Source organism: Lycium ferocissimum, chromosome 9 (genome assembly GCF_029784015.1).
Source record: "Lycium ferocissimum isolate CSIRO_LF1 chromosome 9, AGI_CSIRO_Lferr_CH_V1, whole genome shotgun sequence".
In the NCBI taxonomy this organism is placed as follows: Eukaryota; Viridiplantae; Streptophyta; class Magnoliopsida; order Solanales; family Solanaceae; genus Lycium; species Lycium ferocissimum.
Genome location: NC_081350.1, coordinates 29,501,238 through 29,573,326, shown reverse-complemented (window position 1 = coordinate 29,573,326; position 72,089 = coordinate 29,501,238). Strand labels below are relative to the sequence as shown.

The following is a 72,089-nucleotide window of genomic DNA, read 5'->3' as shown; positions in this document are numbered from 1 at the left end:
TTTAAATATCAGAATGTTTAACTTATCGATTGAAAGTCATAATTAATCAAATGAATTCTACAAGCAAGCATTTGATGAGCTCCAAAATAACGACTATCTCCTTTTTCAAGGTCTTCCTTGAAAGGAAATGCCAAAGAAAATCAGTTGACCTGCATGAAAATTCCTTTACTTTTCCCTCTAGGTCTTCCAGTGACTGAGATAAAATCGAAAAACATAAGTCCTTCCATTTTTCACCTGAAAATACTTTTAACTACTTCTTGTAAGTTCAACATCCCATTTTCAGCATGAGAAGATTTTTGACGCGGCAAGTGGCACACGGTCAATATCATTCTGACACTTTCGATGGGCCCACTAAGCAATTGGGCCTAACCAAAACGTGAACGTAAAAGCAGGTGGACCAAATTAACTCGTGTGCAGACATGATCAAAAAAGACAAAATCCACGTTATCAATATCCATATTTTTTGCGCGTGCAATGTGCTAGATTAATTTATTTATTTTTTAGTATTAATTAATTAATTAGTAGTAGTAACAAACTAAAATATAAATAAATCCGTTTAGTACATTTTTGACGCAGGGGCAGCTGCACGTGAAACACGCTACGAAATGCCATACTCGGTCTCTTGGACTTCCGGTCTAAAGCTATGATGTTTGACCAACATGATATTATCTTCGATTTTTTATTTTTATTTTTTATCTTCATACACGTAATTTCAGAAAAAACTAATAAGAATTCAACTAACATCAAATCAGTGTAAAATTCAAACTCGTAACACGTACTCCATCTATTTCATTACGTGACACTATTTTCCTTCTAGTCCAATAAATTCTATATTTTTCATGACAAGTTTTTAAAATTACATTTTTTTTTTTTAAAAAAAAAGAGTCAAACTCCATAAATAAATTGAAAAGTTATGTAATTTACAACTTTTATTATTTATTTGGGTTGTTTAGTACTGTTGATCTCTTGTATTTTCGTCAGTACTGTTTGATCATGCAATATGGATTTTCATTTGTCCAGAGCTTTAGTCTTAGGTTTGAACTAAAATCTTCAAAGGCTTTCTAAAGGATAATAATAATATACGAATACTTTCTAACAAGTTCCATTTTTCTTATCAATTGACGCTAATGAAATTTGACTTAAAACGGATATTAATAACCCAAGTAATTTGTTTGACAGCTACCTCATTAATTCTTCTCCATGGAAGTCCCACAACGAAGAGTTCTGATTCAGCTTTCGTATAATTAAAGCAGCCGACAAAAGTAACTTAGATATTTCCAACAGCTACAAGGGAAACCAAATACTTCTCCCCCACACAACATGAAATTCAATACTACAAATAGACCAACTTGTTGTCTGTCTCCTGGCCACCGGGGGCGGATTTATAGGGTGGTCACCCGAACATCCTCGGAAAAAATTATAGTATATATATATATATAGGGTAAATTTTCTGTGTTTATATACATATATTAACTTTTGAACACCCTAAAAAAATGCAAAAGGTTAGCTCAATTTGGTAGGGGTGTTCAAAATTGTCTCTAGTAGCCTAGGTTCGACTCCTATCGACAACATTATTTTTTAATATTTAGCTTTTGTTGTTTTTTCGAACAACCTGAGTGAAAAATCCTGAATCCGTCACGGCTGGCCACCCTCCCCAATAATGAAGGAAGGATTAAAAATGTTACTTTCATCCAATTTATGTGATACTAGTATTATCTTTTTATGGGAAAGGGGGCCGAAAATGTCCCTAAATTATGAAAAATGGAATAAATTTGTCAGCCGTTTGAAGTTAGTCCTAAATATATCCTTATAGTTTGTATATTATAAGCTTATATTTACTCCTCAATTACGAGAAATAGAACATTTTTCTCCATTTCCTAAATTTGATCCAAAATATATCCTTATTATTGAAGAGCTTGTTCAGATTGTTCTTCAAAATTAACAGACTCCCAACATCTTATTTTTACCCATTTGAAATATATTTTATTATTGAGATGGAGTGTTCCCATCAAATATAATAATCTTAAACCCCTGTGGGAAAATTACTAAAGAAATTACACAGACCCAAAACGGTTAAAAAAGCTTAACATCATCATATTCTTATCTTTTCCCCATTAAAAAGATTCTTACTCTCTTGAAGTTTGACAACAGTTGAATAGAGCTCAAATTCCAGAGAATCAAACATTTCTCATGGAAATATAAATAAAGAACCCAATACCAAATTGAACTTCTTAAATCAGTGAAAAATAATTGTAAGTACGTAAATGAAAAAATTGAAAGAAGTTATTTTGTTGGGTATGTGTGAATAAAGTCTAATACTCCCTCCGTTTCAATTTATATGAACCCATTTGACTGGGCACGACATTTAAGAAAGAGGAAGACTTTTGAAAATTGTGGTTCAAAATAAGCCTTGAAAATTTGTGTGGCTGTAAATCATTCATAAAGTGAATTTGTTTCCAAATTAGGAAAGAGTTCATTCATTTTGGCACGGACTAAAAAGGAAATAGGTTCAAATAAATTGAAACAAAGGGAGTATTAGTTACTTATAACTGATACATAAGGTGTCAGATACCCTTAATGATGTGAGGTCTTTTAGAAAAAACCACGCGAGTTTGGCCCAAAACAGACAATATCACATCATGTTAAGGATGTTTGGGTTGTTTTAGCCCAACAACTGGTATCAGAGTCATGGTTTGGTGAGACGAGTCTGTAGATGGTGAAATGACGGTGTAAGGCCTGACTTAGTGCCTTTGCCCATCTACGTGCGTTGTTTTACCTTTATCCTTAGCTTCAAAGACGCATACAAAAAAAAAAAAAAAAAAAAAAAAAAAAAAAAAGGTAGCTAATGGGCTTTGGTGTCTTAAATATACTCGATTGATGTGGGTGACACAGTTTATCTCCAAATTAGTCTGTGAATGATGATGGGTCGTGTCAAACTTAATTCGAGAGAGACATTGTTGGTTGTGCGTGAACAAAATCTCACATTAATAGTTGAAAAGAAAAGTAAGCTACTTATAAGGTGTTTGATAATCTTAATGGTGTTAAGCTTTTGGGAATATCGTGCAGGCTAGGCGCAAAGCGTACAATATTACACCATGTTAATAGTACCTTCGGGATATTTTAGCCCAACACTTAACACAAAAGTCATAACTATTGAAAACCCCAACCTTCTGACAAGTGATAAGTTTTTACTTTATATTATAATCCTTTTCTTATATTTAATCTAATAGATACAGATCCAATATAAGATGACCGATCTGAGCCAATTTTCTAACTTTTCGATGAGTGATAATGCATTAATCATTCACTACCTTCAAATGTATCTAAATGGCGTGTTCTACACATTCTTTGAAAATTTTCAAGTTCTTCCCCAATTTTACATCCCCATTTTCAAAAATTTCATCTAAATTGATAGTGATAATTGTCTTCAGAACTTTCTGATCCTGTACATTTTCTTTTCCTCTTTTTCTCAAAATCTCATGTAAAATACTTCTAGGAAACAACTCTCTAATTAATCAAACAACTGAAAGCGTCAATGAATTGAAAACAATGTATCACCAGTTATAAAAAAGGACCAACCCAAAGCAACTACTAAGACTAGTGCATCCTTAGTGCGATTGCAAGCAATTCTGAGAGTCGCGCACTTGACCAAATCTTTTAAAATATTTTGTGTTATTTCTTTTATTCTATATGCAAGGATTTTAAATATATTTCATTTTATTTGAAATTTGAAGTTGGAGTTGAAGATAGAATTGTGTCTGGTTATATTTTTTGCATAAGAAAGATGAGGGCACTTTATTCAAAGTTTATGAAGATGGAGTTTAAAAACATCTTAGGAGCACTTTTTTAAATTTGAAATCCAACTCCCAGTTTGATTTGAAAATATTATAATCAATAATTAATTTTGAAAGAAAGTGAAAAATTATTTCGGATAAAAGGTGAATAATTCTCATTGGCGAACAGCTCCTTAATATGTTGGGACATTTATCAAAAAGACACTACAACATAATGCATATATAGCTACGAAATCTTAGCTATGAATTCAAAAATCATGGCTAATACCTAGTAATAGCCACAAAATTTTGAATTCCATGGCTATCTACAAATTAGTAAACTTTCTTAGCTACGAAAATTAAATTGACAAAGCTAATTCCTCATTTTTGCTATGATTGCTAATAATCGTGGCAATAATTACCTAAATAACTACAATTTTATTGCTACAATAAAATTTTGTAGCTGATCATAAGTTTTTGCCACGTGATAGAAGTTTGTGTAGCAATAGTAACCTTTTAGCCATAGTAAGTTTTTTGAGACTAAATTTTGTAGCTAAATAAATACTTTAGCTTCAAATTATAGACAATTGTGGCAATAGCTAAATGATATAGCTACAACCCGTTTGCTATGACTAAATTTCGTAGCTAATCATTTGTTTTTGCCACAAGTGAAATTTATCATAGCAATAGTAACCTTTTAGCCACAAAAAGTTATTTTATACGAAATATTGTTGATATATATATATATATATATATGCTTCGAGTACTAACATCCATGGCAATAGTCTACTAACAGCTACAATAATTTGTCATGACGAAATATATAGCCACAGGTTCATCGTTGTGCTAAATTTCCGTAGCTAATCATTATTTTTATTATAGCAATATCTTTTAGCCATATTAAAATATTTTAAAAATTAAAATCCTGTGGCTAAATGATTTTTTTTTTCCTTCAAGTTATATTTAAGATAAAAGTGAAAAATAGTTCGTTTAATAGTTACAATTATTTGTCATGAAAAAATGAATAATTATAATGTAGAGCGACGACAATAAGATTCCATAAGTAACCATAATTTTTTTTATATATACATGAGGTTACCGTTGAGATAGCAGTATTTTAACCTCAATGTCGTAACTACCAAAAAAAAAAAAAAAAAAAAAAAAAAAAAAAAAAAAAAAATCTTGCATCGATTACAAAAATCATGATGAGATTTGGTCGACCAATTTAAGTTTGAAAAGAAATTAAGTATAGTTTAGAATTTTCCTAAAAGGTAGAAAATTATTGTATATAAATTAGAGAATCAATTAACATTCACATAAAAAAAATGAAAAAATAATCTTCAATAATAGATCATTTGTATATATACTTGTAACCTCAAAATTTACTTCAACCTCATAGTTTATTTTATTGCAACTTGTTATTTTGAATATAATTTTATATGTAAATTAAATTTTTATTGAAGATTATTGAAACATTTATGTCTTCTATTTTATTATTTTCAAATAGGAGCTTAGAGTAATTCCTTATGTTAATCACTTATTGTAGAAAAATGGTTTTCATATTGAAGACTTTGATAGTTACAGAGAATTATGTATATGGTCCGTAATTATTTTTAATAAGTATTTATAGTAATTTCTTATATCTAAGAATACAATTTTAAATTAGTATTAGTTGTAAGTTTCAATTATAATTTTGAAAAACAATAAATTATATCCAATTTATAACATAATCTTTTACCAATTACGTTGCAATGGGCATGAACTATTTTATTAATTATCATAAGATAAATTATACACTGACGTCTAACAAATGAAAATTTAATATGATTTGTATGATGAGCACTCTTGTACTTCTTGTGACTATTATGTGATACTTTATAACACTTTTTCAATATTATAAATATTTATTTCTAAAAATTAAAGTAAATAATTTAATATTGTTAATATATGAGTGTATAAGAAAACTAACCAATTTTTTATTAACTCTTAATAAATAGACTATTGTCTGTAAGTTTCAAATAAGATTTAGATAAACTTGCAATTATATTTAATTAAATTTTAATAGCTGACTATAAAACAGACTTAAGCAACTATGTGCATGTATTTATCTACATTGACCGGCAATTATATTCATTTTAAATTAGTATAAAAGTAATTCAAGCTATGATCTAATGCTATTTTAATAATTATCATAAATTCAACTAAACACTATAAATTAATAATTTAATAAAATTATAATAGGGGAGTATTTAACAAAATCAACATATCATAGAGGACGAAAAAAGTTATAATGGAATTCATATTATAGATTTCTATGGTTGATATCTAACTCATAGTAAAGGTAATTATATTATAAGTCTCATATATTAATAAGTAAGTATTAGTTGTACGGTCCAATTATTACCAATTACATTGTAATGGGCATGCATTATCTTATTAATTATAAATTAAATTATACACTGAATTTAACAGATGAAAATTTAATATGATTGTATAATGAATACTCTTGTATTTCTTGTGACTATTATTTGATAGTTTATACCACTTTTTCAATATTATTACAATTTTATTTCCAAAAATTAAAGTAAATAATTTAATATGGTTAATAGATGAGTGTATAAGAAAACTAACCAGTATATCATAATTCATATTGAATAAAGTATTGTAAGTAAGTTTTGCAAATATAATTTAGATAAAATTGTAATTATATGTCTTGTACAACTACGTGCATGTATTTAATTATCTACAATGATCGGTAATTATATTCGTTTTAAATCAGTATAAAAGTTATTCATGCTATGATCTAATGCTACTTGAAGATTAATTATCATAAATTTCACTAAACACTATAAATCAAGAATTTAATAAAATTAAAATAAGGCAATATATAACAAAATCAACAATATCATAGAGGACGAAAAAGGCTATAAAGGAATTCTTATTTTAGAATAATATTTATGTCATAGGAAGACTAATTATACTAATTATCTTATTATCCATAGGAAGACTAATTATACTATAGTCTTTTACCAATTACATCGTAATGGTCATTTACTATCTTATTAATTTTCATAAATTAAATCTAACAAAAGAAAATTTGAGTTTTATAACATTTTATTGATATTATTAAAATATTTAAAAAATAATAATTTAATATGGTTAATATATATTAGTGTATAAGAAAACTAACTAGTATATCATAATTCATATTAAATAAAGTATTGTTTGTAAGTTTCAAATACAATTTAGATAAACTTGTTATAATATTTAATTAAATTTGAGTACCCGATTATAAAATAGTCTTAAAGGAATACATAATTTAGAATAATATTTATTCCATAAATAGTTGACTTTTTTCCATTTACTTAAAGTGAATTGCATATTTATTATCTATTTTTTGCAGTAGGTAATTTTCTAATTTTCTTTTTGTTATATATTACGTCCGTTAAATGTTTTATATATAAGGAAGTAAAAGAAAGCAAAAAAATATACAAATAATAATAGGCAAAGAAAACACAAATTAAAGGCCCATTGGATGAAGAGATAATCTCTTAAACTTAAATCCTCCTCCAGCCGCACCCTTCACCAGTTCCCCACTTTCCCATACCCATCTTCAACAATTAGTTTCTTGTTTTCCACTAACTCAAAAGCAAACAAATCGAAGCCTAGATCACTAAGTCGTGAGAATTTATAGAACAACAAAAAAGATACAAAGGAAGCTAGAGAAAACCCATCGCTTTTATATTCAAGGTATGTTCATATATATATATATATATATATATATATACACACACACCTATTTGACTTAGTTTTTTGAGTTCAATCCTTATTCCAACAATTTTATTAATTTCATGTCTTATTTTTTTAATTAGTATTGAGTGGAATTTTGAAGATTTTAAAGTTGTAATAATGTTGGAAGGAGCCATAGTTCGTCGGTTGCAACAACAATGCAACATTACAATATTGGGGAGAAGATCCTTTTAAGAACTTTAAAAAGTCTACAGGTTTGTTTACTTATTTTGTTGCTTTGCATTTGCTCTATTTAATCTGTTAAAAATTTAAGCAACGGAATTATCTAAGACTTTTTTTTTTTTTTTGGTTTGAAATTCTATGTACACTCACAGAAAATTAGTTGTTTCTACTTCTCAGTGTTAAAGTACTTTACCATTATTAACAGGTACCTTTGTGGAATTGAAGCATATAAGTGACAAACTAAGACAAATGTTGATCAAGATAAGGTGCATTTGAAGACCGTAGAAGGAGAGAAAGGTACCTTTGTGGAATTGAAGCATATAAGTGACAAACTAAGACAGATGTTGATCAAGATAAGGTGCATTTGAAGACCGTAGAAGGAGAGAAAGAGGAAGACTATGCAGCTTTGGACTCAAGCAAGATGGTGTCATAGAATAATTGTGTATTAGGACTATTTTGAAATTGAAAAAAAATTCAATTATCTGTAACTTGGAACTTGTTTTGGAATCTAAAAACTGAATTCCTAGCTATATTATAAAATTCGTGTTACTAACAATGCTTCTGGAAAATTCTATAATTTGTAGTAATTGAATTGTTGAATGTGCAACTAATTATATATAAATTCCCTATAAATTTTCACTTTCTGTCGCAAATGAAGAAACAATTTAGCTATAATTCTATATATTTCATGGCTAAAGGTATAGAGTTTTAGCTACAATATAAAAATGTTTTTGGCAAATACTTCAAATCATAGTTATGAATTGTTTTATTCGTAGCTAAATATGAGTACTATTGCCATGAGACTAGACTATAAAAATAGCCACAAAATTTGAGTTTGCGTGGCAAACAAATTAAATATTTTGCTACAATACAATACCCCGTGGCTACAATATGAGGATAGATACAAATTTTACTTGTCGTGGCAAAAGAATAAAATCACTTGCTATGAGTATATTTTTCGTGGCAAAAGTTTTTTATTACTACAGCTACAACACAAAATATTTGTAGCAATAAGTACTAGTTCTTAGCCACTTTAATTACGTAAAGTTTGTAGGCTAACATTTAGGCCACGCTACATTTTGCTACGGATCTTACTTTTTGGAACAAAAATTGTGGCTAAAGTGTTTAGCCACGGAAATTTTCATAATTAGCTACAATGTATTTTGTAGCTATAGATACACCATGTTGTAGTGAGATCAGCCCCACTTACTCCAAGCCTGACAATTATAAATGTGCATGTGTTCTTTTTTTCCTGTCAATAATTCATTGTCCTTATTGTAGTTGCTGCATCTATAATTTGCATATGTGTTTGGGGCCTTCTTTGGACGGTTTACTTTGTTATGTTGTCGCGTCTCATTGCACCACAATTCCACAACTTCACATTCTCATCAAATAAATTCCAACCATATATAGTTGTTTCAGATATATACTTCGAGAAAAACAATATTATGGATATGCAGAATTTACACTAAATGATTAATGCGAGAATATTTTGATAACACATTTTAGTATATAAACGGTTATCACTTAATAATGGTCAAGTGATATGATTATTAAGTGATATATATGTATATTTCTTAATAACTTATGACTCTCAAAGTTAAATTGTTCGTTTAAATGTAATATCGGGTGTTTGTGAATTTCTTTATATGGTATCTGTAAATACTTTTCTATATAATGATGAGTAATTAGAATGTTTTCGTCAATAATTTTTGTTATTTTATTAACAATATGAAGAATATCGTTAGTTGATTTTTTTTTTTACAGTATTAGTACCAAAAGGTGTATGTCTTAACTAGTTAGTGAGAAACGAATAATTATAGGAAAAACGAAGAAAGTATTTACATGTTAACATAATTCTTATACTATACTCCCTTCGTCCCATAATAAGTGGCCAAACAAATTTATCACATAATAAGTGTCACTTTAGGAAACCAAAACATAAATTAACTAGTTTTTTCCAACTCTACCCTTAGACAAAAACTTACAAGTTAAAGTAACATTCAAATGATGATTGGAAAAGTCATATCGTAATTTGGTATTGTTGCATTCCCAATATCAAAAAGATTACTACTTGTGCATGTTCTAATTAAGAGAAAAAAATAATTTATTTTTATTATATAGGAATAATTTAATAAACTTTGTATTGTATTATTGATTTTTTTAATATAACTGATTTTGACTAAAGTGATATTTATTATGGGAGGAGAAAGTATTGCTTTGTTACGCCAAAAGGCCTACATGTCTACTGTCTCGGAAGAAATAGTGACAATTGCCTCAACAATCAATAGTACGTTGATAAGTGACCGCACAATTCTAAGATGCTTATGCATAGGCTAATTAAAGAAACAACTAATTTTTAACGGGGGAAGATGTAATCCCTTAATTTGTTATCTCATGGACCCCCTATGCTCCTCCTAGCTTTCACCACCTAAGTAAGAAAATACACACTCTTACCTCCCAAGTGTCATATATTTTTATAATAAAAAATATGTGGGCAGATGTGTGTCTACGTGTGTGCATGTAAATGGTAAGGAATGAATGGTGAGAAAAGATACATGGCCCGCCTGGAATTTAAGGACATCCTACCATTGCATATTTGCAATCATTTCATATTTCTCACTTCGTTGAGAAGTTTTAGGGATATATATATATATATATACTAGTTATGTGAGATCCGTGCTAAGCCCGGGCCCAAACTCAAGATATAAAAACATATATTTTAACTAAAGAAATACAATTTGTGTTAATACAAGTGTACAACAACAACAACAACCATATACCCACGTTGTAGTCGCAGTGGGTAGTTATATAAAAGCAAAATTTTCATTCCACTCCTTTAATATTTTAACTTCCATTTTGATGAAATTATTTAATTCAAATCAAATTTGGAACCAGAATTTGACATTATAACTTATGTATCCTAATTTTCGAAGTTATTTAGTTTAAATAAATAATCTATACATAGTTAATGAACTTTTAAGACAAATACATAATTTAACTTGTGCGACGGATGGGACAAGCCCTCTCTTAATTAGGGATTAGGGGTTCGAACATGGATATGGAAAAAAATCTTTGGAGGAAGCGCTCCCCCGAATAGGCGTGATGCGGTGCGAATTATACGGGATTAATTGGGCTCAAATGCGGATATCGAGCACCAATCGAGAAAATCAAAGAACGTGAAAAATGAGGTAGGAGGTTCGATAGGCTTTTGAAAAGTAGACTTTAAAAAACAAAAACAAAAAAATTGACATAAATAAATAAGATTAGGACCTAAAAGTAATTAATTAAAAAGTTTTAAAAAATTTGAAAATTATTGTAAGGACTACAAAAGTCCCGTGCTCGATAAACTTTTGAAAAGTAGGACTTTAAAAACAAAAAACAAAAAAATTGACTTAAATAAATAAAATTAGGACATAAAAGTAATTAATGAAAAAGTTTTTAAAAATTTGGGAAATTATTGTGAGGACTACAAAAGTCCTCACATTCCCTCTTATATATAATAGTAACCAATCAGAAAATCAAAGAACGTGAAAAATGAGGTAGGAGGTTCGATAGCTTTTGAAAAGTAGGCTTTAAAAACAAAAACAAAAAAATTGACATAAATAAATAAGATTAGGACCTAAAAGTAATTAATTAAAAAGTTTTAAAAAAATTTGAAAATTATTGTAAGGACTACAAAAGTCCCCAGGCTCGATAACTTTTGAAAAGTAGACTTTAAAAACAAAAAACAAAAAAATTGACTTAAATAAATAAAATTAGGACATAAAAGTAATTAATGAAAAAGTTTTTAAAAATTTGGGAAATTATTGTGAGGACTACAAAAGTCCTCACATTCCCTCTTATATATAATAGTAATAGTAATAGTAATATATACTCAGACCTTCCTCCAATTTTCACTTCATACACCGATTATACCTATAATTTGTGATATTACACTAATTTATCTTATTTTGAATTATTCTTTTAATCATTTATTATTGAAGGACAAAAATAGAGCTCAACTATTTTTTACATGCTAATAAAATCTTTCATTTAATTAATTTTATTAACATTTTTTATTTAGCAGAAAAAACGTAATTAGAGCATCAAACGCTTCTTTTGCCTTATGGATATAGACACTTCAGTTTTCCCAATTTTCTTTGTCTTCTTTATTTGTAATATTTTTTAATCTTCTCCTTGGTTTTGGATAGATGCCTATAGTTAAGTTTTGTTTCGATATTATTGTCCAGACATCGAGTATCTTCATATTTATCGATTCTAGACACAATTTTGTGCCTGTCATTTCTCTCAACCTCAGTTCTAAACTGTTGATACCTAGGTTAATATGTATAAATAAAAGAAAAATGTGTTCGAAATAAATGGCGTATGTAGTAACGCAACAACGTTATTGAGAGGATTTATATATTGAAGTTGGCATAATGTTGTATGACTTTATTCGCGAATGTGCAAATTTGATTAATCGACATCTTCCCTACTAGTAGTACGCATAGAAAATGATAAACAGTACTATAGCATACATGTAAAATAATGTTAGAGATTGAAGAATATATGTACTAAGGAAAAAAAAAAAAAGAAGAAGATAAGATTGAACAAAAAACATGGGAACTACTATGATTTTGTACAATAATGAAGATAAAATAAAAAGGCATAAAACCAGTACATGACTAATTACTAGCACCAAATTGAGGTGTTTAGTAATTGAATATTCTATTCCTGCCTTAAAGAGTGCACGTAATGGAGGATAGAGAGAGTGATATTCTTTTGATTTAAATAGAAAAAGAGATAATGATGATATGAAAAAGTAATTTGTAATTGTTTCGCATGGATGATTGAGTGTCTTGATTGAATATCGATCATGTGAGGTGACTCGTGTAATAAAGACAACTCATTTAACAATTGTTACACCTAATTGCATATAAAAGCCATGGGGCATGTGCGTTTTGCTTAGTGTTTACGATCTTCACAATCTTTTTATATGGACCCTGCTTAATTTAAAAAAGTCGCTTTCAATTTACTAGATTTTTTGTTTTTATGCTATGTGTTTGTTTTTCGAAAAATTTATAAATTATTCAGCTAAATCGAGTAATTTTATTCTTAATTTTGTATTTCTAAGTAAAAGTCTCTATTTGTATTATATCTAATTTCTGAACAATAAAGTGATTAATAACAAGTAAAATCTATAATTGATTAGTAATTTTAACTGCGCGTGTGAAAATTATTTTATGCTGTGAATGTGAAATAAATTCAGAAAATCAATATTGAAAAATCTAACTTCGTGATTAGAAAGTCATGTTTGACCATAAGCCTTAATTAGTTATTATCATTTGAGCTCAAATTGATATGAAAATCACTAACCTGACTAATCCTAAACTGGAAAAAGCATGGCATGATTTTCCATGTTTTTCTCTTCTTTTCAAGGTTGTCCTTGCCATGCATGAACAATCTTTCCCCCTAGTTTCTTCAATGTCTTCCATTTGAGTGAGTATTGAGGTGATAAATAATTATTAGTACTGTTTTTCTCCGTTCCAAATATTACTCGTTTTGATAAATTAAATTTATTCTTAAAAATATTAGATATTTTAAGAAAAATATTACTTTACTGTCAAATTTATCCTTATTGTTCCAGTTAACTAAATGTTAATGATGAATTACAGTATATGGATCATTAATAATAATGAGAGTGTGTGCTTAAGTAGGTAGTTAGGAAGGTTGTTAGAAAAGTTAATACTCAGTTAGTTAAGTCATGTGCAGGTCATGTGACTAGTGGGGTCGGTGGAAGTGAGTATAAATATTACATTGTAAGCCAGATGTGGTATTCAACAAAAGTCAATGAAATTAGTAAGTTTACTATTTCTCTCTCTACTCACAAAATATCTTCTGATCTTAATTCCTTGATTACATTCAATGTTTCACTAAATTTCCGCTGCAAATCACTGCAAATTCATCATGGTATCAGAGCAGTGCAACGAGATCGGGAATTCTATTTGATTTGAAAGAAGAATTGATAAAAATCAAAAATAACATAAAATCGCCATTGTTGAGCTTGCACAGATCGCAACAATGGTGGAAACAAGTAATTCAGCAACAGTAGCAGAAAGTATAGATAACAATGATCCTTTACTTTTGCAAAACACGGACATTCCAGGTATTGCGCTAGTACCGATGATGCTTACTGGTCCTGACAACTATAATTTGTGGAGTAGATCCATGCGTTTAGCTTTGTTAATAAAAAATAAGCTAGGTTTTGTGGATGGAACGTGCCTTAGGAGTACATACAAAGGAACTAGAGAAATTCAATGGGATCGATGTGATGCTGTAGTACTATCTTGGATTAGTGCAATTGTAGCACCAGAATTAAGGAAAAGTATTGTGTATTCCTCTATTTCTAAGAGAATCTGGAAGGATGTCAAAGAGAGATTTGACAAGTCAAACTTGAATAGAATTTTTCGTTTATGGAAGGAAATAGGAGCACTTACTCAAGGGATTGACACTGTGACAACATATTACTCGAAAACGAGAGATCTATAGGATGAATTAGATGTAATGATACCTCCTAGTTGTGATTGTGAGGAGGTATTGTGAGGAGGCCAAACCTTTCTTAGAGTATATGAGGAATTTGAGAATGCTGCAATTTTAGTAGGTTTGAATGAGACTTTTGGACAAGTGAGAAGTGCTATCTTGCTCAAAACACCCGCACCTGATGTGAATGAAGCCTTTGCTATGGTTGCTCAGGAAGAGAGTCAAAGGAAATTAGGTGCTAGTAATAATGATCCTAGTAAGGAAGTGTTAACCATATTAGCAGGAAGGAGTCAAAATTTTCAAAGGAATCAACCATACTAGTATCAAGGAATATGTGAGCATTGTGGTTGTCAAGGGCATCCATCTAATAGATGTCACAGGGTGATAGGGTATCCTCTAGACTTCAAGAGCAAGAGAGGAGGAGAGGTTCAGAATAAGAAGAAGCCACAGTATGTGGGAAACCAAAAAGGAAAAATGCAAGGTCAATATGGAGCAAACAGACCACAGGCACATCAATCATCCTGGGAAGATGGAGGCACTTCTAAACAACAATATCATGAAGGAAAGCATTTCTCAGAGGATCAGTACAATCAATTGGTGGACATGATGAACAAAAATACAACAGAGGAGTGTAAGTCTAACATGGCAGGTATGGTTACTTCATATCAAAGTAATTGTAAAGATTTGGAGTGGATAATTGACTCGGGGGCAACACATCACATTACACATATTAAGGAAGCACTGACTAGTGTGAATTTAGTCAGTAATGAGAAGCATAGTAAAGTACAGGTTCCTACTGGGAATAGAATACAAATATGGCATACTGGAACTGCTGAGATATTAGGGAAGTTCTTGTTGAAAAATGTGTTGTATGTACCAGATTTTTAATTCAACCTGCTTTCAGTGTCAAAGCTAACTAAAGCGATTAAGATGTTCGGTGCTCTTTATCGTGACTGTGTGTCTTTGCAGAACTCTTTACTGGGAAAGTGATTGGGATTGGTAGAGAGTTTGAGGGGCTGTACATCCTCAAAGGGCATGCTAGTCCTGTAGTAGGAGCAGTTCAGAAGGCTGATATAACTTTACGTAGATGGCATATGAGACTTGGACACACTTCTATTAGCACCTTAAAGAAAATTCCAGAGTTGCAGAATAAAGTGGAGCATGAAAAACAATATCAAGACTGTTTGATATGCCCCATGGCAAAACAATGCAGGCAGCCTTTTCCTATCAGTGTCACTAAAACTTCCAAGGTATTAGATCTTATTCACTTAGATGTATGGGGTCCTCATAAACATCCTACACATGATAGAAAGCACTATTTTGTCACAATTGTAGATGACTTTAGCAAATACACCTGGATTAGTTTGTTACATTCTAAAGCAGATGTGATAGTTGTGTTGAAAATCTTTATTCCCATGGTATGTAATCAGCTTGGTCATTCAATAAAGGTGTTAAGATCAGACAATGGGACTGAATTCTTTAATAATCAAGTGTATAAGTTGTTAAATAATCTTGGCATCATACATCAAAGTAGTTGTTCATACACCTCACAACAAAATGGGGTGGTGGAAAGAAAACATAGACATATATTAGAGATGGGAAGAGCACTCAAATTACAATCTCATGTTCCTGCTGGTTTTTGGGGAGAATGCATTAAAACAGCAGTGTATTTGATAAATAGAGTTCCTAGTTTTGGTTTACATGACAAGACACCTTATGAACTCTTACATGGGAAGCCTCCTAGTCTGAATCATATAAGGGTATTTGGGTGTTTGATTTTTGCATCTGTGTTACCTAAAGGAGATAAATTTGCTGCCAGAGCAAAACCTGGGGCTTCTCAGAAACACAGAAAGGGTACATGTTGTTCAACTTGGAATCTAGGACCTTCTTTGTGAGTAGGGATGTGGTCTTTAAGGAGCATTTATTTCCTTTCAAGGATAAGCAGTTGTCAATGATGAAAGAAACACCAGCTTCCATTATTCTACCCTCCTCCTTGAGTTTAGATGTAGGATGTTCCTTACCAGAAAACAATGTCCCATGTGAAGCTAATGCACCGGCTCCATCTGAAGATCATGTTCAAGAGATACCAGATGAAAGTCCACAAATTCCTTTGTCTGAGGAAGAACAGGTAGAAACTGCAGTGGTGAATACACCCACCGAAGAACATAATATTGAAGGGTCTACACCCCTTCAAGTATCATCCAGAAGGAGTGGCGGATTTGTGAAGCCTCCCATGTGGATAAAAGATTACATTGCGCCCACTAAGCCTAGTATGTATCCTATTGCAGACACAGTTTTCTATGAACACTTGTCTGATAATTACAAAACATATCTAAGCTGTTTTTCAGCCTTGACTGAGCCTCAATCCTATAAAAAGGCATCACAAGATTCTCAGTAGAGAGATGCAATGTAGAAGGAAATTCAGGCCTTAGAAGAGAATAGAACATGGGTGGTGACTGAATTGCCTATTGGGAAAAAGGCCATAGGTTCAAAATGGGTCTATAAAATCAAGTACAAAGCATCAGGTGAGGTGGAGAGATATAAGGCAAGGTTGGTAGCAAAGGGATACAATCAGAAGGAGGGGTTGGACTACCATGAAACTTTCTCACCAGTGGCCAAAATGGTGACTGTGAGAACAATTATCAGTGTAGCAGCCTCTCAAGGTTGGAATTTAGTACAGATGGATGTAAATAATGCTTTCTTACAGGGTGATTTTTTTTGAGGATGTGTTCATGGAACTGCCTCTGGGATTTCATAGGCAAGGGACGAACAAAGTGTGCAAATTATTAGTCACTGTATGGGCTTAAACAAGCCTCAAGGCAGTGGAATATTAAACTCACTGATGCCTTAATTGTTGCTGGATACAAACGAAGTGTATATGACACTTCTTTGTTCACTAAAAGACAGAATGGAAGTCTGGTGGTCATTTTGGTATATGTTGATGATTTACTAATAATAGGAGACAACTTGCAAATGATTGAAGCGTACCAAAGGGACATTGAATCAACACTTCAAAATGAAGGACCTGGGAAACCTTAAATACTTCCTTGGAATTGAGGTGCTGAAGTCTAGACATGGCATATTGCTTAACCAGAGGAAATATGCCTTGCAATTAATCTCAGATGTAGGACTGAGTGGTGCCAAAACTGTCAGCACACCAATGGAACCTAATCTCAGACTTACAAGCCTTGAATATGATCAACATTTAGCTGCAGAAACTGCCAGGAATGATGGAAAAGAAGGAAATACAAGTCACACAAAAGAGAATATAGAAGATCGTAAATTGACATACATCACTTGTTATCAAAAGTTAGTTGGTAAGTTGCTTTATTTAACCATCACTAGACCTGATATTTGTTTTAGTATTGAAGTCCTGAGCCAATTCATGCAACACCCTAAGTTGTCACACTGGGAAGCAACACTGAGAATTGTTAGATACATTAAGAGGGCACCAGGAATGGGACTCTCATTTCCAAGAGGGCACACTAATCAGTTAACAACCTTCTGTGATTCAGACTGGGCTGCTTGCCCCAACACAAGAAGGTCTGTTACTGGCAATATGATCAAGCTGGGGGATGCTCTCATCTCTTGGAAATCAAAGAAACAGGCCACTGTTAGCAGAAGTTCAGCTGAGGTTGAATATAGAAGCATGACCTCAGCTGTGTCAGAGGTCATTTGGCTTACAGGATTGTTGGGAGAACTTGGAATTGAACTACAGAAGCCTATTGCTTTGTTTTGTGACAGCAAGTCAGCAATTCGGATTGCAGGGAATCCCATGTTCCATGAAAGAGCTAAACATATTGAAATAGACTGTTACTTCATAAGGGAGAAAGTCAAATATGGGCTGATCAAACCTCAGTATTTGAACACCACATTGCAGCTGGCAGACATATTGACAAAGGGACTTGGAGTTGGGCAACATCAGCAGTTATTGAGCAAGCTTGGAGTGTTAGATATTTTTATCCCTCCAGCTTGAGGGGGAGTGATGAATTACAGTATATGGATCATTAATAATAATGAGAGTGAGTATAAATATCACATTGTAAGCCATCTGTGGCATTCAACAAAAGTCAATGAAATTAGTAAGTCTACTATTTCTCTCTCTACTCACAAATTAGTAAGTCTACTATTTCTCTCTCTACTCACAAAATATCTTCTGATCTTAATTCCTTGATTACATTCAATGTTTCACTAAATTTCCGCTGCAAATTCATCAGTTAATAAAATAAAATTTTAAGGAGTGATAAATAATAGCTTGAAAAAATTAAATTCTTTATATTTTTAAGATTATTAGGTATTCCCAAGCACTTTCTACCAAAATTTCTTCACTTCAAGACTCAAACCTCAGACCTCAAATCTCTAAGTAATATTATTATTTTCACTCAAAAGAACTATGTTTAATATTTTTCAGAAATCCCCCACACTGTCCCAAGCCATTCCCAATTGAACACGAGAAGATTTTTGTCACAAGGCAGGTGGGACGCACATCAATATCATTCTGGCATCTCTCACTCAGGCTGGGCATGATATGGTAGATATCGATTATCATATCGAAATTGAAAATTTTTATATCGTGGTTTCAATACTATGATATTTGGTATGCATTTTTAAAAAATCCGTATTCGATCGGTATGGTATTTGGTATTCATAAAGAAAATACCGACGTATGCAATTCATATATCTTAGGATTATAATCTAACAAATATATAAACTAGTATAATTACAGAAACTACTATTGTTTAAACGTTGGAACTGTGACTGCTTTACCTTGATTTAAATGTCTTTTTTGTATAATTTATTTACAAAGGGGATTGAATTTACTTTCTTTTGAATAATTTTACACATGTAAGGTGTTAGTACAATATAATTGAGACATTTCTTGAATAGCTGAAGCCACAATTCTCTATGATATGAGTATATGTAGGTCGAAGTAGAACAAACTATGGTATCGATTTATCCTACCGCAAAATACCTAACCATACCGAATTAGTTGGGTATGGTAATGGTATAGTATTTTTAGAAACTGAAAATCCAAATTAATGTACCGCAGTTTCAAATACCGTACCATGCTCACCCCTACCTCTCATAAGTAATTGCGCTTAACCAAACGTGAAGAAAAAAATCTTAACGGCCCGCAGTAGTCAATGAACTCCTTAAATATTAGTAAACTTTATTTAAACACTTTACCACTAACATATGATAAAATATTCCTTCTAGACACTTTTAGCTCAAGATTTTGAAAAACACTTTTACGCATGTTCTGAAGGGCTCGTTTCATAGATAAGTTAGCCATTTAAAATATGTCACCTTCTTTAATTATAGACATTAACATCGAATCAAATGATGAAGGTGGAAATGAAATGTCGGATTGAATCGCCGAAGCAGGGCTAAGACGAATAGATATGAATGACTAAGCCGTTAAACCTATTGCATGTTCCAATTGATGTTGATGTGTATAGTCAAAGGAGGAGAATGGGTGCTTTGTGAACACGTGTAGAAACTTTTTTCAAAATATGAGTCGCAAGTGTTTAATAGAAACACTTATCTCAATTAGAACAGGCCAAAATTTAAGTGTCTAAATGCAATTTAGTAACAAGTTTAAGGGATTGATGTTGTATTCGACTTTTAAATTTCGTATCCCATCAAGCTAATAAAACGGAGGGAGTACTACTACAATTTATCTTGTTGCCTCCTCTTGTCACCTTTCAATGTAGTGTATTGACTAGCACATAACATTAATTATCAATTAGTGGGAAAAATCTATTTCCTAACACAATAGAGTAGAAAGAAAGGTGGACGGGGTTCTTCTAGTGACTAAAACCACTCGTCCAAAGATGAAAAGTAAAGGATGAACAAAAGAAGAAGATAAGATGAGTACTCTTTGTGACGTTTTTTTTTTCTCCTTTCACTTTCACTACTAATAAAAATGAGGCTGACTTTAGCACGTGAATGTAGGGACATTTATCGAAATTGCATTCACTCCAAGTCTTACATATAAAAACGTGCAATTTTTTTTTTTTTTTTTAATTTTGTCATGCACATGTCCTTATTGTAAGTGATCTTTGCATGTATTTTGAGGAGCCTTTTTGGACGGTGCTTTTCACTACAACCTTACATCCCCTACCCAAACCAACATATTTCCTTTCAAATTAATTTCTTTTGATTGTTAGATTTTAATTTTCGAGCTTTTTTGATACATGTAAGTGCGCACACAAAAATTTTGAAGGTGAAAACTCTTACAACATTAACTTAATTTGATCATGAAAAATCGAAAATTAACTATCAAAAAACTTTATTTTAAATGTAAAGACGTTAAAAGTCACTAAGTCCCGTTACGCTTAGTGCAGGAAAGGGGACCACAAGATAAATGTAAACAGATTTATATGATATATGCACAAGATATTTTTATATTGACCCTAAAAACCCAGCATGTCTAGCTGATATCATAGGGTATTTTTTGTGGCTTAAATTGTCATGTGAGCTCTATTGCTGGAATATTCTTCTTCTTCTTTTTTTTTTTTTTTTTTTTTGGTGTTAATTTTGCAAAATTGTGAAACAGAACAATTAAACTACAGCTGCTAGAGAACATCTTTCAAAAATTCCAAGAATAGTGAAAACTGTCTCAACAATTGGGAGTATACGTAAAATGATAAGTGACAAAAAACTCTAAGATGCAATGTGTGGCCAAAAAAGCAACCACCTGCATGATTCTTTTTTTTTTTTTTTTTTGAATAAAAGGTGTGTACTAGGGTATTGGTTGTCTCACTGGCCCCTCCTTCCCAATCCCCCATAGCCACTGACCCAACAAGGTTAGACCTCTCAACTAATTTTTATACTTATACTAGATGGCGTATGCCCGTACGCCCAATACTTTAGATTATAGTGTATTTATGTGTATATAGTTGTGTACAATTGTAAAGATTTATGCATCGGGTAGTGATAGTATATATATTTTATATTAATAAACATACGTAAGTTTTACGTTTTTATATATATATATATATATATATATATATATATATATATATATATATATATATATATGCATATCATTTAATTTAGTAAAGTAAGCAAAGAGAGAGTCCAAAAAGATTTGCATTCACGATCAGACAATGTGCAACCTCAAAAGAGAACCAAAAGACGCTAATAACAGTCAATGTAATATAAATTGTAGTAATTAAATGAGTTATTAAAATTATACAACCATTTAAAGTGGCATTAATTGGTTATAATAATAAATAGTTGAGTATTATTCTACATAAATTATATGTATAATAAAGCTTTTTTCAATAAAAATGCATAATCTTATTTGCCAAATATAGTGTATAGGTAAAAGTAAATAAAATAATGTATTTTAAGGAGATAAGATAATTATTTTTATTTATATAGATGTATCATATGTTAATTTTCATAATAAAATTATAAAAATGACAAAGAAAATTTTTAAGACATTTTATTAATAGGTGAAAATTATTCATGGAAGAATGGAACAAACAATATATACATTGTTAGTGTAAAGAAGTTTTCCACTATCAAATTTCTTTTATTTATTATGCATAATCTGCCTTATTTTAATATATAAATATTATTTTATATTTTTTCAATACCTTTTAAATATTTATTAGTATCTTTTTTATTATTTTATTACAATAACTCTTTTGTATGGTAATTACATGTGCAAATAACAGTTAATTCTAACTTTTCTGTGTACATTTCGTTTCAGTAAGACAAAATTGAAAATATCACCTCATTAAAAAATGGAACAGAAATGAGGATAATCAACAATGACACAAAACATTTAAGAGGAGCACTTGTAGTGGGTAACGTGGGGCCACGTGAGATGTCACATCAATTGAGACACACTTGGCATTTAGAAAAAGAGGCTTGGATTTTTTGTCATAAGGAATTTAATTATTAACTTATATGCCAAGAAATACTCTTCTTCCACTTTAGTTTGCTATGAAAAAACCTTCAATTCACTTGATATTGTGAGGATTTGCTATTGTAGTTAAAACTATATGAGAAGATAGAGATGCATCCTATACGTACATATAGACATACATACATATGCAGCAACGTTGGTTTAAAAGGGAAAAAAAAGAAGGCCAAAAAAGAAATATGAGAAGTACACTTTGTTGTTCCCAGACGGACCAAACCTCTATCACTTAACTTATAATATCAACTCCTTAATTATGAAGGAACATTAAGAATTTATGTAGACTTTTCCATAGCAACATATTAACAGCATGTAATACATATCCAAGTATTGCCACCTAATCAATTTTCAAGAAAAGATATCAAAACCAAATTGGAAAACAAAGAAAGTAAAATAGGCACCCTTCCATTAGCTTACACGTAACTAATTGTACATGTGGACTTGGCCCACTTCATTTATCACCTTTATATATAGCTAAGTCTATTCACTTGAAAACAAATCACAAAGAGGCTTGGGTTTTTTATCGTAAGGAATTTATGTCCAAGCTTTGAGGCTTATAAGCACAAGTGTACAATGCATGAATTTTTGTGAAATGACTGTGATGCCCCTCAAAATTGCCAACACGGGCCCAAGTCCAACTGTAGGTTTATGTGATTTTTATTTACTTGCCGATTTTATATAGCTTGGAGTTGTGTTTGAGCAATTTATATGGGGAAGAATTTGTTAAGTTTGTGATTAAGAAGAGAATTGTAAATCATGTGAAACCTAGATAGGTGACACATTTACCTTACTTTAAGTTCATTGAGAATCAAGGATTGAGCTTAGTTTCCGGTTAGTTATTTTAGAGGAATAATTTTTTTGTTTGGTCAGAACCTTAATGTTGACATCTTTGATACGTCTTATTCTACCTTAAAGTTATTTCTTCTCCGGTCCACAATATATTACTTCATGTGAAAAGGCTTTGGGCAATTCTTTCAAGCAGTAAACTTAACAAATGACCATATTTATTTATTTTAGTGGTTCTACTTTTACATATCTTTTTATCTTAATGAGTGTGTATAGAAGAGTTTTTATCCGATGAATGTCATTTTGTTGTTGAAGCAAGAATATTGCTTGTAAATGCGATTATATTAAATATGAGGAATATTCATTTACAATTGTGAAAATCTCCCTTTTCCAAGTTCAAACTAAATCTAATTTCAACAAATTTCATGAAGGCAATCCGTTTTTTTCATTTCAATTATGGTATGAATTGTATATAAGTAACCAAAAAAAAGAAATGACAACTCCTTAACCAAAATGGTGCTGTATCTACCAGATTTCTCAAAAGTTTGTTAAAGGCTTCAAATAGTTTTATTTTTCTTAAAATGAATCTATATAATTTCATGAAATAACAATATGCAACTAAGTTAAAACATTACTTCAGTTAAATAATAATTCCAAATAATTCTCTACAATGAGAAAGCAATTACTCGTAGTTCATCACTCAAATTACATTTTATTGTCATATTGTTTTGCTTATTTTAAGCAATTGTACATGAAAGTTTTTTCAATAGTACATGCCTTTCTAAAGTTGGAAATTCCAATATTTAATTTTGAATATCATGAACAATTCATATTAAAATACATAAACAGTTCATCCATGTCAATAAACAAACCTAAGAATTAAATGGGACCCATGTTTCAGAAAGTCTGTGGGAGAAAGTCAAGTGGCCTCCACAAACTCAAGTGGCCTCCACAAACTCAGGCAAACTATATGTTCGGCAAAATACATCAAAACACCCCTAAACTATACCCAAAATGTCGATATCACATCTAAACTATACGAGCGACCTATTACACACCTTAACATCTTAAAAGTGAATTAAATTACCCCTCCACCCCCAATTAGTGAATGGCGTGGGCGACACTCGCCCTTGGGTGAAGCCACATATTAAATGAATTGATTTATTTTATAGTCACGTCATTATAATATATTTAATATAATAAACCCATTTTAATACCCAAACCCATTTTAATACCCAAACCCATTTTTAACACCCCATACGCATTTTAACACCCCAAACCCGTTTCAAATCACCCAAACCCACCCAAACCCACATCAGCCGCCCAAATCCTAATTCAAGAAAACCAAACGACACCACAAACAACAAATCGTTTAATATTGGTCCTAAATCATATATTTTTTTAGTTTACCTGCTCAATATTGTCGGATTTCATAGAGTTTTTTTATCTTAAACCTATAATCGAAGTATTGGTGATTTTTTGAACTTGGACGACTCGAAGTTGGCTTTTTTGTTGACGTTTGGAGGACAAACATCGGCTGTGTTACTAAAAGGTTAGTCCCTTGTCTCATTTTGTTTCTGTGTTGTGCGATTAGAACTAGGATTTTTTTGCGTCTTTAATTTTTCTGCAAATTTACAGTGTAAATGACTGGGTAAATGCTTGAATATATAAATGTCGATTTGGTTGTTGTGTATTTCATTGACTATGAAATTGAAGTATTTGTCCGTTTTCGAGGTCGAAATATGTCTTATGAACGATTACTTTGCGATTTTACCATTGGTGAAAATTTAACGATTAGCAAAAATCCCTACGTTGGTGACAATGCTGAATTTACACGTATGGATTTAGATAGGTTTTGTTACTTTGAATTGCTTAATTGTGTGAAAGAATTAGGGTATGACCCTGGTAAATGCACCATTTATGTTAAATTTGTCGATAGTGCGGTATTGGTAGAAATCAAATGTGATAAGGATGCAACCCAAGTTGCTGCATGTTTAGGGGATAGGGATATTTTGGAGGCTTTTGTGTGTCACATGGTTGAAGAGCCCCTAGTGGTCCTAGCCTTATTAGAATATGTAACCGTGTGGAGGGGAAAGTGATGTTTCTTTTGATAAAGTGGCCCCGAGTCGAACATTGGGGGTAGTGGTGTTCCTTTTAACTGTGCCTTTGATCTTTGATTTAAAGCCGTTCAATGAACCTCCCCGACGACTCGAAATGCGCCCTCTCCCCATTGACTCTCCAGTTACGTCACCTCTGCTCCTCCAAAGTAGTGACAATACGGAATCAATCTTCTTCCCCAAATGTCTCTTTCTTTGCGTAAATCCACCGCATTTTACCCATTTGAACCAAATCACATACTTTAGCAACTACTGCTTCTTTGTATCAAATCCTGCTTACTAACTAATGAATCTATTCACCCTTGCATTACATTTCTTTGAATCAAATTATGCCCTTATCTTCTTTGAATGTTACATGAGCAACTAAGAAACACCATTTTCTGGCCCAGGTAGTGATTTAGATTAAATACCTAGATGAATTGTTTGATGAAGGAGAAGTGCATAGTGAAGTGATGCAAATGAGGAGCTAAGGGGTTTTAGGGAGGAAAAGAGAGGTGGAAAAAAGAAAAAGAAGGACGAGGGGTGAAAGAGCTACGTCACGAACATGTTAAGTTAGGTTCGGGACGAAGGGCCGGATGTGGGGTATGGTAGAATACGAAGGTGCTAATAGAGACGCCATGGAAGGTAAGTTGGCTGGTGATGAGCTTTATTACCCCTCAGATAAAAATGCCAGTTTTGAAACTGATCCAGATGACATATATGATGATGATGAAGGAGTAGTTGAACATAGAGTAAAAGCAAAAAAGAAGGAAGGTGACAAACGAGTTGTGTTTGATAAAACCTCGAAAATAGTGTGGAAACTTGAGGCTCCAATTTGAAAGTTTTAATGAATTTAGAACTGCAGTTTACCAAGTATGGAGTCCATGATCATTTGCCATTGAAAAATGTATTAATGAACCTACAAGTGAGGTTAGGTGTGTAGAGGGTTGTCCTTGGCTTTTATTTGCTAGTCTTGACTCAGGACTAACAACTTTGTGGTGAAGAACTATAATCCAATTCACAAGGTGTGACCACCAATAGGAACAAGCTTTGCAATACCAAATTCTTATCTAGTCACTATAATGAGAGAATAAAGGAACAACCAAACATTAGGATTTTTGAGTTTCATGACTCGTTAAGAAGGAGTTGGATCTTTATGTTGGTAGAGCTGTGTGTAGAAGAGCAAGAAACAAGGTTTTAGCGAGTTGATGGGTGACCGTGTTTTGGAGTTTGGAAGGATTTTAGATTATAGGGATGAGTTGTTAAGATCAAATCCGGAGTAGTACATGTGTAGTTAGGCTTAGTGATGAGACATTTGAAGGTGGAAAAAAAATGTTTAGAGGGTCTACATATGTTTTGATGCAATAGAAGAAGTCATACTTATTTGGTTGTAGGAAGCGCATTGGTTTGGATGGTTGCTTTTTAAAGGGAATCTCAAAAGGTCAATTACTTGTTCTTGTTTGTAAAGATGAAACAATCGGATGATGCCAGCACAGGCGGTAGTTAAGGTTGAGAACAAGCACGATTGGACTTGGTTTATTAGAATTTTAAAGGAAGATCTTCGATTGGGAGATGGAATAGGACATTGCTATTATAACGGATATGCAAAGGTAAGATTTAAGTGTTGAATTCACTCCGTTTCATAACTCTTTACCCTAATGTTCTTTTACTTTTACTAATTACTGTTTTTATTCCTCGGGGTCTTAAAAGTGCCATAAAAAGCATTTTGCCCAATGTTGAACATAGAATGTGTGCTAGGCATGTTTTAGCCAATTGGTCCCAAAAATACGAGAGGCCTTGAGAGGAAGAATTGTTTACGGAGGTGTGCAAAAAGTCAACTTTTGAGTCTCAAATTTGAATGAGAACTTAGACTACATGAAACTTTTAGGAGAAGAATGTCTTGATAAGTTGATGTACTACAACCCTGAAAGGTGGAGGAAGGTTTACATGAAATATACCACAATGTGTGACATTATAGACAACAACATGGCTGAATATTTCAACTCGGATCTTTTGGTCCAAGGCCTGTTTGTAATAACTATGCTTGAAGAAATAAGAGTCAAAATGATGAAGAGAGTAGGACGGATGAGGAGTTTTGTGATAGTTGGATTCATGACTTTTCGCCAATGGCATTGAAAGTTACGACGAAGCATACGCAGGTCTACGAAATGCGATATTGAATGGAATTCGATACGGGGTATGAGGTTTTTGAAGGTCATTTTAGACATGTTGTGGATGCACTAGACAAAGCATTTGTTCTTATAAGCATGGATGTTGAAAGGCATCCGTGTCCTCGTACAATTCTTTGCTTCCTTCACAGAGGTTGAACCCAATGGATTACATTTCTCGGTGGTATTCTAGAGATACCTATATGAAGACATACAACTACTTTATTCAACCAATTCGAACTTGAAGATGTGGCCACCATCCACGAATCCTCTTGTTATACCACGAAGTGAGGAAGATGCCGGAAATGCGAGGCCTAGAATTTTGTTAGGAGGAAAGAGGCAAGTGAACCCAAAAAAAGGAAAACTCTCTCGAGAGGGTTGAAATGACATGAAGCAAGTGTCATACCCGGTCATAATAAAAGGAGATGTCTTAGAGAGCTTACATTTCCGCGGCCCAAGTGCAAGTGCTTGTGAGCCCAAGTTCGATTCTTTGGCCCAAGTTCGTGTTCGGCCACGTAAAGGCCCTCCGTATTTGGTAGAGGAAGGGTAGGCTAAAGGGATCAACTGAAAAGGTAAATAATTTCACATACTTCATGTATAGTTCAGTGCTGAATTAGTTGCTAATATTTTGGTATAATTTGTAGAGTGTTGCTACTAAAAGGCCAAAGATGGTTGGAATGGGAGTGTTGCACACACAAAGTGGAGCAACTATCATCAATGTAAGACTGTTCTATGTTTAACAATTAAATATCATTTTCTGAAATTAAGTACCACTAACAAGTAGTTCTATTCATTTGAGCAGCCTGGATTGCCTAGTGAAAGGGTTAGAAACATCAAATCAAGTGCGGTTGTCAGTGACTGAGCAAAGACAAAGCAAGTGGTGGTGTGAAATGGCAAGGAAGACAAGCTATGACCTCGGGCAACTTGACAAGGAAGGGACAAAAAGCAGAGTCAAACCAGGACTAAAGCTGTACAAATGAGCCAAGGCAGCACCACTGCCTTGTGAAATTGTCAAAGTAGTGGCTGCATTGTGAATTTGACCATTCTAGCTTTACTTTATGTTTTTGGCAGCTGTGACTGCTTTGTGAATTTGTCTATGTAGTTGTTTTTTAAATACTTTGTTTAGGCAGCTGTGACTGCATTTGGTTGGGGTTAACTACAGGCAAAATACATCAAATCTATATTTTGGGTACAGTTTAAGGGTGATTTGATGTATTTTGCCTTAACTATATGTAGTGGTTTGGTAGATATGACTGCATTTAAGTTTGTTTTGGGCATTTGTATTGCACTTGAATTGGCATTTGTATTGCATTTTAACGTTAGTTCTTGTCTATGTAAAGTCACTCTCTTTTGATCAATGGTTATGCAGCTGTGACTGCATTTAACGTTAGTTCTAATCTGTTTTGCAATGTCTAATAAGTTTTGAATTTATGTCCAGCCTTGTATCTTTATGGCAATTTTGTTAGATTTTATTGTTGGCAGTTTTGTTAGCCTTTATTGTTGGGTTGAATGGCACTGATTTTGTCCAGTTTTGGTCAAGTCTTGGTACACTTTTTGAAGTCATTGTAATCTATTTTCCGAATTCATTTCTGGTCAAGTTTTTGACCACTTCCTTTAGCTTCTTTAAGTGAGGTGGTTGGTGATTAATGCTTCACCCAATTGTTATTAAATCATAGTTCTTTCACTACTTCTCATTGCAACCCCTCAAACCAAAAATGACTACCATCCTAACAACATTTGAGAAGAAGTTAACAAAATCATACGTTGACAAAGATGACTTCATATTTCCTTCCCATACTTTCCAATTCCTTCCAAACCATGACCGTGAAGCGGTTGTTCTTCACAATGCTCACGCCTACTATATGCAATATAAAGTGGGTGCATATAAGCGTCTTTGCCAAGGATGGAAGGCGTTTGTTGATGACAACAGACTGCAAAGAGGAAATGTTTTAGAATTTCAAGCTTGCGAGGTTAGCGGGCGCATATGCTTCTTCGTTAATAAGAAGGCACCGGAGATTGTAATTATAGAATAGGTCTCTTTGTTTCTTTTCATGTTTTATGCCTTCGATTAATGAAAGTTCTTTCAATGTTAAATGAAATTTTATTCTTTGTTTTATGCCTTATACTTACTAATTTTGCAAAGCAATTGCACAAGACTAAGAATTGCACAACAACAACATTACAACCAACATTGCCAATTCATTCCACAAAATGCCAACACTAACAAGTTGTTTACAAAACTAACAAGTGCAACCCCGCTAACAATATGCCAAAAGCACCAAAAATTAATACTACAAAATAACCCCTAACGACACGCCAAACTACAACAAGAGCTTAGGGCAACTTCATTGAAACACCTCTAAAAAAAAAGTTTTGAAATAGAAAACTTACTACTACAATACAAATACACAATAACGAAATCAAAAGAACTTTCTCCTTTTCTTGGACTTAGCCAACTTGCTCTTCCACTTCTTCTTTTTCCTTCATCTTCTTAATGTCTTCTCCAAAATTTTCTAGTTGTATTTCTATGTTGTTCATATCAATTTTGCTTTCCACGGAGTTTGTTGACGGAGAAGGCTTGTAATCATCTTTTCCAAAAGCCTCCAATGATGCTTCAAGTTCACCAATTCTTCCCACCAATTTAGGAATAGCAAATTTGGATCTTGGATCAATGTCAGCATCCTTCCAAAGATAAAAATCACATGATCTAGCACCCTAAAATGTAATAAAATCAATAAAAAAAATCAGTCTTTCAACTCTTTAAAAGTTCAATATTTGAAAGGCAAATTCATTTCTTCAAAGTTCAATTTTGAAATAAATTTCACTTACACCATAATATGGACAACTCCAATATCTTCTACAAGGGGTTCATGGGGTCCAAGAAGTCAACAATGGCAAAAGAAATCCATGTTTGCATTGCACATCCTTCAACTCATGATCATCTCTTGCTTACAAAACTTACTTAAGCCTATTTTAGCCATTGTATAACAATCTTTACCAGAAAAGAGAAAAAAAAAGAAGCAAATTAAGCAGTGCTCCATATGAAATGAAAGATTACAGACAAATGCCAAAAAAAAAAAAAAAAAAGGGTGAATCCGAGCGATTTTTACAGCTGCGAAATACAACAATACTGGAGCTTATACAGTAGAATAAGCTAAATAAAGTTGAATTTAGTTACCTTTGATTAAAAAACAACTGGGGTTGAGCTCCGATTTGGGCGTGTTCTTCAGCAGTTTAGGGGAGTTAGGATTCTAAATGTTTAGGACGGGTATGGGTAAATGTGGGTGGGTGAAAATTTGAACTTAACCGTTGGGATTATTAATTAGGATTGTTTAATTGATTTTCCATTTTTTTAAAATTATAATGGCCCTTTTTACACTCCAACGCGCTAAAAAATGTGGACAAATACGCGCCTGAGTTTGGGTCTGTGGAGGGGTAATTTAATTCACTTTTAAGATGTTAAGGTGTGTAATAGGTCGCTCGTATAGTTTAGGTGTGATATCGATATTTTGGGTATAGTTTAGGGGTGTTTTGATGTATTTTGCCCTATATGTTTCTTTAAGGGGACGCATGGGGAATTAAGGAAATGTTAGTTGTGTGTTTTGTCTAACAAATGAAATGTACGTGAACAACACCATTTGGTACAACAGCCTTAAAGCTGATAATTAACTGAAATTTCGAAAGAGCCCCTGAAGCAGGCATGACGACGATCCACCTCCAAAACCCATGCTTCTATATAGTTATAATATGTGGATAGATACGGAGTAAATACTTAATTACTCGTATCGGACATTTACATTCAACTAATCAATTTATTTAATTAAAGTGTATTCTATCTATATGGAATAGGAGAGGCAAAACACTCTCATGATGCCAATTGTAAGCACCTGAAATTTTCAATTTAAAAATACAAAATATGAAGAAAAAAAAATGCAAAACCAGGAGTAGTTGAATTTAAATTTAAAACCATGTGAAAACAAACAATGTAACCAACAAAATCAGAATTATTTAATTTTAAATAAATAAATATTGAGAGCAGGGTATATTTTCTTAGAAACCAACAAATTTAAGTTTTTACGAAAACTTGAAAATTATTTCAAAAAGAAATTCAAAAAAAAATGCCACTAATAACAACACTGCCAAGTTTGGTTCACGGATAACAATTTTATCTTCAAATTAATGTTTTTGAATTTAGATTGTTACATGTACTCATCTTTTTAATTATGTTAGTTATTTTTTATTTTATATATTACTTTTTTAACACTACAAATCGTTAATTTGATATTAGTTTTCAAAATTTCTGTTCAATAATATATATAAATTATAAAGTATATACATAACGAATACTCCTATATATGGAACAGGGATAACGTGGAAAACTCAATTGATAATAATTTATATTAATTCTGATTAAAAAATAAGGATTTTCATAAAATAAGGAATCAGTTTCTCACTTCAACAGAATCTTAGCTTATGCAAATGTATAGGAGCAGTTTCGATTATATAAAGCAGTTTCTAATGCAATTTTTACGTTGAGGGAAAAGAATCTTTCATGGGTGGACATCTTTGAAGAGATACCAATATGCTTCCTTACCTGTGCAACTATTGTCTTTGTATGAGTAAATTTTTTAACAGCGCCACATTATTTGATCCTTAATTGCCAATTTGCAGATTAGTTCGAAGGTCAATTGCTTGAGATGTATTTCTTATTATTTGCCCAGCGAGGGCATTCTTTACCTTTTTTAGTGGAGTACTTATTTAAGGTTAAACTTAACATCTGACGTGTACTTCTCCTCACACTCTCTGACAAGATAAGTTCAAGATTATTTGATTAATACCATGAACTGGTATGAAAATTATGAAGGGAAACGTCATGAACTGACATGTCACCACTGGTTAGTTTCAGTAAGATTCTGATTGCATTCATGATTCGGCTATATTTATGCAAGGAGAAGGGAGAAAAACAAAGATGATGAGGCTGGCAATATAGGTACATGGGCAACCATTTTCAAGTCTACTATTAATGCATACGGTGTAAGCCCCTTACCATTTTTTCCTCCATTTTACACTCTTATTCCACTCTTAATTTGATCCTTGTGATATTTGACTAAGCATATTTAACCTTCAAAGCAAAATTTGTGTTTTAATTTGGTCTCTTCATATAGAAAATATGTTATGCATGTGTAGATGAGTTTGTTATTGTGCAAGTAAAACTCAAGCACTGTATGTTGGAAACTATGAAAGTGAAACTCAAGGACCGTGAACTAAAAATTCGAAACTACGCAAGTGAAGCTCAGAACAGCGTCACATCAAAAAGAAGCGTAATAAGAACGCAAGTTGCGAAGCATTTAAAACATGTCGTTGACCGAACCACATCTTAACTTTATGGGTTCAAGATTCCTACCACAACTTATTTAATTTATTGAGGTTGAAATCAATTACTTTTACTTATTTGATAATTTTAAAATAATTATACAGAATTCCAAAATTTTAGTAACTTCTTCAATTTTAATTTTTTCATTTTCTATAAGCAGATGGGTGATGGCCGTATTACAAAAAGGAAGTTACAAAATTATTTCATTTATCTATTATATCCAGGTCGTCTGAACTCAAGCAAGTAGTATTCTTCGATGTAATTATTTTGATTTTGTTCATTTGTTTGTTTATTCGATTAAGTAAGTAAGACAAATATTCACTTTCTTTTTAAAAAATTTATTAGTCGAGTTAGCGATTTTTAACTACTAACTTTTGTTATGATGTTTTGATATTATTAATTAAACTAATGCTCATGTTATTTTGATCTTTTGGTTTATCAACTTTGATGTCGTGTTGGCAATTGCAATCAAATTGATGAAAGGTTCCATTATATGCTTCTTTGTTTATCATATTTTTAGTTTCCTTTCACAAACACAAATTCTGCATTTGGGGAACACAAGAGACTAATTATTTTTATTTTCAAGCATGTTACATTTTAGGAACATTAGTTTCATAAAAGAATGGAAGACGATATTTTATTTCATCCAAAAACTATACAGTAACAACAACAATAATAACAAGATTAACAGGCTAATCATAAAAGTGGAATCTAAGGAAGGTTGTGTGTACGCAAATCTTACCCCCTGCTTGTGAAAACATAGAGGTTGTTTCCAAGTGATCACATGATTAGTTTTTTTTATTCATATCATGAACTTTTTATTGGGTTTTATTTAATCAGCTCAAGAAAATAATATTACAATTTGCTAAAATTAATTTTTGTTTAATATTGACCGCGCATCGCGCGAGTACGAATGATAGTAGGTAAGAATACCGTAGACAGGGGCGGATCGCGCTCTTCAGATATGGGTTCTGGGGAATCAATAGCTTTTGCTCATACACTGTATATGTATTAAAAATTCCATTGCCCCCTCCCCCTTCCGGACAATAATTCCCTTTAGATTTAAAACCCCTTAATTGTGATTAACTTGTTGAGAGACGCGTGAGAGATGAAATAGTTCACGTGTATGCCACTTGGAACTCTTTGTTTTTTTGAGCCTGATGTTTATGTAGTATGTTATGTTGTTTCAGGGGATATTTTAACATGATTAGTTCATGGTAATTAAGGGGGTTCCGTGAACAACACTTAATATTTAGTTTAGATATAAATTCGCAAAACGATGATAGTTTAGAGGGTTTTAACCTTGTTTACCCCGAAATCGGATAATCAATTGAATTTGTAAGTGGGTATAGGATATGTGCTTTGTTCTTGATGTATGTTAGATAAAGGAAATAGAAATTGGAAAGCTCATTAATGAAGCGGCCGAAGATGTAAACGTTTATGAACAATGTATTATATGATTAGCAATAATTCTACAAAGAAATGGCCTAGGCCGAATGCATGAGAGGGGAATGAAAATATGAGATTCTTCAATTGCAAATGTTCTTGAAAGATAAAGGGAGCCAACCCCTCCAAAGGAGGGGGGTGTCCCATATTTATAGTGCTGCCTCCATGGACTTCGTACAATGTGAACTGAAAACAAAATAAAATAACAATAACAAGGACATACCGAACGGATTTGGTGGGATTGGACCGTGTGTGCGCCGTCCGACACACGCATGGTTGATGGCTGACCATGACAGGACGCTACTGACGCGTGGCTCACGTTCAATGGCTGTACCGGACCAACGACCACACGGACCAACGGCCGTACGAACCAACTGCTGTACGAACCAACGGCTACAACGGAGCAACGGCCATACGGACCACGGGCCGTAACGGAGCGACGGCCATGCGGGACAGCCGAGTAACGGAGCGGAGCGGCGCATACCGGACCAACTACATGTGAACGGAGCAACGGTAAAGGTGGTGGACCGAATGGTCTCCATGCCCATCTCCGGTCTAGGCGCCCCTCCGGTTCAGTTCGAATGTCATCGGGCACGCTATATCCGGTATTGACCGTATACAAACCTAAACACACTATTATAATAGGTTAAAATACATTAATAGCATAGGAAAAATCAGTCAAATCCAAAGATAATATAGATGTGTATATTCTTTTTCTTTGGTATTTAAATAGGAAAGAATGGTGGGTAAAATCTTTATACGGAGACTTAGGAGTCGTTTGGTTCAAAGATAAGTTCCTTAGGGGTCGTTTGGTTCAAAGATAGGTTATGCATGAATTAGTAATGCAAAGATTGGTAATGTAAAGATTAGTAATGTAGGGATTATTTTTTATTGGGTGTTTGGTTTATTGCACTGAAATTGAACACAGAAGATATCATTTGATATTTATTTATTTATTTTTAAAGTTAAAAACATTTTGTTACAACTATATCCTTGAATGCTTGACCATTATAGGTTTCTTGGAACAAAACAAGGCTAGTTTTGTCATTTTAACTTTTTATCCATGTATTATCCATGGATTAGTTATCCCATGGTGTTGGTGGTATAAGACAATACACCCTTTGGTGTATTAAATAATTCATGTATTAGTTATACATGCCCCAAAATGTCAACCAACTATGGTACAAAATAAGACCACATATAATATCATGACTATTCTATTTAAGACCTGCTACCAAACGAGCTCGAGATTAAATGACCCCATCCATGCATGGGTTATTTAACCATTGCAATTATTAGATGGATGCACTTTGTTTTAAAAAAAAATTGTTAGATGATTATTAGTTGAATGATTATAATGGTTGGTTAAGATCCAATTGTTTGCAAAACTAACAAAAACTACTACTACAAGGCAGGGATGAAGAATCTTTGTTCAAGTCTTCGAGATGGGCCACTTTACAAAGCAATAATGGAAAATGGTGATGAAGTCAAATGAGAACCAGGGTGTTGTAGTAAGAAGGAACAAAAAATATAATAAAATTTAAATAATCAAGCTTTTTGCCCCTGGAAATATTCCAGCTTTAGTAGTTCAAAATACTGGGTCTTGCGGTAGCTTCCGAATCATTTTTTTGTGCGGATTGCCGTCAAAGGGACTGGTCTTTAATTTTTGTCCCTCAGATTGGGGGTCTTTAATTTTTGCCCTTCGCTAAAAATTTCTTGATTTCGGGTTTAAATCCCTGCTTAATTAAAAATTAAAAAAAAAAAATTGCAAGGTAGAGTTTGGATTTTCAAGGCAGAGTTTTGCCTCACTCTACCTGATCAAGCAGAGTTTTGCAACCTTCAGGCAGAGTTTGAGGCAAACTCTGCCTTAAGACATGGTAAAACTCTACCTTGAGGTTGAGGTTTGCATTAAGACAATTTTTTTTTTTTTTAATTCAGTTGAAATTTTGATAAACTCTGCCTTAAGGCCTAACTTTTGCCCGATTTTTTTTTTTTTTTTTTGATTGACTCAGGGTTTGAACCCAAGACCTCGGGGTATTAGGCGAAGGATAAAAATTAAAGACCACTAAGTTGAGGGACAAAAATTAAAGACCAGTGCAAGGATAATCGTGCAAATGACCCCTTTAGAGTTTAGACAAACAATCTGGGCCATCCCTTTAGAAATGCACCTGAAATAGCTAAATGGCCTACTAACTTTAGATTATGTTTGAAGCCCGCAAACCTTCAACCGTGAGGGGTGTTTATGGTTTGGTTGAAAACCGATCCAAATTGAACCAAATCAAACTGCTTTTATTTGCTAAACCAAATTCTTGGCTACAAATATGTCAATAGTTTATGGGGAATGTATATAACTGTCAATTGGCCTTAAATAAATTGATATTTATTTGGGTTGAGTTTGGTTTGGTTTGGTTTTAAATTTTTGAAAATTGATAGTATTTGGTTTGATTATGGTTTTACTAAAATCACACCAAAGAAAAAACTCAACCGAACCGACAAAATTTATAAATACTTTTTATAATGATACATATGCAAGATATTAATTTTTATAAATACTTTTAAATAATTTATATATGTTTTAGCAAATTTTTGTTTATCTCTAATAGGCTAATGAACTTTATACCTTAAGCCCATTTTAAAAAGAAATCCATGAAGTCAAACTCATTTATTCAAAGAAACAACTATGAGATTTACCCAGATTTATTTTTTGTATTTCTTATAAACTTTTTTTCACTTAATTAAATCATAAATCCTAAGACATTTTTTTCATAATGCAAGAAAACTATAGCTACCACAATAAAAGGGTAATAACGAATTATAAGTTGGAAAAGGATAGAAAATTCTCTCCTCATTGTAGAAAAAAAACATGACAGAGAGAAATACCATTAGTTTTCTTAAAAACCGAAAAACCAACCCAAACCGAACCAAACCGATGAATATATATTATATTTGGTTTGGTTTGGTTTTAATAATTTTAAAAACCGACAATATTGATTTGATTTTGATTTTAACCCAAAACTGATCCAAACCGACCCATGAACACCCCTAACCGTGACAATTCTTGGGATTACTACATAGCATAACTAATATTACTACATATTTATATTTAGTAGCTATAGTTTAAAATAATTACATCCCATAGTAAATAATAATATGTTAAATACAACTTTATAGCAATACATATATATACAAAATAAAATACCCTATCAATCACATTATTCACTTCCAATCAAATCCTCTCATCTCTCTCTTCCATCTTCTCCCATACTCGTCGTCACCCACCACCAAACCGCCGGAGCTTCGGCGAAACCGATCGAACCTCTCCGCGTCTTCTTCTCCGACACGACGGAGCAACCTTCTTCTCTTTTTTTCCCTTTTCCGGCGTCTTCACCTTTGATCGGAAAATGCATTATTTTCTTCGAATTTTCGGATACGATCGGGATTTTCGGATACGAAGGTGACGGTGATGATGACGGAGAAAAGAAGGTGAAGGAGAAGAAGGTGTACACGGATACGATCGGAATTTTTGACCGGAATTTTTTTTTTCCGGATCCGTGTGTACATATTTTTCAAAAGTTTTTTTTCCCGGATACGTGTATACGCACACTGTATACAATATTTTTCACGTTTTTTGAAGAAATATGTTGTATACAAATGAATAGAGTGAATTTACACCTATATACAAATGAATACAATCAATTTTATTTTTGTATTCAATATTTGAGTGTATTCGTTATTTTTTTTGGTTAATTTTTTAGCTTGTATTCATTTATTGTTTTGTATTCGTTTTTTTTTTTTTGAGTGTTTTTTGTTAATTTTTAGTGTATCTAGAAATTTTTTTTATATGTTGTATTCATGAATACGGCTAGGCCGTTTTATGAATACGAGTCATTTTTTGAATACAGCGGGAAAACTGTAGCTACGCAATGTAAATATTGAAACTGTAGCTATGGCAATTTTTAAACCCCCAAAGTGTAGTCATTTATGTAAAATTCCCACAATTCTTTTGAGTTTGTAACTCTTTTTGGAGATTTTTAAATACAGGTTTTCAAAAAAATAAAACTAATTTGAAAAAGGGGTCAAGAAAGCGATAATCTGGAATAGTACAAAACAGGATATCTTATTTCTACGGAATTACAACTTAAATTTATTTTCTTTGTAACCTAAGTCCTTGGTTCTATATTTATTTTGAATTATTGTTTCCAAAGTTGAAAATACTCTTTAAAATTTTAAGACTCCTACCAGATAGCTAACATAAGTTCTAAACTAGAAAATTCAGTTGGCTAAAAGTAAAGTGTAAGGAACAATACCAAAGAAAAAAAAAAATGAAATTTAACAATTATTACATGCCTGTTGTAAAATTAAGTTAACAATAACAATATTAAAGGATGAAAATAATAAAAAAAGATAGACACATGATGAGAGATTTCTTATTCATCTAAGTGTGTTCAAGTATATCTATATCACATTCCATACATCTATTTATATTATTACATAGAGATAGTTAAAGATGACATTAACCAATTGGCATCACGGGAAAGTCATAGGGGAGATCATGGTAAGTAGTAGTGGGGAATTATTTACATTTACATTATGAAGAAAAATAGTGGGTATTAATTTGTGTAATGGACATTCATGCATTGTGTTTCATAACAATGCCCAAATAAAATAAAAAAGCAACAATCTAATCTAAAGGGACGGCCTTACATTGTTTATCCCACAAAATGGGCCTTCATCTAAAGCACATCCGCTCTTTCCATGAACACACACATAATTCAAAACAGCAAAGGGCCTTATATTTGCCAATCCAAACCTAATCAGTTAAACAGGAAATAGGGTATCTTTATATGGATGGCCAGCCAAATTCAGTATTACTTTTCCTAGTTAGTATAAATAGATTATCTACTTATTATACACAGTTACACTTGTATTATATATGAATTATACTCAATTATACATATATGATATCTCCGCCGGCTATTTTTAGTCCAAGCGATTGAATGAACAGGCTATTTAGGTTAATTCCTCAATTTTGCCTAGCGAACCTAATGAACTTGACTCTATAAATCCCAAAATAGACCCACTTGTTGTTCATTTTATTAAGCCCAATAAGAACCCAAGACTTAAGCTCATGAGCATAGATAGGCAATTAGGCAAAAAACCTCACGCATCAATCACGATATTCAACTCATATACCGTGATAGACTCCTATTTTATTGAAATTAGGTATCATTGTTAATGAATCTTTTTCATGTTCGATTCTACTCTAATTTTTTTCAGGTTCGATTCTACTCTATGCTTATTTCTAGTTTCGTTTGCTTTAATATGTTGTAAGGAAATAATTAAGATTTCTTGAGTTTGTTGTTCGATCCTTTTTCTTTTAAGGGGAAATTCAATATTATTTATAGAAATCAAACGTGACATAAAAACAAATGAAAACCTGCAAAACAAATAAAGTTGTACCCTTTGCTTCATGAGGGAATCGCTAACCTCTGACTTTGAGATAAAGATTACAAAGTCTTTACTTGAAAGGTGACTTGTCAACGGCTAATTATACTCGATTATTAAGCTTGTTTTTGTTTCTCATGTTAAACTACTGTTTTTGAGCCTGTTTGGATGGGCTTAAAATAAGCAGCTTATAAGCTGGAAATAGCTTATAAGATAAAAAAAATAAGTTGGAGTAGGCTAACTTATTTTTTTTGGCTTATAAGCTGTTTTTCAGCTTATAGCTGCTCTAGATAAGCTAAGCGAAACGGGCTCAATTATTGTTTTGAGCTTATTTTATGCAACAAAATGACTTTAAGTTGGCCAGCCAAACACTCAAAAAAGCTGAAAATAACTTATAAGCCAATCCAAACGGGCTGTTTATCACTTAGTTTGGTTAAATCTAATCCATTCCATCCGTGCCATTTATTATCAAATTTAGAGTAAAAAGTTCCCTTAGCCTTTGTGCTTAGTAAAATTTTCGCTAATTGTCCTATTTTGTATAAGTTTTTTTAGTAAATGATCCTCTTTTTATTCTTCACGGTCTAAAAATTATTTTTTGGGCAGACTGAGAATCTTATGAGAAAATAATGGAAGTCTAAATTTTTTAAAGTTATTGCAAATGTTAAACAACAATCTAATATTTTGAGAGCAAACAGAAAATTATATGAGTATCCCTTACACGAGCTTACCTTATTCGAACAAAGTAATTGTCAAGAATTATATTTGCACTAACCTTTTAAAATAAGGATAAGTTCTAAACAATAACTTAAAGAAGAGATATTTGCACAAATCAGCTTTTGATTTATGCCAATATTTCTTTTGCCCCCCTGAATGAGATAGAGAATCCCCTTAATTTCAAAATCAGTCCAAATATAAAACCAAAAGAGAGAAAAGAAAACAAATCATAAGGAGTTCGATTTTCACCAAATATATTAAAAGTTCCTCCTATGATTAGTGTAAAGTTTGATTCTAGTAAGCTGTCTACGTCCAAGAACTACCAGGTTGTTAGAAAAAGAAACCACCTGGTTCCCACAAGTCAAGCATGCCAGATTTTTATGTCATTTTCCCTAACAAAGAAAATAACATCGCACCTTAATCAAGTTCTTAATATTCCACAGATCTACAGAGCATTCCCGTCACTTCAAATCTTACATCCTATATGGAGTGGAAATTAACAATACAGAGTACTACCACAAGTACAAAATATGATAAAAAGAGAAAATGTTCAATGAATATAGTTGTGTGCTTTTAATCCTTCCCATTACAGGTTTAATGCATTTCTTAGTAGGCGTTTGGCCACGATAATCAAATATTTTTCATTTTTTTTTTTGAATTTTTTTGAAGTTAGAGTTGAAGATGGAGTTGTGTTTGGTCATAATTTTTGTAAATAATATTTAATTTTAAGAATGTACAGAAAGTTAAAAAAAAAAAGTGAAAAACGGGTTTTAGGTGTTTTTCAAATTCCAAATACAACTTAAAGTTGTATTTTAAATTTTTCATGACTAAACAATGATTTTCAAATAAAGTGAGAATTTTCCGGGAAAAAAAATGAAAAATTCTCATGGCCAAAACGGGTAAATAAGAAGAGCTAGTACTAACATTACTTTCTTTTTTATTTAAACATAAAAGAAAGAATTTATTTAATTTTATATTAGATGAAAATTTACATAGATTTGTTAGTGGAAGGATGAGAAGTCCAACACAATGAGCATTTATCCGGTGATTAATAATTAGAGATATACATTTATACAAAATTTATTACTTTAAGAACATCTTTATTTTTTAAAATAGTCTAACTCAGCATGACTAGTACACATATTCTTATTCCACTCTATTTAGCATAAATAATAATACAATCTCGTATAGTGTAATGCAAATATTATTTAAAAATAGCAAACCAAACATTATGTTAAGTAATGTGACAATTAGTTTTCCTTGCACAACCAACCAAATTCAATATTTTATACGAGCTATACAGGATTAGTTATCATCATATAATTAAAACACGAGGAACCAACCTACCCCCAAGGTTAAGAGCCCGTTTGGATTAGCTGAAAAAAAGTGGCTTTTAAGTCTTTGAAAGTTATTTTTATAAATAAGCAGTTACGTGTTTAGATAAAAGTGCTTAAAAGATTTTTAGAATTAAGGGTAGTATTGGAATTAAAATAAAATATAAGGGATAAAAGGGTAAAGTTATTGGTCAAACCAAAATGACTTTTAAGCCAAAAAAGAAGAAGTTGGGGTTGAACAACTTCTTGGTTTTGGCTTATTTTAAGCACTTTTTAACTTAATTTAAGTTGTTGTCTATTTTTACCAAACACTCAAATAAATTAAAAATGACTTATAACCTGGTTTGACTAACTTATAAGCCAATCCAAACGGGCTCTAAATTAGTTTAGCCAGGATTAAGGGACAAAACCAAATTTTGCTACTAGTAATTACAAATCACAAAGATTGGTACCGAAAAAGAAAAATACCCATTTAATTAGAACAGTATTTTATATTTAGAGATTAGCGGTTTCACATATATTCCTCTTCACTCTATATTTTGTGTATCATCATCATCATCTCTGTACGTTTTTCTATCTATCTATCATATCAACAATCTCTCCGATTTAAGAAGGAAGTTCTAGAATCTTCTATTTCTACAGCCATGGCTTCCGAGAATTTCAGCGACAAAAACGCTGTTTTTCGGAAGCTCAAATCCAAGCCTGATAACAAGGTTCCTCTTTTATATTTTTTTTGATTGATAATATTGAGATCTGTTTTAGATCTGTTATGAGTAACTTTGATTTAATTTGAATTTTTATTTTGTTGTTATTTAGATGTGTTTTGATTGCAATGCTAAGAATCCAACTTGGGCATCTGTGACGTATGGCATCTTTTTGTGTATTGATTGTTCCGCTGTTCATCGTAGCCTTGGCGTTCACATCAGTTTCGTTAGGTAATCTTTTTTTTTTTAAAATAAAATTTCTAGTACTATTATTTTGGCTTAATGAGCTGATTTAATTGCTTTTTAGGTTTAATATGGTTAAGTTGTTAGTGATAATATGTTAAAAGCTGTGACTTTGTGTAACTTAGACACTGGTGAAATGTTCTTAAATAATATGGTAACATTCACTTATATTATGATATATTTGTGGTTTTGATCTATGTTGCTCGGACTCTTAAAAAGGGACGTCTGGTGCGTGTTGGATTCTCCAAAAATAGTGCATTTTTGGAGGATACGAGCGGCAACATTTTTGGAGAGTCTGAGCAACTTAGGTTTTGGTAGATATGAATTACTTGTGTTGTTCAATGTTTCGATTTAAATATTGGAAGATGACAGTTTTTTATGAGTAGTTGTGAGAGAATCTAAGTTATAGATTAAATTGTGGGCAGTATTCTTATGGACTTAATTAGTTTTCCGATTGATGCAAGGCCTTGCCTGTAATAAAATAAATTGGTCAAAATCATATATGCTACTACCAATGAAATCACAGTATGATAACCATATGAGTTTATTATTCTATTTCACTCCCATGTTTTTTGGTACATTTCCATTTTGGTTGGAAAAGAATAAAAGAAAAAAAAAAAGAGAACAAGGAAAATGACTGGCTAATATTATTGGTTTTGGAACACTAAGACGAGTTTTTGGAGCAAATTACAGGATATTCCATGGATTGTCACACGGCTTATTGATAGATCAATAAAACGAACGATAATAGTAAAAAAAGTTTAACAGAAGTCAGGTTTATAGTTATTAAGGGGGAAGGTTGTTGGAGATGGGGAATTATGACTTAGATCAGGATGTGTGGAAGAAGAAAGGGAAGCAGCGAGACCATTACTCTATGATTTAGTGGAACTCAACGCCTAAAACTTCTCAATATGTACAATTAAGAATGAATAATATATTGATACTAATGAGGCGATGTCTTGAGTAATTTGAAGAACATTGGGGGGGGGGGGGGGTCCTTTCTTACTTGCTGATAGAGATGGTCTCCCCAAAATATCCCTCAAAATCTGGAATACTATACCCCAAGCTATCTGGTGGACAGTCTGGAAAGGAAGGAACAACAAAATCTTCCAAGGCAACTAGCGAAGCATACTTGGCCATAAGTTAGAGCTTTTTCTTTGATAGTTTTTTTTTGGTGCAAACTGGTACTTTTACAGGATTCAGAATTGTTGTTAGACATGAGAGAGAAATTGCACAACTCGTAAGTTGCAACTACATTTTGACACACTAGCTTACTGCTTATTCAATTTTAATACAATACCTTATCTTTTATCAAAATGTTAAAAACTGCTAGAGCATAAGGCTGGATGAAAAGAAAGGATATTAAGAGACAAATGGAGTAAAATGTAGTGTCTTCCGGAGACTACATCCAATTAGTCAGGGAAACTTGGAATGTTTTGATAAAGTCTTGCTTGTTTTTGCATTGTTCCATAAATAACCTCACAAAGTTGGTGCCACTTCTTATTTTCCCACTATTTCAGAAATTACCCCTTTCACATGTTAACTTCTGTTGTGCCAACTCTGCCGGTCCAGATTATGATGGCCATGAGGAGTAAGATATTGAATATCTTTGCCGTCTTGTTGGGATTGCTTGAAAAAGCAAGCAGGGAGTGATGTGGAAGGGAGATTTCAGTTCATGTCTTTTTTTTTTTTTGGATAACCGTGGTGTCCGTACCAGCTATCGCCGGTCAGTTCATGTCTTTGGTCACCCTTGGTTAAAGAAAGGGAGAAGAGTAGACTAACTGTCGGGAGAAGAGTAGACTAACTGTCAGTTGTTCGGGTTTGTTGGTTAAGATGTTGGTGGCTGGATGATAGGATTTTTTTTTCTTTACTCTATTAGGGTTGGGGAATAGGGGTTGATGTAGTCAAGCAAGAATAAGAGTAAATCTTCTGCTGTTGCTCTGTCATATTATTATTTTTATTTCCATTTACTAAGAAGCTGAGTTTTGCAGATCGACAAATTTAGATTCGTGGACCCCAGAGCAGTTAAAAATGATGTACTTTGGTGGAAATAACCGTGCTCAAGTTTTTTTCAAGCAGCATGGATGGAACGATGGAGGCAAGACTGACTCCAAGTATACCTCAAGGGCTGCTGACTTGTATAGGCAGTTACTCTCAAAAGAAGTTGCTAAAAGTAATGCAGAGGATGCACAGGTTCAAAAAAGTACTGCAGAGGATGCAGGTTTGCCAGCATCCCCTGTTGCTTCTCAGGCTGCCAATGGATTTCCTGATATTAAGACTAGTGAACCTTCAAAAGAAACATCTTCATTGAAGGACGAAAAACCCGAGCTTTCTGCTTCACCCAAAGCCTCTCAAGCTGTTACAGCCTTTCTTAAGAAACCTACAGTTGCGAAGAAAGCTGGGAAGTCTGGTGGACTTGGAGCTCGCAAACTTACTAAAAAGGTGCATATTAGACTTACAACTTATGCTTTGAAATTACGTGAAATTCCTGCATCATGCTTAATTGAACACTCCCCCGAAACAAAAAAAATTATCCCTGCTGTTTTAAAAAGTTTGTCCTAGTGATTTTTGGTTTCCAATCTATTGACCCTTTGCCATGTACAGCCAAGTGAAAGTCTCTATGAGCAGAAGCCTGAAGAACCGCCTGTTCAAGTTTCCTCCTCCAATGCCGCAAATAATGCACCAACTGTTGGTTCATCATTTCCGTCTCGTTTTGAGTACACAGACAATGTCCAACCTGCTGAGACGAGTTCTGGAGGCCGTCGCGTTCTTAACCATGTGGCCCCTCCAAAGTCCACTAGCTTTTTTTCAGATTATGGGATGGATAGTGGTTTCACAAAGAAGACAGGTTCCAATTCTTCAAAAGTTCAAGTGAGTTCTTATCCTAGCTTTTATTTTCCCTGATCATCCAGGATTTTGTTAAAGCTGATTCAGTGAAATCTTTATCATGTATGTTATTTATATGCCAAGTTTAATGGAAGGAGAAAGGTGAACATTATTGTGTTGTGTCTGACTGTCTTTGGTTTCTATCATATTGAGCCTTACAAATATTGAGATCTTGGTCTGATGTTCCTTGTTACGGATCTCATTGCACCAGTTATGCTTTTGGTCTATCTGGATCCGATTCGATGCCATTCAAGCCTGTTTTGCGCAGTACATATATCACCCCCCCCCCCAACCCACACACATACACAAAAACACACACACACAAAGGGAATTATTTGGATCTCCAAACTGATAGGCCTTTGTGACTCTTGGTGGTCTTGAGTTTTTGGATTCACCAACTATTTAGAAATTGGTGAAGCCGTTTGAAATTTGTTTTCATCCTATTTGGAGCGACCTGGATCATTAACTAGTAACGCCCTGTTCTTTTGGAGCTTTGGACACTTCCTAAGCTATTATTTTTATTTATGAAATTCCCCAAGTGCTCCGGAGTATATACTTATTCCACGACCTTCCCTCCAGCAAATTTCGGCATCTCAAGGGTTGTCAGTGTATATCTAGCTTTCTGGAATATCAATAAAGATTTAATTTTCATCCTAAACTTTTGGTACCTCAAGTTTCTAGTGTTTGGTTACTTGTTAAAACATTTCAGGTATTATTTTGGATGTTTCTATCTGTGATTAAGGTTCTTGCTTTTATTTTTGCATAATTACTTTTGGATGTTCTATCTGTGATTATGTTCCTTCTCTCTCTCAGTTCTTTTTCTCCTGATTTGTCTGTCAGTTGTTTAGTTGTGATGTTTGTGTAACATTAAGTTTTTCCTTCTTTCTGCCTCCTGATCTTCATCCAGTTCTATTCAGCTGTTTTGCCTTATTTGTTTGCATTATACTCTAATCAGATCGAGGAAACTGATGAAGCAAGGAAGAAGTTTTCTAATGCCAAATCCATTTCATCTGCTCAATTCTTTGGTGATCAGAGTAAAGCTGAAATGGAAGCCTCAGTTTCTCTACAGAAATTCTCGGTATGCTTGCTTATTACACACCTCCCAGTTTACGTGGCTTATTTTGACAATCTTTTAGAGTGACATTTGACGTCATTATCGCAGTTTAACTAACAATAGAGTAAACATTTATAAACTAGGATAGAATTGATATCAACTAATTAAATTTAATGTTCCAAAATACTAAAGAAGTCGCGTTTATATTTTAATCATAAATACAAATATAGGTTAATAAATTTGGGACAAGGGAAGTATATAGTATACCCTTATATAGGTATGCCTACTGCTTTAGTAAGCATTGAATCCTTGAATTGCCTCTAATGCTGCCCTATATAAACATTTCATGATCGTTTTCAGATTCTTCTCCATCCCTAACTACTACAGATATTCCTCCTTTGCGGCAGCATATGTGCGTCAACTTGAATGGTATCTCTGAGTAAATTTTGCTGTGAGAGCTTCCTAAGTTTAACTTATTAGAAACCAGGATTTGGTTTCTGAACATGGTGAATACTTATATAGTTATATGGTGGCAGTAACTCTTCCCCAAGTCCCTGATGATCTCTCCAGACTTACTAAAGTTTCCGTGAGCCGCTAAATCCCTACTTAGGAATTTAACCCGATTCCCTTTCGTAATAAACACACAAGATATTGATCTGTTTTGCGGGAACGGGCCTCTTTTCGGTGGAGCATGTGCTTCTTTTAAGCCTCCTCTTTTTTTCTTCTGATCATTTGTGTGGTCACTTTTCTAGTTGCTTTTCAGTCTCTATCTGTACCTTTTTTGAGTACTTTTTGATTGCCAGTTTCTTTGGTGATTAAGAATGAAATCCTTTCAGCGTGTGGTTATTTCTTTCTGCCCGTTTTTGCTTTGCAATACTCGTGCAGAGAACTTTTAGGCTTTTCTCTTTTTTCTTTTATAATAATATTGGACAAAGATGCATATAGCTGATTAACTTGCTTGGGATTGAGGCAAGAGAGTAGATAGTGTTGTATGTATTATTGTGACTTGTTAGGCAGAGAATTCCGGTTCCGGTTTTCTTTCTGGTGATTGTTCACTGTTCCAGCAATCCTGTTCAGACAACTATTTGCTATTGCCGTGACTCTTCGTTATTTCTTGTTTTCCAAACAAGCAAACGCAAGTTGCTTCACCACCTAAGTTTTGAGGGTTTAATGCACTGAAGTTCAAGAGAAAATTACTTTTGTTGAATATTCTTAATAATTATGTCACAATAATATGGAACCGAAGATTAGAAACAAATTATTTCACATACTCAAACTCCTGCATAAGGAGCTTTCTTATATGTCGTTAACTACCTTACATCTTCTTGATGCTTTTCTAATGATATTTGATTACTTTACCGGGGGAAAAAAAAAAGGCCTAGACGTGATTTTACTGATCCTCTTCCTATTGGAACTCATTTCAGAGACCTCCTTTTAAAAAAATAAGAATAAATTCACAGATCATATTACAGACAAGTTGTCAATCATGCATCTGTAATGACTCAAAAATAGTGGATCTCTCTAACGTACTGCTAAAATAATCAACCCCTAGATTCTTCTAATAACTGCTCCATGGCTGAGTTTATTTTAGCAGATTCAACTTATTGTAATCTATAAATCCAATTGTTTGATGCAGCTAACAACAGTATACTATAATTAGGTTACTAACTTATTACCGTAGCTTGTGTGATGGTTTGAAATGTGTTTATGATGCATAATGGACTAATTGATGAAGTTTTGCTTGGGTTTCTATCTTTAAAACAAGATGAAGATGATATCACTATAATAAAGCTTATGTTTCACTTACATGAAGTTTACCTGAAAACTGAAGTAGCAAACACAGGCTCTAAAACATACTTTCTGCTCACTCTTTGTATTCATAGGGTTCAAGTGCCATTTCCAGCGCTGACCTCTTTGGTCGAGATGATGCAGCTTTAGACATCACCGCCGGGGAACTTATTAATAGGCTCTCTTTCCAGGTATACTGGCAATTTTAATACGCAACGCATTGCTTTTCACCAGTTTTTCCATGAAGGTGTTGACTGGATTTCTTTTCCAATTTCTCCTTTTTATTCTTCCAGGCACAGCAGGATATGTCCTCTATCAAAAATATTGCTGGGGAAACTGGGAAGAGGCTTACCTCCTTAGCATCCAATTTGATGTCTGATCTTCAAGACAGAATTCTGTGAGGAGACTCTGTGTTAAAAAATGAAACGGAGTTGACAACACCTAAATATTACTTGTAGAAGTGAAAAGAGTTCGACATTCTTTCAGAAGACCTAGAACACTAGGCTCTTGAGAAGCTGGTATCTTATTTTATAGTAGCTTATAGATGTCTCTTTAAATTTCCTGATGTATGTGTTTTTTTTTTTGGGAGGGTCTGGTTTTACTCTTTTTACTTGCCTAAGGCTCACAGAGGTTTGTGAGTTATATTTTGCTCTGTATTATGTGCTGTTAGAGCTGAAATAGAAATCACCGACTTGTAATCTTAGCAAAAATTATGTCTCTGTTGTGTGCACAACGTAGTGTAAGGTTCTCTTACTTTTCTTTCAGCCTAGCATATCCGGGAGTGGGGGAAGTTTATGGATTCCGAACTTGTCAAGGAAATCATAGTTCGTTTTAGTTGCTAGATTGCTGTTAAATATTTACATACATTTAATGAATTTCTGAAAACAAATATGGGGTTTATTAAAAGTATTAGGTGCATTCTAACCCGTACATGATATTGTAGCTCCACATCTGAGCATAATAGCTGAGTTAATACCATGTTTTTTGTCTGCATGTATATCAAGTAACAATCCCGCTACACACATTTCGTCTTAAAATTTTGGTCGTGAAAGGATTGGGAGATGACCAAAGAAATTACGCAGACGTGCTCATTTTAAGCTACTCTGAAATGAAAACACGCAAGAAGAGAAACCATGAAATTCGAATTCTCAAAAAGAAAAGAATGAAGTTGAAGAAATTTCACTAATTGAATTCAATATTTCATTCTTTCGTAAAAGAACTTGTATATCCTTGATGAATCGCATAACTGGGGAACCACATTTTAAACCAAACACTTTCTGTGTACTAAAGTGTTAATCCCATTTCTCATTACAACTATACACAATGGATATTGACTAAGTTTTTTTTTAATTAATAATATAAACATATAATTTGTTCATAAATGATTTTGGAGAAACAAGGGAAAATAGAATAAGGTTTAGTTATGAGTATGTATATTGACTAAGTATGTTTTGCGTTGTGCAATCACTGTTCTAAGAAACTCTTTTAGCAGTAGGAAAGTTACTTAGAGCCCGTTTGGATTGGCTTATAAGTTGCTGAAAACAGCTTATAGCTGTTTTCAGCTTTTTTGAGTGATTGACTGGCCAGTTTATAAGTCATTTTGTGCTTAAATTAAGCTCAAAAAAATAATTGGGCTTGTTTGACTTAGCTTATCTAAAGCAGTTTATAAGCCAAAAAAAATATAAGTTGGGCTACCCAACTTATTTTTTTTAGCTTATAGCCTGCTTTTTTTAAGCCCAACCAAACAGACTCTTAGGAGTAAACAAAGCTTCCTTGAGGATAGAAATAACAACCAATAAATTGTGAAGGAGAGTAGGTATGATGAAATGATGATTAAGCTAATGTTTGTGGGTAGTTTGATTGGTGGGATAAGAATAATAATTATCTCAGAATAAAATGCAGAATTATTTTATTTCACATTTGGTTATGGATATTAATTAATCACGGAATTATTTTATCTCACGTTTGTAAAAATGATGGAATTTCTATCCCACATGAAAGATGGATAAATAATCCAATGAAATATCCTTGTTCATTCCATCCGGCACCAAAGAACCCTTTGTTCAAATGATGAAGTCTACGTGACACTTGTCCTAACCTTTATTTTGGCCAATCCAAATCATTTAACATATTTTGATTTTGCCAACAAATGATTAATTAAAAACAAAGTAGTAGTTAAATTGACGTCGCACAAGCTAAAAGGGCCAGATATTCGAACAGTACAAGGACGCACCTTTACTTTACCAATACCAATTACTATTTGGACATGACTGATATCTGTAAACATTGGATATTTTTTTTTTTCAAAATATTTATTTGTCTTTGCAAAAGTTTTTTATTATAGTGAGAGATCAGGAAAAAGATATAAATAAAAAAAATTAAACTCACACATATATTTTGTGAGATTCCATCGATATGTTAGTGCTAAAATAAACACTTTGGCGCAGTCTATACATTTGGGCTCGTTCCTAAAATTTCAGTATTCTTGAAAAATCCAAAATGGCCGCTCAATTTTCCCTCCCATTTCAAATCTCTCCATTTTAATCTTCACAAATTCCTCAAATATTCACTTTCCAATTTTCCGCAATTTTTTTCCTTCATATATTCAATCTTTTCCCTCCAATCCATTCTTCAAATCCTCAATAAACTCAAAGCTCTAGCAAACCCTAACAACACCTTTCATTTCTCCTACAAATTCATCTCTTACAATTCGTTTTAATGAAAAATCATTACTCAGAAACCCTAGAAACTGACACTAAACCATTTAATTTAGTAGATTCTCATGAAACCCTAGATAAATCGAACAAATCAGAAGAGTTATATATGGAGGAAGAAGAATTGGATGCATCACCTGTTCGTACATACACTCCGTATTTCCAAAGCCGTTGGGCTCAACCTTGGGGTAAAGTCACTCATCCCAAGCCTCTCTATACACAAAAAACTGCACCCAAGCCTAAGGATGATGAGCCATCGCCTTCTGATTGGACACAACAAGCTGCTGCCAAGCCTAAGGATGACAAGCCATCGCCTTCTGATTGGACACAACAAGCTGCTAACGAGTCTATTGATGAGGAGCCATCGCCTTTTGATTGGACGGATGGATCGCCGGAAAATAAAGAATTGGCACAAGTTGAGCCTAAGTGGAATTTTTCTCATATAGATGAGGAAGCTAAGTCTATGCTGGTATTGGTCCAATTTTAATTTTTTTTTTTTTTTGCGTATGTGTATATGGTGTAAATGATTACATGTTATTTTCGTACTTGTTTGCTGTTGATATTTTGTTTTGTATATCCAATAGTGTTTTAGTATTACTAATTAAGTACGTAAAAACTGAAAATAGTGCTTGATCGTTGGAGCTAAGTTATATCAAATTCGAGAAATGATTACATGCTATTTTGGTACTTTTCTTTTGTGTTGATTCTAAATTATGGATTCTGAATCTAGAATAGTGATATTAGGTATTAGTAACTGCGTTCTAAATTTATATTTTGTACAATATTTAATGATTTCTTAATACAAATGCAAGGTTTAAATGAATTTCGTATTAGGTATATGTTAGATGAGATTTTGGTACTTTTGTTTTGCGTTGATTTTTTATTTTTTATTTTTATTCAGGGTGCAGGGCTTTCTAATTTGGGAAATACGTGCTTTCTAAATGCGGTTCTGCAATCTTTCATGCACACGGTGCCTTTGATTCAGGGCCTTAAGTCGAGTCATCATTCCACACCCTGTGATGGTAAGAAATTAATCCCGTTGTTCCATTTTATATATCTCTATTAGTACTATTTATAGAGTGAAGTAGTCTTTTTTTACTACTTTTTTTTCATACATCTTTTTAATTGTAGAAGATTTGACTTGTAATACTCTTATAAATTTTATTTGTGAAAAACTAAAGGAACTGATGTTCAAAAGAAGAATGTAAAATTGAGTAGTTCAATCCTCGTATTCCAAACGCTTTAATTTTGTTTTGAAACAAAGGTTAATAACTAACTCCGCCTTGCCATTGTTTTCAACCATTTGAGTTATGTTGTGTCTATTGGTCTAATGAATCTTCTTTGGTGGAGAAATTTAATCTCTCTCTCTCTCTCTCTCTCTCTATTCTTGAGGTTGATTATTAACTTGTCTGTATAACGATTGCAGGTTACCTGAAGGGTTTCTGTGTAATTTGTGCGTTGAGGAAGCTTATTGATGCTTCACTGTTTTCCGAGGCTGGTGTAGTCTCTCCCTGGAAATTTGTTAACAATTTGAACTGTATCCTTTTGAGTTTCTTATTTGTGATTTCTGGGAAAATATTTGCATTTCATACACACATAGATGCATATTTGTTTTTTCTGCTTATATATTTGTTACCCTAGATTCATCCTCTTATTGTTTATTGAGAACTTGTTCATATCATCAAATTTATCTGAAGTCCTAAGATGCATCAGTTCTTACCAAAATAGTAGAAAGATGACTGGTTTTGGTAAAACGCACACTATTGGTACATTCATTTCATTCCCTTTCTCTTATACATGAAAGTAAGAATCTATACCCCATTTCTGACCTGTTTTATTTAGATTATGTTAGCTGATCTGATCGGGTACTTCTATTAAATAGATCCGTTTATCACAATCAATGTTTAGTTCTGTACAAAAATAATTTACTGCTAATAACTAAATATTACATCAAATAATTAATTTTTAGTCAATTCTCTAATAAATTTCCTTTTTCAAATAGGGTTAATATTACTCTCCCTCGATTATTAGTAAATTATGATTTTGGTCCTTATTATATCTGATTAAGCACATATAACCTTCAATTAATTGAGATGTGTACTGTTGGTCTCTTTGCTAGTAAATATTCACACTTTACCATAATTGCTAACTGTTCCACTGCTTAATTACCCATATATTATGATAAGCTTGTGATTTTACTTCATATTTGATGGTAATATAGTTCTAAAAATAGTTCAAATATAACATACATTCTACATAAGGGGACTAAAAATACATACTTCAATTAGTTAAAGAGTAAACGTGGTTTGTCAAATATCACAAATTCACAAGGATCAAAATTAAAAATTTACCAATAACTGAGGGACTAAAAGTGTTATTATCCCTTTTAAATAAATGTAACTAATTTGAACATTCAATCAAGATAGGCCAGCTAGGTATGAAGGTTGTACAAATTCATTGCTTTGTTTGCAAATCTGTAGCTGTGGTTTCACTGCCATCCTTAACTTTGTGAAAAAACAGATTTTTCTTCCACTTTCCGTCGGTTCCAACAGGAAGATGCTCACGAGTTTCTACAGTGTTTTCTGGATAAACTTGAAAGACGTTGTGATGATTCAAGACCAAAAGACTGCCCAACTTTGGAGGCTGACAACATTGTGAAGCAGGCTTTTGGAGGTCGTTTAGTTAGCAAAGTAAGAATCAAACATTAGTCAATTCGTTGTGCCTTGTAAAAATCGCATTCACATATATGCTATGCTCTTAATTTTTAAATGCAAATGTGGAACTGATATTTTTACCCACACCTTTTTGAAATTGCAGTTGCGGTGTTGTAATTGTGGCCACTCTTCTAACACTTTCGAGCCTCTAATAGATCTGTGTTTGGAGATTGAGGATGTTGACAGCCTAGACACAGCTCTGGAGTCTTTCACAAAGGTTGAGAAAATTGAGGATTCAGAAATAAAGTTTACATGTGAAAAATGTAAGGAGCAAGTCTCCATTGAGAAGCAGCTTGTGCTGGATAAGGCCCCTTCTGTCGCTGCCCTTCATTTAAAGAGATTCAAAACAGATGGTTGTCTTGTTGAGAAGATTGACAAATATGTTTCATTTCCTCTGGAATTGGACTTGCATACTTATGCTGATAACAACCAAATCGATAATGTGAGTTCCTGTTTCTCCTTTGAGTCTATGCTAGAACTAGTTTTGCAGGGGTTCTTTTGGTTTTAGGAGATGAAGAGTAATTGCTAGTGCTTAAAAGTACAGTTTTAGAGGTAAATGTTTCCTGCCTGCAAGTTTTGGGATTCTTATACTGTATTTTTGTCAAAGAATTAGCTGATAGCCCTGGAGAAGTATTTTCGTGGGATGAGTTTAGAATTTTCTCCTTTATTTATGTTATATAGGGTATGGGGTCTAAGCAGGGTAAATGTTGTATACAGAATTTCACTAATTTTCTTTTTTAAGATCTTTCTTTTGTTTGCTTAATCTATTGAACAGCAAATGATTTTGAATTTTTCTTCTTGTGCACAGGAAGAAATGAAGTATGATCTTTATGCAGTTATAGTGCATATAGGATTTTCATACAGTTCTGGGCATTATTACAGCTTCATTCGCTCTGCTCCAAATGAGTGGTACAAATTTGATGACTCAAAGGTATATTGTATACTGCAAATGAATCTTTATTCTTTTTTTCATAGTTTTGTGTAGGATTAATCTGTTTTCTCCAGTTTCCTAATATTCTGGGGATTTCCAACTTAAGAACCATCTTGTTTTTCTGCCGCATTCAACATCTGTTCATCTTCACTTATTTTTTTATACAGAGTGACAGAACCGTTCCCTTACCATTATTATAGTAAGCATTATCTCACAGCTGTTTTCTTGGCCATGATTGTGAATGAAAATACTTTTACTTGATCAACAAAAAAAAGTTATGTTAGCAGTCTTGTTCTTCGATTTTATTACAACTGATGCTTCTTTTACTTTGGTTTTCATCATAGCTTTTTACTCGCATTTCTTTTAAATCATGTTCCGAAAGAACGATTTTACCCCTACGTTTGTGGGGTAGAGAGACTGTTTCCGATAGACCCCACTTGTGGGAGTATACTGGGTATGTTGTACAGAGTAACAGAACCCTGCAGCTCTCCTGGCATAAAGGGGGGCAAAACAAGCATTTATGATGAACTGATTTGATATCCGTTTGAACCTGATAGGTTGTTCGGGTTCGAGAAGATTATGTTTTGTCACAGGAAGCATACGTTCTATTTTACGCAAAGAGGGGCACTCCCTGGTTTTCAGATTTTATTGAAGGGCAAAAGCCCTTCATAGATCCGTCAATACGGAATACTTCTCCCAAGTCTGTCTTAGAGAATACAGATACTGTCTCCGCAACTTCTCCCCGTCTACCAAGTGCCCAGGCTTTCCGTGTGAAAGAATCCAATGGTTCTGCAAATGAGTCATCTCCCAATTCTCGCAACAAGGTTCAGGATAGTAAAGGAAAGGAAAATACGCAGATGATGTCTGCTCCTAGACCACCATTACGTGCAAGTAATATTCTGGATTCCAAGTCACCTGAATTGGATAAAGTGTCTTTACCTTCAGTACTCAAAGAAAACCGCAGTGCTCCGGACCCTGTTTCAACCAGCAGGACTCTATATATCACACCCGAAACACCACGTAGATCCCCAAGCCCAGAGATATACAGAGAAGATCCCCCAGGTAACCACATCTTCCACTTCTATTTTATTGTCAACTTTGTTGCCTATAGTGTTAACAGAGAAGCTTGTGCTAAACCATTGGTTTTTATTTGCAGATAATGATTACCATATTCCTCGTGGTCATCTAAGAACGACAGGCCAGGTATCTTGCAAAAAGCAACTGCAGAAGGAGCTAGAACAGGACATGGAAAGAAAGCAGGCGTGTTCTCTGATAAAGAAAAACATGCGTGGGTCTAGAGCCCAGCAATTACTAGCTGCAATGAGAGGCTCACAAAGTGAAGGTTCCGCTACCAAGAGGAGGAGAAGGATGGAAGTATCTCCAACTAGAGATGACAGTAATTCCACCAGTCGCCGAAGGTCTAGCTTTGGCTCTACGTTGCGTACTGCAATGGCTGGCAGCATGAGATAAGCTAATGGGCAAATACTAGTAATTTCTAACTGGAAACTCTGAACTAATGGAGTTATGGAATAGGGTCCTCCTACCAAGCACTAGGCATCTTGTATCCTCAAAACAAACACGGCTCTAGGTTGTTTTATAGATATTAGCTGTTTTTTGTTCATATTTCAGAGTTCCATTGTATAGTGCTGAGTAAGAGTTTTATGTTTTATTCTCTTGGGAATAATTATTACTCCCATATATCTAAGAACTTTGCGAGCTTTTGCAGTATGAACTTATTATCTACAGTGAACTTTAGTACATAGTAAATGCAAATGCTTTTGAACTATAGTACATAGTAAATGCCAATGCTTTTGAACTTTAGTACATAGTAAATGCAAATGCTTTCATTCATTTGTAATTTCTTGATTCATTGAGTTGAGGGGTGTAATACAAAATATGTGCTTAGTTGAGAGTTATTTTTGAGGTTCTCGGAATAAAACGTTTAGATCCAAGCGTCTTCAATGAACAAAGAGAATGGAGATCAGCATAATTCAGGCAACTTTTTTGGCTTCATTGTATGTTGTTCTTCTACATCATAGGTCACATAAAGCATTCTAAGTCATTTCTTGTTAATATCGAACAAATTATATTCCTGTTTCATTTGTCCTCTTCTTTAGCTCCAAAATTCTATATAAGGATCTGAAGGGCCTTGAGCAAATCCCTTCCCTTCTCCTTCAAAAAATAAATAGTTTCCCCCATTTCACTTAAAAAATGGATGTTATGGCTGGGGATTTAGAAGAGAACAACTTGTGGAAGAAAACACCAGATCAAGTTTTTAACTTTCAGCATTCACTCACAGGGTCATCAGATGTTCCTAAACATGTGCTTATTGTTATGGATGCATTGAAAGAATTCTCCATTGAGCCTCTTGAATGGGCTCTAAAAAATGTTGCCTTGAAATCATGTTGCAGAGTTACAATTCTTGGCATGATGCCCTGGCTCAATATTCCTCGTATATATACTTCCATGTTAAATCATTTCTGTACTTCTGACATGCAAGATTTTGTGTATCAAATAGGCAGATTGAACTGAATTTGGATGAGTCAAAATTAAATCATTTCTGTACTTCTGATATGCAAGATTTTGTGTATCAAATAGGCAGACTGAATTGAATTTGGACGAGTCAAAATGTTGCATTATTAATGGGTGGGTCGATGACCTGTTTAAAAGTTACTTGTCTTTGAAATGAACTAAACAATGGATCATAACCCAACCCGTTTAATTTTGTAACTACATTTTTTTAATATTCTTAATATTCCTTTAAGTATCTAATAATTTTGTTCTCCTTATGATGACTATATATAACATATTAAACAAAAACAAATGTCGTTTTAAAAATATTTTGACAAGATTTCTCATGGGTCAGTTTGAGCTGCGTATCAGACCAACTTTTAAATGAGTTAGATTTGACGGGTCAAAATGGGTTGAGTTAATAAATAGACGTGTCATCAACCCGCCCAAACTTGATAGATTAAGCTGATCATGTGTTCATGAACTAATTTTGCCACTCTATGCAAGATGATCATTATATATTTATGTGTTTTGCTTATTTTATAGTCTCCGCGAAGACATGGTCAGGCATCTGGAGTGTGGATTTTGAAGAACTTTCAATCATTAGAGAGAAAAGGGATCAGTGGAGAAGTGAATATGCCAAGTATCACAAAGTTCAATATTTAATTGACCTTTGTGAAAAATACGGGGTACGTATTATCATCATTCCTCTGAGCTGTCTTAATATTACTACTACATAAGATCTTGTTTAAATGAGTTCTTCCGGCGAGCTTAATTATTTTCTCATCAATTCATTTAGGTAGAACCAAAAATCAGAACTGAGATGGGTCATCCACAGAAATTGCTCGTGGTTGATCTAATCACTAGCCTTCAAGCAGCTCTAGTAGTATTCGACAGGTATTAGCAATATGACATTACTTGCCCCTGACCAAAAATAAAAAATAAAAAAATAAAAAGCTATTACTTGCCTTAATTTTTAAAAGACGAATTTCACTTATTATTATGGATAGTTACCTGTAATTACATGTGATAATAGTAATAATCTTTAACGTACGTTGTCAATGTTTTTAATATACTTAAAACATTGCAGGCACCACGACAAGAAAAATATACAATACTATGCAGAGAAAGTACCATATGATATGGTGGTAATAAACGAAGATGGAGAAGTGGATATGATCAAAGGAAGGTCTCAGAAAATTAAGAAAGCAGAAGAATCCCCAGCTTCAACGGAAACTGCAGCCACAAAACCGATGATATCTGGACAAATAATAAATTTTTTCAAGACAAAGTATTGTATATGTACAAGAATAAATAAATATATAAATACTTACTATAAATAGTTTTATATGAGCTATAAAAAAGAAAAGAAAAAGTGATACGTGTTACACCATCTATTGTAAACCGCAATAAAGAGAATGCGGCATCTTCAAGAGTCAATATCAGCATATTTTGCTATTATAATAAGGTGCAATTTCTCCCTTTCTTTCTTTTATCATTTTATTACTTGAGTTGTTAACTGGTAATTAAGATCTTCAGAATTAAAGCCAATAGATATTGAACAACTTTACTGAGACGGGGATTAAGAAATAACTTGACCAAGAATCTATTTTATGTTAAAGAAAAATTTATCTTTAATTGGGATTTTAATATTTATCGTTATTTAATTCAATTTTTATCAAGATATCTTGATAAATGAGTAATTTTTTTTTTTAAAATAGTAATTTGGTTGGTACTGCTATGCTAGAACAGCAGTTCGAATATATTATCTAATTGAGTTCTAATATTACCCGACTTAATTTATTTTATTTAATTTTATAAAAAACCCGACTCAAACTAAATCATGAACACTACCCTCATCTGCGCATGCATTGTTGTCTGGATCATATGGTCATATCTAGTGAGGATAGCTTGAAGACCAGTTCTTCTAGGTTCTGAATTTACTATATATTCAGTTGACGAAGCATTCGTATTGGAAAAAAGTGACCGCACTTTCTGACGATGATAAGAAAGTAAAAAAGAAAGTTGCAAAAAGAGACAGTTTGAATTGCGTTTACAATATCTCATTTATGTGCTCACATGGGGATCACTTAGCCACCTACTAGGGGACCAAATATTTGCCCATAACAATATGATCATTGGAATTTCATTTACATTTTTTTGGTAAACGGGTTTGATGTACCCTACTCTCAGGGGTGGTACAAGTCTCTTTTTTCTTCTTCTTTATCTTCAGTAAGAGTCTCAAAGAACTCTTGTAATTAATACACCATTTGTACAAGTAGTTGATATGTATTCAATGAAAATTTAAGAAATACGGATGATGAATAGTTTGATTCTTATTCTGAATATCAATATGAAAGTACATCAAGGATAATAATATTTGAAGTACAAGTAATCGATGCTACTTCAGTACTTAAGCATTTTATATATGCTAATGAAAATACATGCATGCATGCATTAACTAGAGAACAGGAAGCAAGGAAACAAGAAAAGATAGTCCTATTTGTTATTGATTCTTTAAGATTCAGTAGAAGAAATTATGAAATTCAAGGAATGTAGCCACCATGACCACCACCTCCACCACTTCCACCACCCCCTCCATACCCACCTCCATGTTCACCTCCACCACCATATCCCCTTCCTCCTCCTGAACCACCGCCACTGCCACCAGCGTGTCCACCACCGTAAGCTCCTCCTTCGCCACCATATCCCCCTCCTCCTCCTGAACCACCACCACCGCCACCGGCATGTCCACCTCCATATGCTCCTCCTGCCCCACCACCTGCACCTCCACCACTTCCATATCCACCACCTGCAGCTCCTCCTGCACCATAGCCTCCTCCACCACCTCCTCCATGACCGCCTCCCCCTCCATATCCACTACCAGGTAAACCTCCTGCTCCTCCATAGCCACCACCACTTCCTCCCCCTTCTCCGCCTCCATAACCGCCTCCAGGAACACCTCCCGCACCATAACCACCACCACTACCACTACCACCTCCTCCACCACCACCATATGCGCCTCCATGTTCTGCACCTCCGCCATATCCACCGCCACTTCCTGCTCCTCCTCCACCTCCATATCCTATACCATGTTCACCACCTGCACCATAACCACCTCCTCCACCATGGCCACCACCACCACCTCCTCCATATCCTCCTCCATGCTCTCCACCAGGTACATAGCCAGCACTACCCCCACCATTACCACCACCTTCACCACCACCTCCATATCCACCATGATCAACCATACCTCCATAACCACCACCACCTCCAGAACCTCCACCTCCACCACCTCCATATCCCCCAGCTCCACCAACTCCATAACCTCCTTCTGAACCACCACCATAGCCAAGACCTCCCTCTAGAGTAAGGAGGGCTCTAGAAGAAGCATAACATATGGTTGCACTAAGTAACACAAGAAAAAGAACACTAGAAATCTTATGATAAGCCATGGAAGAATGTTTGTCAATTCCACGACTTTGGTGTTAATATGCAAACGATTATACCTATTTATAGACATACGCTCCCCCCGCCCCCCCCCCCCCCACAAAACACACACACACACACACAAAAAAAAAAAAAAAAAAAAAGAAGAAGAAGAAGAAGAAGAAAGCATGTTGTTGTAGGGGGATGGTCCAAAACCGTGTCAAAGAGTGGTTGAGCACATGCAAGAAGAAATTTTTGCTACCCCCACTATATGCAATCTGCACAAAAATACGCACCGAATTAAGTGGAATAAAGGGAAAGGAAGACAATACTATAAATGATCACTTCTTGCACTAGTAGACTACAGTAGTGTGCTTTTGCTGGCATCCACAACTTTGATTATTACTGGCATTCACAGCCCAATTCGTCCCTGTTTGATGATGAAGTTCAATCTATCCAATTCAAACCATTTTCAGACTATTAACCAAATACTAGTTCGTTCATATTTCATTTTAGTTATATATTGATTGGGTACAAGTTTGATTTTTTTTCCCTTTAAATTTGTGCTTTTAGACATTAGACATACCATGATATTTGTGTGTGGCTAGCTATTTTAGACATTAGACATACCATGATATTTGTGTGTGGCTAGCTATAAAATCATATCATGAAAAGTAAAATGAGAAGTTTAAAGCAGGAAGGAATTAGAGATTTAGAGTTTATATGGATTCATTCAGTAGCCTCAGCTTAAGACAATAATAGCTGGGTAAAAAATTAGAATACAACAAATTTCCTATAGTTTCATCCCTATGTAAAGAATGGAATACCGATTTCTTTCACCCTCGATATAAATTAAATCCCGATTTGTATTATACGCTTACAAGTTTAACGTGTTAGGACATCCTCATTAATTTACTACAAAATATGAGACACACACTCAAGATTGTTAATACATATATATTTTTAATTTTCCTTTAATTAGACAATACTTCATTTTTTTTAATTTTTTTTTATCTACAGGCCATCGATTTATGTCATGTTCTTATCTTTTGAAGCTCTCATTGAAGGGATAAAAAGAAGTGTTGGGAGAGATGAAGAGTAACGAGTAGTTTACACCAATTTCATTTCAGTGGTGCCAAAACAAAAATCCACACCCCCCCCCCCCTCCCTCTCCATCCCTCACCCCCCAAACTATACAGTTATTGATAAAATCTGGTGTATCGCGCATAGCATATACTATCTCCGTTTTAATTTAAATGTGTTTCAAAAAAAGATATTCGTCTTGAATAGATTAATATGGAAAGTAGGACAATTAAATTGAAATCGAGAGACTATATATTCCCCTGTCTTCATCGCTACTCCCTCCAGCTCAATTTATGTGAAGGTGTTTGACTGAGCACGGAATTTATAAGAGAAAAAATAAATAGTTTTGAAACTTGTAATCTAAAATAAGTCATAGAAGTTGTTGTGGCTTAATGAATTAAGGTAAAATGAGAAACTTGAAGATAATTATTACTAAATATAGATATATAGGTGTCATTCTTTTTGAACTGAACGACTAATAAAAGAGTGTATTGTAAATTGGGACAGAAGGAGTAATATATTTGTACAGGTTTGAATATTTAAATCCTAATTATAAAAAATAAATTAATCTAGTTACATTTTTACTATATTAGAAGAGCCAGTCGATCAGTGGATGGACATGGCTGCTTCTTGCCAATTACTTTCAAATTGAGGGCATGATTGACTTTTGAGAGCATCACATTTTCTTTCTACTTACTTCTAATCTCGTCAAGATCATATTTTCATTATTTTCTTCAATAAATAATGTGTTAATAAATATTTAGAATATTTTATGTGTATTAATAAAAACACAAATAAATTACATGTTGAAAGTGTAGGAAATTATTAGCATAGTCCGTATATTTTATTAGGTTAATTCCGTTCATTTCTTATTACTCCCTCCCCCATCTTTACTTGTCATTAAAGGTGTCAACCGGTTCCAACCGGAACCGGTTATGGAACCGGTTAAGGAACCGGCCGGTTCCGGTTAAAAAACCGGAACCGCTTAACCGGAACCACTTAACCGGTTCCGGTTTACCGGTTTTAAACTCCAAACCGGAACCGGTCCGGTTTGGAGTGTTTAAAATTTTTTTGTTTTGTTTTTTGTATTATATATATATATTATAGTATTTATTTGTATATTGTAGGTATATTTACATATGTTATACAACTTTATAATTAAAGTTTAAATATTTATCGACTAATGACCTAACAAGAAGTCAAGAATACTGAGAATAGTGTTTTTCGTATACATATATATATAACTTACATATACTTATATATATGTATAACTTAATATATATACTATATATACTTATATATAGTATATACTATATATACTTATATATGTTTAAGTATACTATATAACTTAATATACTTATAAGTATATTCTTAGTATATTTTAGGTATATTCCTAACTTAATAAAAGTAAAAATATGAACACAAGTAAATAGAAGTAAGCTCAATGAGCCATATTTTTATTCATTCTTGGATAACATTTATTTGCAAGTTGTATTTTTTTAACTTGCAAATAATACATGAGTTGTACAAAAATAGTAGAATAATAAAATCACCAATTTTGAACCATTTCGTTAATTTCCCCCATCATATTCGGTCATGGAAATATCTTCAAAGTCTTCCATTTGGTCCGGTCCACTAGCTATCAAATCTTCAATTTCTTCCTCTTCGCCTTCCTCCACTTCTGAGTTTTGGTTGCGTCGCTCCGATCTAATCCAATCTCGAATGCACACTAGTACTTGCAAGCTAAAGCCGGATAATGAATGTCTATGGTCTCCAATTTCTTTGTCTTCCTTGGCTAAATGCGCTCTCCGAAGCCACGGTTGATACTTGAACCGTAAGGATATCTCGAGCCATTCTTGAAAGTACCGGATAGCTTGCCTTGTACTTCTTCCACCATGCTAAGACGTCCACCTCATCCGGTTGGTTGATATCTACATTTGGGTGCATCAAATAAAAGTTATATTCATCAAAGTTTGCAGTAGAAGAAGAAGTTGGCTGTGAATGTAAAACTTTTAAACCCGACAAGCCCTTTTTGCTACTTTGAGAAGTAGTAGGGCGTGGAGCAACAGGTGTTGCACGTTCTTCCAAACTAGAATAATGAGTAAAAACTTTTCTAAACTCATCATCTATAGCGAGGTCGGCTTCAGCTAAAGATGGTTGAGTTCCCGCTTCAATTTCTAAAAATGTATAAATTTGACTAACCAAATTTTTAGTATAAGACGATTTTAAACAAGGATTTAAAAGGGAACCCAATATAAATAAAGTTGGGATGGAAAAAAATACTTCTTAAATTTGATTATCATTTCAAAAATAGCCGCTTGATAACCGGGTTTATGTTTATACTCTTGTAAAACTCTAGCTATTTCCGCTAAGTAGGCTAAAATTCCGGTTACCGTGGGATAAAATTGTCTAGAAAAAGCAAGAGTTGCATTATAAAAATTTTCTAAGAGTTCAATACATTCTTTAACATCTTCCCAATGCATAAAATTTAACCAATCCTGACTATCGGTATTATATTTGTTGTGAACTTGTTGTATGGGAATCCTATACTCATATGCTTGTTGTAGCATAACGTAAGTGTAGTTCCACCTAGTCTCAATTTCTATTTGAATTTTCCTAGGTCTAAGGTTATTTTCCACACAAGCATTCTTAAAATCTCTAATTCTTCCCCTATTAGCATTACAAAAAGAAACGCAACAGCATTTCTAACTTTTTGAACAGAATCATCAAAATGCACAAGACCATCTTTAACAATTAAATTTAAAATGTGACAACTACATCTTACATGAAAAATATTTTTAGAGGAGGGTTTATTTCTCTTTTTAAAGACCAAGCTGCCTTTGTATTATTAGAAGCATTATCTAAAGCAATACAAAGTGTTTTTCTATAAATGTTAAAAAATCTCATAATAGTAGACATTGAATCGGCTAAAAAATTTCCATCGTGACGACCTTTTCCTTCGTCATATAAAAAAGCTATAATTCTTTTTTGCATAACCCATTATCATCAACCCAATGACATGTAATAGCAAAAAAATCTAAATGGTTAATACTAAGACCCAAATCGGTAAGACAAACATTACAATTTAAAGAATTAAATACGTGGCGCAAATAAAATCTATATTTTTTAAACAAATCTATAACATCGGCTCTACAAGTACTTCTAGGAATACCCTCAAATAACGGATTATAACAACGTTGAATGTAAGTAACAAACCCCAAACCCGAGGGAAAGGAAAATGGTAAACAATCATAAGCTACCATTTTAGCTATTTCTACGCGTTCTTTTTCTTGTCATACTTAAAATTTCTACCGGTTCGTGGGTCTATCGTCATTTGAATCCCCCACATTTGAACCCGTTTGCTCTCCCCAAGCATCCATATGTTTGGTTCTCATATGAGAATTTAGTGTACCCGTTCCACCATCCTTACCGTTCCTTGCTTAAAACTAAATACTTGTCCACATATGTTACATGTAGCCGATTGGCTTTCCTATTCTTAGTCATAAATTTCCAAATTTTAGCCGTTGGCTTACGAGTTCTAGGCGGTTTGTCTTGTGTATGTGATTGTGCGGGGACATGTATCTCCTATGGGATTTTCAGGGGGTTGTGTTTCATCATCATCATTTAAGTCTTCATTAAAAGTGTCGGTAAAATGTTGTTGCATTGCCTCATGACCTAAAAGTGGATTATTTCCACCAACATCAATACCTACATTAGGTGTTTCTTCCACAAATGTTTCCTCATTAAGCGCACCCCAACAATACGACTACTACTACCGGCACCACGTCTTAATCTCTTTGACATTATTAAATAGAATTAATTTAAATCACAATCAAATAAATCACAAGAAAATAAATTACAACAAATTAAATTGCGTAAATTAAATTGCTAGAATTAAATTGCGAAAAATAAAGATAGAGTTGGAACGAAGGTACCAAATTGCCGGATTAATTTCCAACAAAGTCAAGGCGGCTAGAATTGCAAATCCACCAAAGCTACTTCGGATTGTTGCAAAATCACCAACTCCACCAACAATATTATAATTGCAAAATTAATAATTGAAAGTTGAAACTATAATAAGACTTTGTGGCTAGTTATTGCAAAATAATTATAATTGAGAGATTGAGATTTGAGAGAAAGATGAAGAAGAGTGAATTGGTGTGAATTAAAATGAAAATGAAGAAGGGTTTATATAGGGGTGGGGGATGGGTTAAAGTGTTAAAAAAAAAAATTTGGGGGCCAAAAATTAACAAAATGGCCGTTTGGCAACGGCCATTTTTGCAAATGGACCGTTGCCAACGGTCCATTAACGGCTGGCCCAACGGCTCTTTCCTTTTTTTTTTTTTTTTTTTTTTTTAATTTTCACCGGTTAAACCGGTTTAACCGGTCCGGTTCCGGTTTTACCGGTTTAACCGGTTCCGGTTCCTAAAATATTGGAACCGGACCGGTATACAATTATACGGTTAACCGGAACCGGTTAACCGGTTCTACCGGTTCCGGTTCCGGTTCCGGTTTAACCGGTCCGGTTACCGGTTAAAACCGGTTAGCCCGAACCGGTTGACACCTTTACTTGTCATGTATTGATTTGACACACTTATTAAGGAGCCAAAACTAGAATGATAATTTTAATATATAACCCCTAATTATTGTTAAGTAAACTAATGATTGAAATCAATAAAACATATTTTAAAAGTTGTGCAGCCACTAAGAATTCCTTGAACTTTTCAACCCAGTAATTAATGGTAAGGGTAAATAGGTATGAAATAGTAAATTATCTCTTGACTTTTCAAACTGGACAAATAAAAATGGACAACTCTTGTTAATATACAAGACAAGTAAAAATGGACAGAGGGAGTAATAAGTTTTGAAATATACATGTTTTAAAAATGTTTATCCTCTATTTTAATCAAATGAGTGAATAAAGATATTTAAAAAAAACATCTTCTTCATTAAATTTCGTAAAAATAAATACACAAAAGCTTCTTATTCATAATTTTTTTAATTTACTTTTTAATAATTATATTTTAATATACTTAGTTATAGATATGCCTTCCATGAGGTGCAAGCGTAGAATTTTCGTAATATAGGAGATACAAGTGTTTGATTTTAAAATATAAAGAGCGTATCTGATACTTAGTCATAATAAGTTCATAAGTTGATAAAGTTAAGCTTAGAGAAAATTAATAGAAGAAATTTAAACAAAAGGGAGGATTTAGATTGAACCCAAAAAACACTAAGATGTGTGTACACATATTTCTTTAAAAAGGATTAAGATATAGTTGGTATGTATCTTTTTTAAAATGAATTTATGTTACATCCGTAGAGGGGGAAAATAAGAATCTGCTGATGGGATCGTGGAAGGCAGGGAGTTCCCCAAAACTAGCGCTCATACCATTCGCTTGTACCTAAAAATATAGGACTATAACAAATACTATTTGAACTAATTGAACTGTAATTGTATTTATTTAATAATACTTTCATAATTTTATTACTAAACTAACTCATTTTTTCGGGTTGGGCCCGTGCTTGCACAGGCTTACCATTATGTAGTAGTATATATGATTGTAAGAATATGTTAAATTGAACGTTAATAACAACAAATTGGTCTAGGTAATTTAACCTTTTAGTGACATATACTAGGCGTAGGTGCCAAAGCACAAAGATACCGCATTAGCAGAGTTCGGGAAGGGCCTCACCCCAAGTGATGCGTAGACAACCTATCCTAATGCAAGCATTAGTGTCTGTTTCCACGGCTCAAATCCGTACTACAGAAATAAATGCACAAAGATATTTTCTTAAAAAAATTGTTTTATTACGATGAACATTCACAATTGCACGGTTTTAACCACCATTTCATCACTTTTTCATTTTAAATTTTATGTGCGATTATAAGGGAAAAGAGAAGGCAAGTTTGCCCGCCACTACTTATATGTCTGCTACTTGGAGTAGCTGACAGAGGATACGAAATCTTGATTGTACATACATAGTATGTCTTTCTGTAAAATTGATTCTGAAATCTTGGATTAAGAGGCCAGGTATTCCCTTCCAAATACAATTGTAGTCAGGGGCGGAGCCAGAGATCAAGGTACAGGTTCAATTGAATTCATTAATTGTACATGGTCCAAACTTTAATATTTGTCTTAAGATATTTATTTAATATGCACAAATTATTAATTTAGAGCTCACTAACTATTAAAGGGATTTTTACACTCTATGATTGTAATTCTATGCTCCTTGTTACCGCTGGACAATAATGTCACCCTCAATTAGTTTCTTTGGAACAGATATTCGACTACTGTGAGAAGACAAATTTTCAAATTCGACATTACAAGCTTGATAAATAACCTTGAAATTAAAGAACCAACATGGCAACATGTGCTCCCTCTGTTCCATTTAGAAGTGTGCATATTTTGACTTAACCGAGAAACTGAACTCAAAAAAATTAATTATCATTAGTTAATCGTTTTAATGGTTTGAAAACGGCTTTTTGTTTTATGCTATTAATCTATTGGTTTGGTTAACCGTTTTTTGAGTGACCTTAATGGTTTAACCAACACTACATAAAAATCACTATTTTCTCACTGAAAATGTTCAGTGACTATTCCCACTGAATGTCAGTGGAAAAATCTAAATATTACGGAGTAGTGTTTTCACATGAAAAAATTAGGAAGTTCCTAGCGTTTCAAATGAATGCATTTCCACTATTTATCATTTCCGAATGAGGAAATTTGATTCGGTAGGAATGAGGTGGAAAATGATGTTTTATAACATAATTTTTCACTGAATGTCAGTGAGAAAAACCTTTATTTCTAGCCGACCGATAACCCAATAGGTGTATTAAAGTTGCCTTAAACTCGTCCAATCAAATACTTAACAATTTCTAGCAGTCCGATGACCCTATAGGTGTATTAAAGTTGCCTTAAACTCGTCCAATCAGATACTTTGAATCCTCGTCCAATCAGATACTTTGAATCTTTCTTCCTAAGTGTAACTCCCCGTGGTTGAAGGAGCTTAATGAATTTTGCTAGGAATTGACGGGATAAAAGTAAATGAAGTTTAATTCCCTCTTATAATATACTACCAACATTTCAGACATGAGTTTGGTCCCTGCTCCTTAAAAGGAAGAGGAATGCGTAACTAGAATCGCTGTACCCCTTGTTCTTTATGTGGACTTTAAGGGCAACTTTCATTCTTTAGTTATTAGATAGAAGTTTAATTAACATTTTATGCTCTTTTCAACTGTTATCTCGAGATCGTCCAATGTAATGTTGCTAACTATGGCATGCATGCAACATATAGAGAATATACAGGAATTTGACAAAACATTTTTCTGATAATTAAATGCACCAAGTATCACAAGACATCTTTCTATAGACATCATTCTGATAATCAAATCAAGAGAAACAAGAATGCCCATATATTAAGAGCAATTTAAATTTTGCTTTTAGAAAGTAACCTCTTCTTGCAACAATTTGATCATGTTATTTTCAATAAGTGTAGATAATTAAGAAGAGGAAATCCTTTAGTGTGTGCAAATTGTGAAGAGAATAAATAAGATTTCAAGGGGCATAGCCGCCACCACCACCATGGCCGGATCCACCCCCTTCACCACCACCATATCCACCAGCATGTCCACCCCCTTCACCACCGGCATAGGCTCCTCCTCCGCCTGAACCACCGCCACCGTATCCTCCTCTATGAGCTCCACCGGCACCTTCACCACTTCCGTAGCCGCCACCTGATGCTCCACCAGCTCCCCCTGCTGAGCCACCTCCACCACCACCACTTCCTGCTCCTTCACCTGCACCGGATGCACCACCACGTGCTCCACCAGCAGCCCCTCCTCCGCCACCACCACCACTTCCACCGCCACCTCCACTGCTGTATCCACCTCCCGGTGTCCCACCAGCACCATATCCGCTGCCACCACCTTCACCGCTACCACTTCCACCGGCATAACCACCAATGGTCGCCAGCTACAACTCCATTTCCACCACCTCCACCGGAACCTCCTCCACCGCCACCGGCATAGGCGCCAACCTTAGCCCCAATACCAACATCAAGATTGATGAGGGTTCTTGCAGCTGAACATATTCCTATACTCAATAAAATAAAGAAAACAATGTTAAAAACTCTAGTACTCTTCGCCATTGGAATACAGTTGAATATATCCCTCAACCACGACTTAATATGAATATTGCATGGATTGTAGGCTATTTATAGATGTTTCGAAAGATAAGGAAAGCGTGTCTATGCAAAAAGCAGATATAAAGAGCTAGGTAAATAATCACACCAAACTCCAAAGTGGAAAAAGAGAAGGAAGAAATACACTAAGATGATTTTATATTTGCACTGATCGACCACAGTAGTGTGCTTTTGCTCATTTGCTGGCATCCACAACTTTATCATCACACCATAATGCGTCTATGGTAAGTCCTAATCTTGATGATCATGAACTTCATGTCTATCGAATTCAAACCATTTTCACACTTGCGCGGGGAATGTAGGTGGTTACATAATCCTCCACTAGTTAGATACTATGCTATACTCAGGTGCGGAGCTAGGCGGTGGCGAGGGGTTCATCCGAACACCCTTCACCGGAAAATTACATTATATATATAGGGCCAAATTTGACTTTTACGTTTATATATCTTATAATGAACCCCTTGATACAATTAAGAGGCTTGGTTTGATGGTTGAGGGGTTCAAAAGTGTGTCAACGTCACAGGTTTGAATCACTGATGCACTCGCTTAAGCATTTTTTCGATTTTTACTTTGTAAACTTTTAGCTATAGTTTGAAAGATCCAAAGTGGTCCTTTTTGTGAGGACTTCCATTCGAAAAAGTCCCTATTATTTGAGGTGGGGCTAATAATCTTTCATCTTTCAAATAATGGAGCACATGCAGCCCTAACTACCTAATTCTATCAATATCAATTTTATTGCTCTGCTAGCTCTAAGGGTTGGTTTTCTCCTCAACACTTTGTTAATTACTTTTTAAGTTTTACCTTTTTTAAGCTCTTGCAAATAAATGCTTCATCAACTTCTAAACATCATCATTACAAAATAATAAAGGCTTTATCAACTTAACTTAAATAACCTGGGCAAATCACCTTTTGCAAATTGGTTTTAATAGTGGCTACTTATACTCTATTGGTAAAATGAAATTTCTGTTCGAATTATATTAAGTAGTTAATCTTATTAACTATGACAGCATCATTTGTTGAGCACATTTTTTTATTTTTTATTTTTAATTGGATGTTGAATATGTATTATAATATTAGTAATTTAATTCTTACACCTTTTTCAAGAATCTTTACAATTTTCAAAATAATATAGGGTTGAAGGGACGACAGTTATTACTAAAACACACAGGGTCCCCGCTTCGTTTTTCATCCTTAATTTTCTTGTGTTACTTCTTCATCTTTTAAACCCTCTTGAAGAAAATCCTACCTCCGCCACTGAGCCTATACTAGTACATTATTTGTTTAATGATTGTAGATACTGGTGATAATCTGGAGCATTTAAGGTATTCGAAGTGGAGAATTATTAATGTAAGATTTATGGTCAGGAAAGAAGATTTTCTTTTTTGGAGTTCTTAGCATATTCAGTGAATTTGCTGATTTTGTTATATTGTTAAAAGACTTAAATTCAACGGCAAAGGCCGCCCGGTAAATGATCATATTATTCGTGATATGTTCAGAGACAAATTCATAATTTAAGCTCTACTGGTTTTCCATATATTTTTTCAATATTTGAATCTTAAATAGAAAAATATTGATCTAGTTTTATTATATGTGTGAGAGAGAAACGGCAACGAGGCATCTCTAGGTTGTCCTCCCAAACAATAATTCTATGCTTCTTGTTACAACCGGCCGATGGTATTGTCACCGATACTTCTATTTGACTACTGTGAGAATTGAGAAGAAAGATTAATTGTCCAAATTCCACATTTTTTATAAGCTTGAATCACAACTTTAGAAGACCCTAACAAATACTCCATTCGTTTCTCTTTATGTTACACTACTTTCTTATCCGTACTTCGTTTAAAAAAGAACTATGCATTTTTATATTTGAACAAAATTTAACTTTAAATTTTATAATTTATCTTAAGGACAAGTTTTTATAACATCACAAATGTTATGTCATGTTTACCATCATAAGTTCAAAAGTCTTATAGCCAACATATATGATGACATATTCAAAACTATAATTGTTAAAATCTTTCTCTCTCTTAAATTTATATCACACTTCTTTTTTCCATACACAACTTCCCGTACTTGAAGGAATTAAAATCTTTCTCTCTCTTATTTCATCTTTTTTCTTTTTGTACCAGCCTTGAACTCATGACCTAGTGGTGTGGAGAGAACTCCCTCAACCACTTTGAACAAGAGTGATCGATGGTTAATTTCCCTCTTACCCAAGATCTATATCAAAAATATTGGTCCTTCGAAAGAGGAATTCGTAA

General features: G+C 33.5%; 4 protein-coding genes across 6 annotated transcripts; 2 read left to right on the top strand and 2 right to left on the bottom strand.

Moving 5' to 3' along the window:
- Window positions 1-42,064: 42,064 nt before the first annotated feature.
- Window positions 42,065-49,005, top strand: LOC132030203 (probable ADP-ribosylation factor GTPase-activating protein AGD9). Of its 3 annotated transcripts, XM_059419728.1 has the most exons (8): window positions 42,070-42,279; window positions 42,383-42,501; window positions 44,505-44,955; window positions 45,118-45,384; window positions 46,355-46,477; window positions 48,337-48,432; window positions 48,535-48,677; window positions 48,930-49,005. In XM_059419728.1, the coding sequence occupies exons 1-7, from the start codon at window positions 42,211-42,213 to the stop codon at window positions 48,640-48,642; spliced, it is 1,233 nt and encodes a 410-aa protein (XP_059275711.1). In that variant the 5' UTR covers window positions 42,070-42,210; the 3' UTR covers window positions 48,643-48,677; window positions 48,930-49,005. The 3 variants fall into 3 exon arrangements, 2 of the variants coding, with proteins under 2 accessions (XP_059275711.1, XP_059275710.1); XR_009408006.1 differs by lacking the exons at window positions 48,535-48,677; window positions 48,930-49,005 and adding an exon at window positions 46,814-46,892 and having other exon boundaries at window positions 42,065-42,279; window positions 48,337-48,433; XM_059419727.1 differs by having other exon boundaries at window positions 42,072-42,279; window positions 48,535-48,960.
- A 1,639-nt stretch (window positions 49,006-50,644) lies between these two features.
- LOC132030202 (ubiquitin carboxyl-terminal hydrolase 21-like) lies at window positions 50,645-56,328 on the top strand. The gene is made up of 8 exons (XM_059419726.1): window positions 50,645-51,424; window positions 51,857-51,977; window positions 52,382-52,492; window positions 53,476-53,645; window positions 53,773-54,111; window positions 54,478-54,600; window positions 55,158-55,662; window positions 55,757-56,328. Exons 1-8 carry the CDS (start codon window positions 50,960-50,962, stop codon window positions 56,068-56,070), a joined length of 2,148 nt encoding a protein of 715 aa, XP_059275709.1. The 5' UTR covers window positions 50,645-50,959; the 3' UTR covers window positions 56,071-56,328.
- Window positions 56,329-59,429: 3,101 nt separating this feature from the next.
- Window positions 59,430-60,622, bottom strand: LOC132030200 (glycine-rich cell wall structural protein 1.8-like). The gene has a single exon (XM_059419725.1). It carries the CDS (start codon window positions 60,564-60,566, stop codon window positions 59,658-59,660), a length of 909 nt encoding a protein of 302 aa, XP_059275708.1. The 5' UTR covers window positions 60,567-60,622; the 3' UTR covers window positions 59,430-59,657.
- Window positions 60,623-69,182: 8,560 nt separating this feature from the next.
- LOC132031772 (glycine-rich cell wall structural protein 1.8-like) lies at window positions 69,183-69,774 on the bottom strand. Its single transcript, XM_059421683.1, has 2 exons — window positions 69,664-69,774; window positions 69,183-69,599 (listed from the first exon to the last, which is right to left on the bottom strand). The coding sequence occupies exons 1-2, from the start codon at window positions 69,772-69,774 to the stop codon at window positions 69,183-69,185; spliced, it is 528 nt and encodes a 175-aa protein (XP_059277666.1).
- Window positions 69,775-72,089: the final 2,315 nt, after the last annotated feature.

Bases quoted from the DNA above. Each gene is read 5' to 3' on its own strand.
- LOC132030200 (XM_059419725.1), bottom strand. From the start codon at position 60,566: ATGGCTTATCATAAGATTTCTAGTGTTCTTTTTCTTGTGTTACTTAGT.
- LOC132030203 (XM_059419728.1), top strand. From the start codon at position 42,211: ATGGCTTCCGAGAATTTCAGCGACAAAAACGCTGTTTTTCGGAAGCTC. The intron at 42,502-44,504 runs GTAATCTTTTTT...TGAGTTTTGCAG, and splicing joins GTTCACATCAGTTTCGTTAG to ATCGACAAATTTAGATTCGT. The intron at 46,478-48,336 runs GTATGCTTGCTT...TTGTATTCATAG, and splicing joins TTTCTCTACAGAAATTCTCG to GGTTCAAGTGCCATTTCCAG.
- LOC132030202 (XM_059419726.1), top strand. From the start codon at position 50,960: ATGAAAAATCATTACTCAGAAACCCTAGAAACTGACACTAAACCATTT. The intron at 51,425-51,856 runs GTATTGGTCCAA...ATTTTTATTCAG, and splicing joins AGGAAGCTAAGTCTATGCTG to GGTGCAGGGCTTTCTAATTT. The intron at 55,663-55,756 runs GTAACCACATCT...TTTTATTTGCAG, and splicing joins ATACAGAGAAGATCCCCCAG to ATAATGATTACCATATTCCT.
- LOC132031772 (XM_059421683.1), bottom strand. From the start codon at position 69,774: ATGGCGAAGAGTACTAGAGTTTTTAACATTGTTTTCTTTATTTTATTG. The intron at 69,600-69,663 runs GTTGGCGCCTAT...ATGGAGTTGTAG, and splicing joins ATGTTGGTATTGGGGCTAAG to CTGGCGACCATTGGTGGTTA.